The following is a 72089-nucleotide window of genomic DNA, read 5'->3' on the forward strand; positions in this document are numbered from 1 at the left end:
TCACAGGTCATTTGTTTAAGGTCACTTGTCCATGTAGACACAAGTGTAAATACCATTAGCTGTAGTTCCCTATGGTCTCATTTGAAAAGATATGGGAACATATGTATATGTATAACTGATTCACTTGGTTATAAAGCAGAAACTAACACACCATTGTAAAGCAATTATACTCCAATAAAGATGTTAAAAAAAAAAGAACCAAACAGAAATTCTTGAGCTGAAGAATACAATAAATAAAATGAAAAATGCAATAGAGAACATCAACAGAAGACTGGATCAAGCAGGAGAAAGAATCTGTAAAGTAGAAAACAGATCATTTGAAATTATCCAGGCAGAGAAGAGGAAGGAAGGAAGGAAGGAAGGAAGGAAGGAAGGAAGGAAGGAAGGAAGAAAGAAAGAAAGAAAGAAAGAAAGAAAGAAAGAAAGAAAGAAAGAAAGAAAGAAAGAAAGAAAGAAAGAAAAGAAAGAAAGGTGGTGAGGAAAGCCTACATGAACTATGGGATACTATTATGAGAAACAATCTATGCATTACTGGAGTCCAAGAAGGAGAAGACAGGGAAAAAGTGTCAGAAAGCTTATTTAAAGAAATAATGGCTGAGAATATCCCAAATCTGGAGAAAGGTTTGGACATCAAAGTTTGTTTGATTCATAAGTACCCCATCCCCCACATCTCAACCCCAAACAATCTTCTCCAAGATATATATATTTTTAAATTGTCTAAATCAAAGACAGAGAGAATTTTAGATGGAATAAGAGAAAAGAAACCTCCTCATATAAAGGGAATGCCTATGTAGAGAGTGGAATGATATATGCAAATTGCTGGAAGAAAAAAATGTCAATGAAGAATACTTTACCCAGCCAAAGTTGTCCTTCAGAAATAAAGGAGTGACAAAGACTTTCCCTAATACACAAAAGCTGAGGGAGTTCATCATAATTAGACCTACTTTACAAGAAATGCTGAAAGGAACTCTTCAAGATGAAATGAAAGGACACTAATTGGTAACACGAAAACATGAAAATATAACAAACTAGGGTAATGGTAAGTATAGATTGAAATTCAGAATATACTAATACTGTAATATGGTGGTATATTAATCGATTAACTCTAATGCAAAGGTTAAAGGACAAAAGTATTAAAATAACAATAGCCACAATTATTATTAATGAATACACAATATAAAAAGAGGTAAATTATGACATCAAAAGCATAAACTATGTGGCAGGGAGTAAAAAGGTAGAGTTTTTGTATGTGATCAAAGTTAAGTTGTTATCAGCTTAAAATATTCTGTTATATCAATAAGATATACAATAAGGAAACATTGGATTTGAATTATACTTTAGACCAAGTGTACCTAACAGACATAGATAGAGTATTCCATGCAACAGCAGCATATACACATTCTCAAATGCACATGGAACATTCTCTAGGGTAGATCATATGTTAGGTCACAGAACAATTACAAAATTTAAGAAGATTGAAATCATACCAAATATATTTTCTGACCACAATGTTATACAATTAGAAAAAAGTTAAAAGAGGAAAAATGGATAATTCAAAAATATGTGGAAATTAAACACCACACTTCTGAACACCCAATGAATCAAAGAAGAAATCAAAAGGGAAATTTAAAAAAATCTTGAGACCATTTAGGATGGAAAACAATATACCAAAACTTATAGGATGCAGAAAAAGCAGTACTAAGAGGGAAATCTATAGTGATAAACACCTAAACACCTACACTCAGAAAAAAGGAAGTTTTCAAATAAACAACCTTGAGGTGTACCTCAAAGAACTAGGGAAAAAAACAGCTAACCCCAAAGTTAGCAGAAGGTAGGAAATAACAAAAATCAGAGTAGAATTAAATGAGATGGAAACTAGAAAAACAATAGGAAAAAATCAACAAAACTGAGCTGTTTTTTTGAAAAGATCAATGAAAGTGGCAAATGTTTAGCTAGTATAACTAAGGAAAAAAAAGGAAACACTCAAATAAGTAGAATCAGAAATCAGAGGAGACATTATTACTGATACTACATAAATACAAAGAATCATAGAATACTATGAAAAATTATATGCCAAAAATTGGATAACCTAGAAGAAATGGATAAATTCCTAGAAACATACAACCTACCAAGATTGAAATGAAGAAATAAAACATCTGAACTGACAAATAATGAGTAAGGAGACTGAATCAGTAAACAAAAATCTCCCAATAAAGAAATACCCAGGATCAGATGGTTTCACTGGTGAATTCTACCAAACATTTAAAGAATTAATGCCAATCCTTCTCAAACTCTTCCAAAGAGTTGAAGAAGAGGAAACACTCCTAATCTAATTTTATGAGTCCAGCATTATCCTGATAACAAAGCCAGATAAAGACACTACAAGAAAAGAAAACAATAGGCTAATATCCCCAATGATAGATGCAAAAACTCTCAATAAAATACTAGCAAGATGAATTCAACAACACATTAAAAGGATCATACACCATGATCAAGTGGGATTTATCTCTGGGATTCAAGGTTAGTTCAACATACACAAATCAATACATGTGATTCACCACATTGATAGAATGAAAAATAAAACCATGTGATCATCTCAATAGATACACAGGGGGGAAATGACAAAATTCAACATTCTTTCATGATAAAAACCCTCAACAAATTGGGTATAGAAGGAACAGACTTCAACATAATAAAAGACATAAATGACAAGCCCACAACTAACATCATACTCAGTGGTGAAAGTTTGAATGCTTTTTCTCTAAGATCAGGAGCAAGACATGTGTGCCCACTCTCACCACTCCTATCCAACATAGTATTGGAATTCCTTGCCAAAGCAATCAGGCAATAAAACAAAATAAGAGGCATCCAAATCATAAAGAAAAAAGCAAAATTGTCTAGGTTTGCAGATGATATGATTTTGTATATAGAAAATCCTAAAGACTCCCCCACAAAACTGTTGGAACTTATAAACAAATTCAGTAAATTTACAGGATACAAAATTGACATACAAAATCCATTGTATTTCTATACATTAATAACAAACTGTCTGAAAAAGAAATAAAGAAGACAATCCCATTTATGATAGCATCAAAAACAGTAAAATACTTAGGAATAAATTTAACCAAGAAGGTGAAAGATCTGTACACTGAAAACTATAAAACGATGAAAGAAATTGAAGATGTAAATGAATGGAAAGATATTCTGTGTTCTTGGATTGGAACAATTAATATTATTAAAATGTCCACAGAATCCAAAGTGGTCTATAGGTACAATGCAATCTTATTAAAATTTCAATGGCATTTTTCACAGAAATAGAAATAACCTAAAATTTGTATGGAACCACAAAAAAACCTTGAATAGCCAAAGCAATCCTGAGAAAGACCAAAGCTGGAGGTGTCACACTTCCTGATTTCAAACTATATCACAAATCTATAGTAATCAACACAGTATGGTACTGGCATAAAAACAGACACTTAAACCAATGGAACAGAATCAAGAGACCAGGAATAAACTCATGCATATATGGTCAACTAATACTTGACATGATAGCCAAGAATACTCAATGGGGAAAGAATAATCTCCTTAATAAATGGTGTTGGGAAAACTAGATATTCACATGTGAAAGAGTGCACTTGGTCCCTTATATTACACTACTCACAAAGAATAACTCAAAATGGATTAAAGACTTACATTTAAGGCCTGACACTGTAAAAACTCCTGGCGGAAAACATAGGGGAAAATCCTCTTGAAATTAATTTTAGCAATGATTTTTTGGATATGAATCCAAAAGTATAGGCAACAAAAGCTAAAATAAACAGGTAGGACTACATCAAACTAAAAAGCTTCTGCACAACAAAGAAAACCATCAACAAAATGAAAAGGCAATCTAGAGAATGGGAGTAAATATTTGCAAATCTTATGTCTTAAGATATTAATATAAAAATATGTAAGGAATTCTTACAACTCAGTAACAACAACAAAAATTAAAACAACCCAAATAATCCAATTAACAATGGACAAAGGACCTGAACACACATTTTCTGAAAGGAGACATACATATGGCCAACAAGTACATGAAAACCTGCTCAACATTACTAATGATCAGAGAAACGCATATCAAAACTACAATGAGATATCACCAAGCTCCTGTTGGAATGATCATTATCAAAAAGACAAGAGGTAAATGTTGGTGAGGATGTGAAGAAAAGGGAATCCTTGTGCACAGTTGTTGGGAATTTAAATTGGTAGAACCACTATGGAAAACAGTGTGGAGGTTCCTCAAAAAATTGATAATAGAACTACCATATGATTCAGAAATCCCACTTCTGGGTATATACTCAATGTAAGTAAAATCACTACCTCAAAGAAATATCTGCACTCCCATGTTCATTCCAGCATTATTCATAATAACCAAGACAAGAAAACAACTTATGTGTCTATCAATTGAATAATGAATAAAGAACATTCCACACATAATGGAATATTACTCAGCCATGAAAAATAAGAAAATCCTGCCACTTGCAACCATATGGATGAATATTGAGGGCATTATGCTAAGTGAAATAAGTCAGACATAGAAAGACAAATACCATGATCTCATTTATATGTGGAATCTGAAAAAAGCAAAGTTATAGAAATATTGGTAGAATGGTTGCTAGAGTCTGCAGCATGTGGGAAATGGGACGATGTTGGTCAAAGGGTACAAACTTCCAGGTATAAGATGAATAAGTTTGGGTGATCTAATGTATAGCATAGTGGCTATAGTTAACAATACTATCTTATGTACTTGAAAATTACTATAGGCATAGATCTTAAATGTTCTTGCCACAAAAAAAGTGGTAATTATGTGAGGTGATTGTGATGTATTACTAACCTTATTGTGGTCATCCTGTCACAATATATATGTGTATCAAATCATCACACTGTATGCCTTAAACTTAACACGGTGTTATATGTAAATTATATCTCATTAAAGTTGGACTACAAAAGAACAGTTCTTCTCTGGTATCTCTTCCAGTAGGTAAACCTCTTGGTTGAAGATCATGAAGAGACTTTTAGGACTGTTTAGGAAGATGTGTGACCTGTTGGTTATAGCACTGAGCACAGTATATGAGTCCCATAGACTATTTTGCCGTATATTCATGCAGCAGGAAAGAGTAGTAGTATCAGAAATGAAATTCCTAAACACATATACCTTCCATTTCATAAGGGGATAATCAATGTGTCCCTGAGGGAGTGGGCCATATGGTTATGTGAGTACATTTGGCTAAGGAAGTTCAATGGTTTCTGAAATTTTTGCAAATTTTAAGGATTCTTCTGGTTATTTCAACCTTACCAGGGGATTTTGGGTGGAAAGAGAATAGTTTTTTAAGAAAGAGTATCACTTTACAGAGCTCTTTTATAATGGTTTCTGTAAAATGTGTGTCCTGGTTACTTGATATAAAAGTTTGCATACCCTAGGCTGAAAACACAAAATTAAGAGGTTTTCCAGCAACTGTAAAGGCTGTAACTTTCCAGTAAGGAAATGATTCAACCCATATAGAAAGGACACACCTAATAACTAAAACATATTCAAATCCCATGGAGCGTATAAGCTAGATCAAATCCTTCTAATGTCTTCAAAGAGCCCTTGAGGCTTGGTTCCTGGCCATGTCCCACTTTTACCATTTTTCCAGGATTATGGGTTTTTTTTTTCTATGTCTTCTTTTTTTAAGTTGAAGTATAGTTAATTTACAATGTTGTGTTAGTTTCAAGTGTACAGCAAAGTGATTCAGTTTTACATATACATTCTTTTTCAGATTCTTTTCAATTATAGAATATTACAAGATATCAAGTATAGTTCCTGTGCTATACAGTAGGTTCTTGTTGTTTATCTATTTTATATATAGTAGTGTGTATATGTTAATCCTAAGCTCCTAATTTATCCACCACTACCACCCCCGCCGCTATCCCCTTTGGTAACTATAAGTTTGCTTCCTATGTCTGTGAGTCTATTTCTGCTTTGTAAATAAGTTCATTTATATCATGGTTTTAGATTCCACATATAAGTGATATCATATGATATTTGTCTTCCTCTGTCTGACTTACTTCACTAAATATGATAATCTCTAGGTCCATCCATATTGCTGCAAATGGCAGGATTATGTTTTTGACAGGGTACAAATGACCCTGAATAAACTCAGCTGTCTTTTTAAAGTTTACCCACCAACATTGATTTTAAAATAGTAGCCAATTTGTACCATAATGAGTAGTTTCATGGAGAAATTTTATTAATATCCATTTGAATTCATTTCATGCCACCATGTGATTTTCTTGGAAACACCACATTATCTCATTCAAGGGTACAAAGAGATGTTTTTAAATATTTCTTTTCCAAATCAGGGACTAAATAAATATTGATATTTTATATTATTTATTTGAATCACTCCAGAAATTTATCCTTTGAGGGTTTAGTTGAAATAATTAACTTGGCTAAGGCTACTTGTTTGGCATAATGATCTGCTAGTGCATTTCTTTTAGTTCCATATTACCTCGTTTTGTATGGGACTCAATCTTTATAATAGCCACCTCTCTAGGAACTAAGAGTACATGTAAGAGTTCTTCAACTTGTTTTTAGTTTTTGATGGGGGCTCTATCAGAGGTGAGAAACTCCTTTGCTTTCGAAGAATTCCAAAGGTATTCACTGCTCCAAAAGCAACCTTCATTGTGTATATCTTTTTACACTCTGGTCTTCGGTTAGTTGACAAGCTCAAGTAAATACACGTTCTGCTATCTGTGTTGTTTTTGCTTCCAGTAGAAGACTGTATTTCAAAGGCAAGCTTAAATTAATGACAACATATGCTGCTTGATAACCGCCAGCTTTCATTTTCAAGTATGATACATCAACACATAATATTAGGTCAGGTTCTCATGAGATTTCCTTTTTTTTAATTGAAATATAGATGACTTAACAGACTGTGTTAGTTCCAGGTGTACAGCAAAGTGATTCAGTTATATATACATGTTTTTTTCAGATTATTTTTCATTATAGGTTATGATAAGAAACTGAATATCTTTCCCTGTGCTCTACAGTAAATCCTTGTTGCTTATCTATTTTTGTATCTTTTAATCTCATACTCCTAATTTATCCCTTGCCCCCTCCCTTTCCCCTTTGGTAACCATAAATTTGTCTTCTATGTCTGTGAGCCTGTTTCTGTTTTGTACACAGATTCATTTGTACTATTTTTTAGATTCTACATATAAGTGATATATAATGTTTGTCTTTCTCTGACTTACTTCACTATGTATAATATTCTCTATGTCCATCCATGTTGTTGCAAATGGAAATTTCATCCTTTTTATGGCTGAGTAGTATTCCATTGTATGTATATACCACATCTTCTTAAGTGAATCATTTATTTTTGGGAACTTGGGTCATTGCCATGTCTTGGCTATTGTAAATACTGCTGCTGTAAACATTGGGGTGCATGTATCTTTTTGAATTATAGTTTTTGTCTTTTCCAGATATATGCCTAGGAGGGGGATTGCTGGGTCATATGGTACTTCTATTTTTAGTTTTTAAAGGAACCTCCATACTGTTTTCCATAGTGGCTGCACCAATGTACATTCCCTCCAACAGTGTACAAGTATTCCCTTTTCTCCACACCCTCTCCAGCATTTATTATTTGTAGACTTTTTGATGATAGCCTTTCTGACTCTTGTGAGGTGATACTTCACTCTGGTTTTGATTTGTATTTCTTCAGTAATTAGTGATGTTGAGCATCTTTTCATGTGCCTATTGACCATCTGTCTATTTCTGTCTTCTGCCCATTTTTTGATTAGGTTGGTTGTTTCTTTGATATTGAGTTGTATGAGCTGTTTATATAGTTCAGATATTAACCCCTTGTTGGTCACATCATTTGCAAATATGTTCTGCATTTCCGTAGGTTGTCTTTTCATTTTGTTGAAGGTTTCCTTTGTTGTGCAAAAGCTTGTAAGTTGAATTAGGTCCCATTTGTTTATTTATTTATTTATTTGGCCATGCTGCATGGCTTGTGAGATCTCAGTTCCCCAGCCAGGGATTAAACCTGGGCCATGGCAGTGAAAGCCCAGAATCCTAACCATTAGGCAACCAGGGAACTCCCCCATTTGTTTGTTTTTGCTTTTATTTCTTTTGCCTTGGAAGACTGATATAAGAAAATATGGCTATGATTTATGTCAGAGAATGTTTTGCCTATGATCTCTTCCAGGAGTTTTATGGTGTCACGCCTTAGGTTTAAGTCTTTAAGCCATTTCAAGTTTTTTTAAAATTATTAATTAATTAATTAATTAATTTTTGGCTGCGTTTGGTCTTTGTTGCTGCGTGTGGGCTTTCTCTAGTTGTGGCGAGTGGGGGCTACTCTTCATTGCTGCACATGGGCTTCTCATTGCTGTGGCTTCTCTTGTTGTGGAGCACAGGCTCTAGGCATGCAGACTTCAGTAGTTGTGGTTGTGGCTCACGGGCTCTAGAGCACAGGCTCACTAGTTGTGGTGCACAGAATTAGTTGCTCCATGGCATGTGGCGTCTTCCCGGACCAGGGATCAAACCCTGTCCCCTGCATTGGCAGGTGGATACTTAACCACTGCACCACCAGGGAAGTCCCTCGAGTTTATTTTTGTGTATGGTGTGAGGATTGTTCTAATTTCATTGATTTATGTGCAACTGTCCAACTTTCCCAGCACCACTTGTTAAAGAGACTGTCTTTCTCCATTGTATATTCTTACCTCCTTTGTCATAGATTAATTGACTGTAGGTGTGTGGATTTATTTCTATGCTCTCTGTTCTGATCCATTGAAATGTATGTCTGTTTTTGTGCCAGTACTGTGCTGTTTGATTCCTGTAGCTTTGTACTATAGTCGGAAGTCTGGAAAGGTTATGCCTCCAGCTTTGTTCTTTTTCCTCAGGATTGCTTCAGCAGTTCTGGGTCTTTTGTGGTTCCATATAAACTTTAGGATTATTTGTTCTAGTTCTGTGAAAAATGTAATGGATATTTTGATAGGGGTTGTATTAAATCTGTAAATTGCTTTGGGTAGTATATCCATTTTAACAATATTAATTCTTTCAGTTGAAGAGCATGGGCTATCTTTCCATTTCTTTAAATCATCTTCAATTTCCTTTACCAATGTTTTATAGTTTTTATCATATAGGTCTTTTACCCCCTTGGTTAAGTTTCTTCCTAGGTATTTTATTCTTTTTGATGCAATTTGAAATAGGATTTAAAAAAACTTTCTCTTTCTGATATCTCATTGTTAGTGCAAAGAAATGCAACAGGGCCGCTGGGCAGTGGGGGCGGGAGGAGGTGGGGAGCATGGAGGGGGAAGGAGGGAGGGGAGAACAGTGGCAGTGGCTGCACCAGGCTGTGTGCTTCTCACCACTGGAGGAAGATGAGGCTGAAGATCCAGCTCCTCTTATGCAGTTTGCTGGTGGTGGGCAGCTTCCTGGGGCTGGAGGTCCTCTGGTCCTTCCTGTCCCTGTGGCTGGACAAGCCAAGCCCACTGAGCAGGATGAGGAAATTTCTTCAGTTTAAGATTATGTTTTCTGGAACTGGAGTCAAGATGGTGGAGGAATAGGAGGATGTGCAGTTCATCTCTCCCCACAAATGCATCAAGAATGCATCTACAAATGGGACAGTTCTCACAGAGCACATGCTGAACATTAACAGAGGACCTCAGACACCTAAAAGGACAAGAAGGATCCCTGCATAACTGGGTAGGACGAAAGAAACAAGGAAAAGAAAGAGGAGAGGAAGCGGGTCAGGACCTGCACTCCTGGTGGGGACCTGAGGGAAAGGAGAGATTCCTGCATCCAGGGAAGCCCCCTCACTGGTGGTGAGATCAGCTGGGACAGAAGGGGAGCTTTGGGGGCTCGGAGGAGAGCACAGCAACCTGCCTGTGGCAGGCAGGACAGAGTGAGACCTACACAGATGGTCTGTGCCACAGCCCTGCATGCCCCAGCCTGAGAAAGGTGTCCACCGTTGTGCACAGGGGTTGGGTGCTGGAACATGGGGTTTGGAGAGCAGATGCAGGGAAGGGACTGCTGTTTGCTGTGAGGAGACAGCCTGAGGGGACAGGAGTGAGGAGCTCTGCAACTGGGAATGCTCATGGAGGAAGCCCAGACTGCCATAGAAGCAAAGCGCCATTGTTCAGTGACATGCAAAGGGTGGAGCCACCATTTCAGCCTCTCTGCCCATGGCTGGCCCCTGCCTCCATGGGCACTAAGGAGGGCTCCCGCTGGAGTGGGCTTGTGCAACACTGGCCATTATCTCCTCCGCCCCTTCCCCGCCTGGGCAGCCTGCTCGCCCCAATCACCACCTCTCCCACACCCCGCCCCCTGCCTGACAGGCTTGTGTGCTCCAGCATCCTTGGAAGCATTTGCCAGTTGGTGGCCTGCACACAGAGGTGGGGCTGAAACCAGAGCTGAGCCCCAGGGGCCGTGTGGCTAAGGATGAAGAGCTGAAATCTCTCCTTGCAGCTGCGTGAACTGCAGAGTTACACCTTCGCTGATGGCTTCATAAATTCAGCACCTGTGGAACATTTGAGTGGACAACGAAGTGCTTCCACAGCTGAGATGGCTCTGGCTTTAGCAGCTGTGGGCTTTGTGGGCATGTACATGTGGGGGTTGGGCAAGGCCAGAGTCTGAGCTGCCTCCATATCTCCCACAGTGGGTCCAGGTGCATGACTACTGCAGTCCTGGGACCTGAATTCAGTGGTCTCAACCAGTGGCCTGGTGAAAACAATGCCTGAGAGTCACTAGGGCCAAGTGCCAACATACCCACGGTTAAGGTGGGACCAAGAGCAGTGCCAACAACAGTGTACTTTGTGAGCCCACACAATGGACAAAATGTGACACAGCAGAGCACACTCACAGGTGAACAGCTCCAGAGGAGGAATACTCAGTGACTTCCCTCCCAGTGGGAGTGCTCCAATCCCACCTACCTCACACTGCAGATCAGAAACACAGCTAAGAAATAGATCTGGGAGCCTCTACTACAACAACTAGAGAGCAGACCCTCCCCTGACAGGGCAGTGACAACCACAGAGCCAAGGGGAGGCTCCACTCAATATCCAGGGCAGGTTCTGGTCACCACAACACCAGTCAAACCCTCTATCAAGGGGATAATGGCCCGCATATACTGAGGAAAGGGGTGGCAGACATCCATACAGAAAACCGCCCTCACACCAGAAAATAAAATAAAAAACATATTTAACCCACACAGGCTACACAGGGACCTTCCCACATAAAAATAGCCCTCCAAGACAGTTTTAGGGCCTGGCAATGAGAGGAAAACCCCCCAGAAGAGTTAGCCTTGAAGGCCAGTGGGGCTTGAGGGCAGAAGCACCACAGGCCTGGGGGAAACAGAGACTCCACTCTTGGAGGGTGCACACAAGGTCTCAGGTGCACTAGAACCCAGCACAAAGTAGTACCTCCATAGTAACCTGGGCTAGAACTACCGAGGGGTCTTGGAAGGTCTCCTGGGGAGGCAGGGGTTTGCTGTGGCTCACTGTGGGTGCAAGGACACTGGTAGTAGAGGCACCAGGGAATATTAATCAGTGTGAGCTCTCCCAGAGGTCCCCATATCGGCAACAAGACCCAGCCCACCCAACAGCCTGCAGACTCCAGTACTGGAATGCCTCAGGCCAAACAACCAGCAAAACAGGCACAGAGACCAACCCATTAGAAGATAGGCTATCTAAAGTCATACTAAACTCACAGCCACCCCAAAACACACCATGTGACACAACCCTGCCCACCAGAGGGAAAAGACCCAGCTCCACCCACCAATGGGCAGGCATCAGTCCCTCCCACCAGGAAACCTGCACAAGCCCCAGGACCAACCTTACCCAGCAGGGGACAGACATCAGAAGCAAGAGGAAGTACAGTCCTGCAGCCTGCAGAAAGGAGATCACAAACACAGTAAGTTAGACAAAATGAGATGACAGAGATATATGTTGCAGATGAAGGAGCAAGATAAAAACCTACAAGAGTAACTAAATGAAGAGGAGATAGGCAATCTACCTGAAAAAGAATTAAGAGTAATGATAGCAAAGATGATCGAAAATCTCGGAAAAAATAGAGGCACAGAACAAGAAGATACAAGGAATGTTTAAAAAAGAGATAGAAGATTTAAAGAACAAACAGATGAGCAACACAATAACTGAAATGAAAAATACACTAAGAAAGAATCAATAGCAGAATAACTGAGGCAGAAGAACTAATAAGTGAGCTGGAAGACAGAGTGGTGGAAATCACTGCCATAGAACAGAAAAAACAAAAAAGGGTGAAAAGAAATGAGGAGAGTATCAGAAACCTCTGGGACAGCATGAAACACTCCACCATTCGCATTATAGGCGGTCCCAGAAGAAGAAGAGAAAGAGAAAGGGCCGAAGAAAATATTTGAAGAGATTATAGTTGAAAACTTCCCTAACATGGGAAGGGAAATAGTCAAGTCCAAGAAGCACAGAGGGTCCATACAGGATAAACCCAAGGAGGAACATGCCAAGACACATATTAATCAAATTAACAAAAATTAAGTACAAAGAAAAACATTAAAAGCAATAAGGGAAAAGAAACAAATAACAGACAAGGGAATCCCCATAAGGTTATCAGCTGATTTTTCAGCAGAAACTCTGCAGGCCAGAAAGAAGTGGCATGATATATTTAAAGTGATGAAAGGGAAAAACCTACAACCAAGAAACCTACAACCAAGCAAGGCTCTCATTCAGATTTGATGGAGAAATCAAAAGATTTACAGACGAGCAAAAGCTAACAAAATTCAGCATCACCAAACCAGCTTTGAATCAAATGCTGAAGGAACTTCTCTAGGCTGGGGGTTGGGGGGGGGGGGGAGGCGGGAAGAGAGGCCAAAACTAGAAACAAGAAAATCACAAATGGGAAAGCTCACTGGTAAAGGCAAACATACAGTAAAAGTAGGAAATCATCCACACACAAATATGATATCAACACCAGCAACCATGAGGAGAGTACAAATGCAGGAAATGGGAATTGCATTTGAAATTAAGAGACCCAGCAACTTAAAAGAACCTTGTATATATAGAGACTGCTATATCAAAACCTCATGGGTAATGCAAACTACAAAAATACAATAAATACACACATAAAAAAGAGAAAGCAACCCAACACAACACTAAACACGGTCATCAAATCACAAGAGAAGACAACAAAACACAAAAGGAGGAAAAAAGACATATAAATACAAACACAAAACAATTAAGAAAATGGGAATAGGAACATACATGTTGATAAATACCTTAAATAAATGGATTACATACTCCAACCGAAAGACATAGACTGGCTGAATGGATACAAAAACAAGACCTATAAACATGCCGTCGAAAAGAGACCCACTTCAGACCTAGGGTCACATGCAGATTGAAAGTGAGGGGATGGGACTCCCTCTTGCGAGAGCACCAGAATCACAACTAACTGCTGAACAATCATCAACAGTAAGACACTGGAACTCACCAAAAAAGATACCCCACATCCAAAGACAAAGGAGAAGCTGCAATGAGATGGTAGGAGGGGCACAATCATAATAAAATCAAATCCCATAAATGCTGGGTGGGTGACTCACAAACTGGAAAATCGTTATACCACAGAAGTCCACCCACTGGAGTGAAGGTTCTGAGCCCCACGTCAGACTTCCCAACCTGGGAGTCCGGCAATGGGAGGAGGAATTCCCAGAGAATCAGACTTTGAAGGCTAGCAGGATTAGATTGCAGGACTTCAACAGGACTGGGGGAAACAGAGACTCCACTCTTGGAGGGCACACACAAAGTAGTGTGCACATCAGGACCCAGGGGGAAGGAGCAGTGACCACATAGGAGACTGAACCAGACCTACCTCCTAGTGTTGGAGGGTCTCCTGCAGAGGCGGTGGTGGCTGTGGCTCACTGGGGGACAAAGACACTGGCAGCAGAAGTTCTGGGAAGTATTCCTTGCCATGAGCCCTCCCAGAGTCCACCATTAACCCCACCAAAGAGCCTGTAGCCTCCAGTGTTGGGTCACCTCAGGCCAAACAACCAACTGGGAGGGAACTCAGCCCACCCATCAGCAGACAAATGGATTAAAGTTTTACTGAGCTCTCTCAACCAGAGCAACACCCAGCTCTACCCACAACCAGTCCCTCCCATCAGGAAGCTTGCACAAGCCTCTTAGATAGCTTCATCCACCAGAGGGCACACAACAGAAGCAAGAAGAACTACAAACCTGCAGCCTCTGGAACGAAAACCACATTCACAGAAAGATAGACAAAATGAAAAGGCAGAGGACTATGTACCAGAGGAAGGAACAAGATAAGTCCCCAGGAAAACAATTAAATGAAGTGGAGATAGGAAACCTTCCAGAAAAAGAACTCAGAATAATAAGAGTGAGATGATCCAGGACCTCAGAAAAGGAATGGAGGCAAAGATCAAGAAGATGCAAGAAATGTTTAATAAAGACCTAGAAGAATTAAAGAACAAACACCTAGAAGATTAAAGAACAAACAGAGATGAACAATACAATAACTGAAATGAAAAATACACTAGAAGGAATCAGTAGCAGAATAACTGAGGCAGAAAAACGGATAAGTGACCTGGAAGACAGAATGGTGGAATTCACTGCTAGGAACAGAATAAAGAAAAAAGAATGAAAAGAAATGAAGACAGCCTAAGAGACCTGTGGGACAACATTAAACGCATGAATATTCGTATTATAGGGGTCCTAGGAGAAGAGAGAGAGAAAGGACCAGAGAAAATATTTGAAGAGATTATAGTAGAAAACTTCCCTAACATAGGAAAGGAAATAGCCACCCAACTCCAAGAAGCACAGAGCGTTCCAGGAAGGATAAACCCAAGGAGAAACATGCTAAGACACAGTAATCAAATTGACAAAAATTAAAGACAAAGAAAAATTATTAAACGCAACAAGGGAAAAATGACAAATAACATACAAGGGAACTCCCATAAGGTTAACAGCTGATTTCTCAGCAGAAACTCTACAAGACGGAAGGGAGTGGCATGATATACTTAAAGTGATGAAAGGGAAGAACCTACAACCAAGATTACTCTACTCAGCAAGAATCTCATTCAGATTCAAAGGAGAAATCAAAAGCTTTACAGACAAGCAAAAGCTAAGAGAATTCAGCACCACCAAACCAGCTCTACAGCAAATGCTAAAGGAACTTCACTAAGTGGGAAACACAAAAGAAAAGGACCTACAAAAACAAACCCAAAACAATTAAGAAAATGGGAATAGGAACATACATATCGATAATTACCTTAAACGTGAATGGATTAAATGCTCCAACCAAAAGACACAGGCTTGCTGAATGGATACAAAAACAAGACCCATCTATATGCTGTCTACAAGAGACCCACTTCAGACCTAGGGACACATACAGACTGAAAGTGAGGGGATGGAAAAAGATATTCCATGCAAATGGAAATCAGAAGAAAGCTGGAGTAGCTATACTCATATCAGATAAAATAGACGTGAAAATAAAGAATGTTACAAGAGACAAACTGTCACTTTTTGCAGATGACATGGTACTATACATAGAGAATCCTAAAGATGCCTCCAGAAAACTACTAGAGCTAATCAATGAATCTCGTAAAGTTGCAGGTTACAAAATGAATACGCAGAAGTCTCTTGCATTCCTATACACTAACAATGAAAGATTAGAATGAGGAATTAAGGAAACAATCCCATTCACTATTGCAACAAAAAGAATAAAATACCTAGGAATAAACCTTCCTAAGGAGGCAAAAGACCCGCAAGCAGAAAACTGTAAGATATTATCAAAAGAAATCAAAGATGAGACAAACAGATGGAGAGATATACCATGTTCTTGGATTGGAAGAATCAGTATTTTCAAAATGACTATACTACCCAAAGCAATCTACAGATTCAATGCAAACCTATCAAATTACCAATGGCATTTTTCACAGAATTAGAACAGAAAAATTGACAATTTGGACAGAAACACAAAAGACCCTGAATAGCCAAAGCAATCTTGAGGAAGAAAAATGGAGCTGGAGAAATCTGGTGCCCTGACTTCAGACTATACTACAAAGTTACAGTCATCAAAACAGTATGGTACTGGCACAAAAATAGAAATATAGATCAACAGAACAGGATAGAAAGTCCAGAGATAAACCCATGCACCTACGGTCACCTAATCTATGACAAAGGAGGCCAGAATATACAATGGAGAAAACACAGTCTCTTCAATAAATGGTGCTGGGAAAATTGGACAGCTACATGGAAACGAGTGAAACTATGACACTCTCTAACACAATCCACAAAAAATAAAATAAAATAAAACCTCCAAATGGATTAAAGACGTAAATGTAAGGCTGGATACTATAAAATTCTCAGACGAAAACATAGACAGAACACTCTCTGACATAAATCGCAGCAAGATCTTTTTAGGTCCACCTCCTAGAGTAATGAAGATAAAAACAAAAAGAAACATATTTGATCTAATTAAATTTAGAAGCTTCTGCACAACAAAGGAAACCATAAAGAAAATGAAAAGACAACTCTCAGAATGGGTGAAAATATTTGCAAATGAAGCAACTGACAAAGAATTAATCTCCAAAATACACAAGCAGCTCATGTAGCTCAATATCAGAAAAACAAACAACCCAATCCAAAAATGGGCAGAAGACCTAAATAGACATTTCTCCAAAGAAGATATACAGATTGCCAACAAACACATGAAAGAATGCTCAACATCATTAATCATTAGGGAAATGCAAATCAAAACTACAATGAGATATCATCTCACACCAGTCAGAATGGCCATTATCAAAAATTTGGCAAACAATAAATACTGGAGAGGGTGTGGAGAAAAGTGAATCCTCCTACACTGTTTGTGGGAACGTAAATTGCTGTCACCACTATGGAGAACAGTATGGAGGTTCCTTAAAACACTGAAAATAGAATTACCATATGATCCTGCAATACCACTCCTGGGCATATATCAGAAGAAAACTATAATTCAAAAAGATACATGCACCCCAATGTTCATTGCAGCACTATTTACAATAGCCAGGGCATGGAAGCAGCTTAAGTGTCCATCGACAGATGAATGGATAAAGAAGATGTGGGACATATATACAATGGAATATTACTCAGCCACAAAAAAGAACAAAATAATGCCATTTTCAGCAACATGTATGGACATAGAAATTGTCATACAGTGTGAAGTAAGTCAGATAGAGAAATACAAATATACGATATCGCTTATATGTGGAATCTAAAAAAATGGTACAAATGAACTTATTTACAAAACAGAAATAGAGTCACTGATGTAGAAAAAAAGCTTATGGTTACCAGGGGGGAAATGGGGGGAGGCATAAATTGGGAGATTGGGATTGACATATACACACTGCTATATACAAAATAGATAACTAATAAGGACCTACTGTATAGCACAGGGAACTCTAGTCAATACTCTTTATTTGCCTATATGGAAAAATAATCTAAAAAAGAGTGGATATATGTATATGTATAACCTACTCATTTCGTTGCACACCTGAAACTAACACAACATTGTAAACCAACTATACTCCAATAAAACAAAAGAAATGCAACAGATTTCTGTATATTAATCTTGTATCCTGTTACCTTGCTTAATTTATTTACTTGGTCTAGTATTTTTTGTGTGGAGTCCTTAGGATTCTCAATATAGAGTATCATGTCATCTGCAAGTAATGACAGTTTTACCTCTTCCCTTCCAATTTGGATACCTTTTACTTCTTTCTCTTTCCTGATTTAATTTCATCATTGACCTGTTGGTTTTTTAGTACCATCTTGTTTAGTCTTCATGTGTTCATTCTTTTCCCGGTTTTCTTTCTGTGGCTGATTTCTAGTTTCACACCGTTGTGATCACAAAGGGTCCTTGGAATAACTTCTATCCTCTTAATTTTGTCAAGGCTTGTTTTGTGACCCAGTAAGTGGTGTATCCTAGAGAACGTTCCATGCGTGCTTGAAAAGAATGTGTATTAGGGGTTTTTTTTGGATGTAGTGTCATGTAGATATCAATGAAGTCCAGCTGGTCTATTGTGTTACCTTATTGATTTTCTGGCTGGGTGAACTGTCCATTGATGTCACTGGGGTGTTAAAGTTTCCTAATGTTTTTTTAAAATTTGTTTATTTATTTTATTTTTGGCTGCATTGGGTCTACGTTGCTGCACATGGGCTTTCTCTAGTTGCAGCGAGTACTCTTCATTGTGGTGCATGGGCTTCTCATCATGGTGGCTTGTCTTGTTGCAGAGCACAGGCTCTAGGCACGTGGCTTCAGCAGTTGTGGCTTGCGGGCTCTAGAGTGCAGGCTCAGTAGTTGTGGTACACAGGCTTAGTTGCTCTGTGGCATGTGAGATCTTCCTAGACCAGGGCTCTAACCCATGTTTCCTGCGTTGGCAGGCGGATTTTTAACCACTGCACCACCAGGGAAGCCCCTCCTACTGTTATTTTATTCCTGTTAACTTCTCCCTTTATATCTGTTAGTATTTGTTTTATATATTTATGTCTCCTGTCTGTATTGGGTGAATATATGTTAATGTGTATGATATCCTCTTCTTGTATTGATCCCTTTATTGTGATATAATGTCCTTTTTGTCTTTCTTTATGGCCTTTGTTTTAAAGTCTATTTTTTCTGATATTTGTATTGGTACCCCTGCGTTTTTGTCATATCCATTTGCATGAGTTATTTTTCCATCCTCTCACTTTCAATCTGTGTGTGTCTTTTGCCCTGAAGTGAGTCTCTTGGGCAGCATATTGCGCGTTCTTGTTTTTAATCCAATCTGCCACCCTATGTCTTTTGATCAGAGCATTTAGTCCATTGATATTTAAAGTTATCATTGATAGGTATGTAATTATTGCCATTTTAAACCTTGTTTTCCAGTTGTTTTATAGTTCTTCTTTGTTAATTTCTACTTCTTTTTGTTTTTCCTGCTGTGGTTTGATGGTTTTCTTTTTTAGTATGCCTGAGTTCCTTTCTTTTTGGTTTAAGTGAATCTATTGAATGCTTTTGATTTGTGGTAACCCTGGGTTTCAAGTATGTGACCCAAAACTATATCTACTTGCTTTAAACTCATAGTCATATAAGATCAAACATATTCAAAATGATTTACACTTTTATATGCACCTCACCCAAGATTTTGTGATTTTGATGTCCTGGTTTACATTTTCATGCTTATCCTTTTGCTGTTCATTATAGTTTTTATTGAAATATATTGTAGTTTTTTAATTGAAATGTAGTTGATTTATGATGTTCTGTTAATTTCTGCTGTGCAGAAAAGTGATTCACGTATATATATACATACATATATATTATATACATTATTTTTAAATATTTTTTTCCATTATGGTTTCTCATAGGATATTGAATATAGTTCCCTGTGCAAGGGAACAACAAGTAGGACCTTGTTGTTTATCCATTCTACATATAATAGTCTGCATCTGCTATCCCCAAATTCCCACTCCATCCTTTTCCCACTCCCTTTCCCCCTTTGCCACCACAAGTCTATTCTCTATGTCTGTGAGTCTGTTTCTGTTACACAACAGTTCACTTATGTCGTATTTTAGATTCCACATATGAGTGATATCATATGGTATTTGTCTTTCTCTTTCTGGCTTACTTCACTTAGTATGATAATCTATATAGTTCCATCCACGTTGCTGCAAATGGCATTATTATTTCATTCTTTTCTATGGCCAAGTAATATTCCATTATATATGTATCACATCTTTTTATCCATTCATCTGTTGATGGACATGTCTTGGCTATTGTGAATAGTGCTGCTATGAACATAGGGATGCATGTATTTTTTTGAATTATATTTTTGTCCTGATATATGCCCAGGAGTGGGATTGCTGGATCATATGGCAGCTCTATTTTTAGTTTTTTGAGGAACCTCTGTACTGTTTTCCATAGTGGCTGCACTAACTTACATTCCCACCAACAGAGTAGGAGTGTTCCCTTTTCTCTGCATCCTCTCCAGCATTTGTCATTTGTAGACTTCTTAATGATGGCCATTTTGATGTGTGTGAGGTGGTACATCACTGTAGTTTTGATTTGCATTTCTCTAATAATTAGTGATGTTGAGCATCTTTTCATGTGCCTGTTGGCCATCTGTATGTCTTCTTTTGAGAAATGTCTGTTTAGGTCTTCTACCCATTTTTCTATTGGGTTATTTGGTTTTTTTGTTCTTGTTCAGTTATGTGAGCCGTTTGTATGTTTTGGAAATTAAGCCCTTGTTGCTCACATCATTATCAAATATTTTCTCCCATTTCATAGGTTTTCTTTTTGTTTTGTTTGTTGTTTCCTTTGCTGTGCAAAAACTTGTGAGTTTGATTAGGTCCCAATTGTGTAGTTTTGCTTTTATTTCTATTGCTTCAGGATACTGACCTAAGAAAACACTGGTACAATTTATGTCAGAAAATTTTTTGCCTATGTTCTCCTCTAGGAGTTTTATGGTGTAATGTCTTACGTTTAAGTCTTTAAGCCCTTTTGAGTTTATTTTTGTGTATGGTGAGAGGGTGTGTTCTAATTTCATTGATTTACATGCAGCTGTCCAACTTTCCCAACACCATTTGATGAAGAGACTGTCTTGTTCCCATAGTATATTCTTGCCTCCTTCTGACGTGGTATGTAATTATTTTTATGTGTTTTGGGATTCAGTTTGCTACTATTTTGTTGAGAATTTTTGCATCTATATTCATGATATATATTGCCCTGTAATTTTCTTTTTTGGTGGTATCTTTGTCTGGTTTTGATATCAGGGTGATGGTGGCCTCATAGAATGTCTTTGGGAGTGTTCCCTCCTCTTCAATCTTTTGGAAGAGTTTGAGAAGGATCAGTATAATCTCTACTTTATATGTTTGGTAGAATTCACTTTTGAAGCCATCTGGTCCTGGCCTTTTGCTTGTAGAGAATTACTTAAATTACAGTTTCTATTTCAGTTCTAGTGATTGGTCTGTTAAAATTATCTATTTCTTCTTGATTCAATTTTGGTGGGTTTTATGTTTCTAGAAACTTATCCATTTCACCTAGGTTGGCGAATTTGTTGGCAAATAGTTCTTCATAATAATATTGTATTATGGTTTTTTGTATTTCTGTGATATCAGTTGTTATTTCTACTTTTTCATTTCTTATTTTCTTTTGGGGATTCTCTCACTTTTTTTCTTGGTGAACCTGGCCAGAGTTTTGTCAATTTTGTTTTTCTTTTCAAAGAACCAGCTCTTGGTTTTATTGATTTTTTTCTATTGCTTTTTAATCTCTATGTTTTCTCTGATCTTCATTATTTCCTTTCTTCTACTGACTTTAGATTTTTTTGTTCTCCTTTTTCTAATACTTTTAGGTGGTGTGTTAGGTTGTTTATTTGAGATTTTTCTTGTTTTATGAGGAAGGCCTGTATCGCTATGAACTTTCTTCTAATAACTGCTTTCGCTGCATCCCATAGATTTTGTTTGTTTATGCTTTCATTGTCATTTGTCTCAAGTTATTTTTTAATTTCCTCTTTGATTTCATCATTCACCCATTGTTTTTTTAGTAGCATGTTGTTTAGTCTCCATGTAATTGTTTTTTTCTCATTTCTTTTTCTGTAGTTAATTTCTAGTTTCATGCCATTGTGGTAAAAAAAAGATGCTTGAGATAACTTCTATACTCTTAAATTTGTGGAGGCTTGTTTTGTGCCCTAGTATGTGGTCAATCCTAGAGAATGTTCCATGTGCACTTGAAAAGAATGTGTATTTTTTTTGATGTAATATCCTGAAAATATCAATTAAGTCTAATGGCTCTATTGTATCATTTAGTATATCTGTTGCCTTATTGATTCTCTGTCTGGAAGATCTGTCCATTGATGAGGGTGGAGTGTTAAAGTCTCCTACTATTATTGTATTCCTGTCAATTTCTCCCTTTATGTCTGTTAGTATTTGTTTTATGTATGTGGGTGCTCCTATATTAGGTGTATATATATTTTGACGAGTGTAAAATCCTCTTCTTGTATTGATCCATTTATCATTGTATAGTGTCCTTTTTTATCTTTCTCTATGGGCTTTGTTTAAAGTCTATTTTGTCTGATATGAGCATCGTGACCCCTGCTTTCTTGTCATTTCCCTTTGCATGAAATATCTTTTTCCATCCCCTCACTTTCAATCTATGTGTGTCCTTTGCTCTAAGTGGGTCTCTTGTAGGTGGCATATCACAGGCTCTTGTTTTTTTTATCCAATCTGCCATTCTGTGTCTTTTGATTGGAGCATTGGAGTCCATTGACGTTTAAGGTAATTATTGATAAATAAGTATTTATTGCCATTTTAAACCTTGGTTTTCCATTGATTTTCTATTTCTTCTTTGTTCCTTTCTTTTTCTTTTTGTTTTTCCTTTTGTTGTTTGATGATTTCCTTTTATCTTATTTATTTATTTGTTTGTTTATTAAATGATAGCCTACTCTTTTTTAAATGTATTTATTTATTTATTTTTGACTGCATTGGGTCTTTGTTGCTGCACATGGGCTTTCTCTAGTTGTGGTGAGCAGGGGCTACTCTTCATTGTGGTGCTTGGGCTTCTCGTTGCAGTGGCTTCTCGTTGTGGAGCATGGGCTCTAGGCACACAGGCTTCAGTAGTTGTGGCACGTGGGCTCAGTAGTTGTGGCTTGTGGGCTTAGTTGCTCCACAGCACGTGAGATCTTCCTGGACTAGCGCTTGAACCCGTGTCCCCTACATTGGCAGGCGGATTCTTAACCACTGCGCCACCAGGGAAATCCTCCTTTTATTTAATGCTTGTGTTTTCTTTCTGGTTTTTGTGAATCTATGATATCTTTTTGACTTGTGGTTACCCTATTTTTCATGTATGTTAACCCCTTCCTATATCTACTTGCTTTAGACTGATAGTTGTATAGGCTCAAACATATTCTAGGAAAAAAATCTATTTTCTTACTCTCCTCCCCCACATTTTATGATTTTGATGTCCTCTTATACATCTTCATGTTTATCCTTTTGCTGTTTTTTGTGGTTATTATCACTTTCACAAAATTTTTAAAAAAATTTTTTCCCTTTTTAATCTGTATACTGGCTTATTTAAGTGATTTACTTTCCAATTGTTATTTTCTCTTTTCTATAGCTTCTTGCTTCTTTTCAATTTAGAGAAAACTTCAATATTTCTTTTAGGATAGGTTTAGTATTGCTGTATTCTTTTAGTCTTTGCTTGCCTGAGAAATTCTTTATCTCTCCTCCTATTCTAAATGATAATCTTGCTGGGTAGAATATCTTAGGTTGTAGATTTTTCCCTTTCAGGACTTTGAATATGTTTTGCCACTCCTTTCTGGCCTGCAATGTTTCTGTATAGAAATCAGCTGATAGCCTAATGGGGGTTACCTTGTAATTCACTCTTTGTTTTTCTCTTGCTGCCTTCAGAATTCTCTCTTTAACTTTTGTCATTTTAATTATAATATGTCTTGGTATAGGTCTGTTTGGGTTCATCTTGTTTGGGACCCTCTGTGCTTCCTGTACCTGGATATCTGTTTCCTTCTTTAGGTTTGGGAAGTTTTCAGACATAATTTCTTCAAATACTTTCTTGATCCCCTTTTCTCTTTCTTTTTCTGGAATCCCTATTATGCATAGATTGGCACACTTTATATTATCTTATCTGTCTCATACTATTTTCATTTGACCTTCTGTCTGCTGTTCTGGTTGGGTGATTTACATTATGCTTTCTTCCATGTCGCTTATTTGTTTTTCTGCATTGTTTATTCTGCTATTCATTGCCTTTAGCTCAACTTTCATCTCAGCAAATGAATTTTCTAATTTTTCTTGGTTCCATTTTATAGTTTCTAGTTACTTTTTACAGTAGTCTGACTTTCTGTTGCTTGCTTAGTTCCTTCAGTATTTTCATTATCTCCTATTTGAATTTGGTGTCTATTAGATTGAAGAGGTCTCTTTCATTGTTTGTTCTTTCAGGGGAATTCTCTTGGTCTTTTAACTGGGAGTGGTTGTTCTGCTTGTTTATTTTCCTTATATTTCTCTTACTCTGTGAATTTAGGATAAATGATTATGTACTGTGGTCTTTTTTTTTCTTTAATTAATTAATTAATTAATTAATTTATCTTTGGCTGTGTTGGGTCCTCGCCTCTGTGCAAGGGCCTTCTCCAGCTGCGGAGAGCGGGGGCCACTCTTCATCGCGGTGCGCGGGCCTCTCACCGTCGCGGCCCCTCCCGCTGTGGAGCACAGGCTCCAGACGCGCAGGCTCAGCAGCCGTGGCCCACGGGCCCGACCGCTCCGCGGCATGTGGGATCCTCCCAGACCAGGTCACGAACCCATGTCCCCTGCACTGGCAGGCAGACTCCCAACCACTGCACCACCAGGGAAGCCCCTGTACTGTGGTCTTTGAAGACTATTTTTATATTAGAGAATCCCTGTGTTACTTGCGTGGGTTTAACATTTTTGGTGTGAGGTCTGTTTTTAGCATGGATGCCTGTCGCCTCTTTCCTCAGTGTGTGCTGAGTGTGTTGATAGGGGGTGTATAGATGTGGTGGTTGTCACTCACCCCTGGAGCCTGCGATAGTAACAGTGGCAGCAGCTGCTGCTTGCACTCACCTCTGGAGCCCACGGCTGATCTCAGTCCTGGGTCCCTTGGAGGTGGTGCCCTGTTGGCTGAGATCATGTACTCAGAGAAACAGGCTGTTATGGTGGCCCTGCCCTTCCCTTCACATGCCCTCCAACAATGGTGCCTTGCCTCTATAGCAGGCCTGGGCTCCTTCTACTCATACCCCAAGTTGTGGGTGCACCACACTCCAGCCCCTTCACGCTGTCTCTGCACAGCCAACCCCAGTCATCTCCCTGGGTCTGACCTCTGAAGCTCTAACTTCGGCATCCAGACCCTACCTGCACTGCGGGGTGTCTCAGTCTGGGGAGCACAGGGCGGTGGCACGGACCATCTGTGCAGGTCTCTCTCTGTTCTGCAAACTGGTTGTTGCACTATCCTCCAAATCTCCGAGGCTCCCCCTCCATCTTTGCTGGTCTCCCCACCAGTGAGGGGGCTCCCCAGAGTGTGAGAGCTTTTCCTCTTTCACAACTCCCTCCTAGGGGCACAGGTCCCATCCAGATTCCTTTCTCTCTCTCTCTCTCTGTTTTTTCTTTTGTCCTACCCAGTTACATGGGGATTCTTTTTGTCTTTTCAGAAGTCTGAGGTCTTCTGCCAGTGCTCAGCAGGTATTCTGTGAGAACTTTTCCACGTGTAGATGTATTTTTTGATGTGTTTGTGGGAGGGGGTGAACTTCATGTCCTACTCTGCCATTTTGATCACTCTCCTGTTCATTGTAATTATAATCACTTTTACAAAATATTTTTCATTGTTTTTCAATCTATGTACTGGCTTATTTATTTATTCATTCATTCATTTTATTTTGGCTGTACTGTGCAGCTTGTTGGATTCTTTTAATCTTTGCTTGTCTGAGCAATTCTTTATCTCTCCTTCTATTCTAAATGATAATCTTGCTGGGTAGAGTATCCTAGGTTGTAGGTTTTTCCCTTTCAGGACTTTGAATATATCATGCCACTCCTTTCTGACCTGCAAAGTTTCTGCAGAGAAATCAGCTGATAACCTTATGGGGGTTCCTTTGTAAATGACTCTGTTTTTCTCTTTCTGGCTTTAGAATCCTCTCTTTATCTTTAACATTTGCCATTTTGATTACAGTATGTCTTGGTGTAGGTGTGTTTGTATTCATCTTGCTTAGGACGCTCTGTGCTTCCTGTACCTGGATATCTGTTTCTTTTTTAGGTTTGGGATGTTTTCAGCCAAAATTTCCTCAAATACTTTTTTGACCTCCTTCTCTCTTCTCTTTCTGGAACCACTATCGTGTGTAAGGTGGCACATTTTATATTATCCCATAGACCTTTTATTCTGCTTTTATTTTTTTGCATTTGTGTCTCTGTCTGCTGTTCCGATTGGGTGATTTCCATTATTCTGTCTTTCAGATTATTTGCTTCTGTGTCATTTAGTCAGCTATTCATTTCTTCTAGATTGCTTTGTATCCCAGAAATCAAATTATCTATTTTTATTGGTTCATCTTTATAGTTTTTAGATCCTTGTTACAGTGATCTGCATTTCTATTGATAATCTTTCTTAATTCAGTTAGCATTTTTATTACCACCTTTTTGAACTCTGGGTCTGGTAGTTTGGCGAGCTCTGTTTCTTTATTTATTCTTTCAGGGGGCTTTCTCTTGCTTTTTATTTATTTATTTACTTAAAAATTTTTTATTTATTTTATTTATTTTTGGCTGCATTGGGTCTTTGTTGCTGCACGTGGGCTTTCTCTAATTGTGGAGAGCAGGGGCTACTCTTCATTGCAGTGCGCTGGCTTCTCATTGTGGTGGCTTATCTTGTGGTGCACGGGCTGTAGGAGTGCAGGCTTCAGTAGTTGCAGCACATGGGCTCAGTAGTTGTGGCACATGGGCTCTAGGGTGTGCAGGCTTCAATAGTCATGGTGTGTGGGCTCAGTAGTTGTGGCTCATGGGCTCTAGAGCACAGGCTCAGTAGTTGTGGTGCACGGGCTTAGTTGCTCCACAGCATGTGGGTTCTTCCTGGACCAGGGCTCAAACCCCTGTCCCCTGCACTGGCAGGTGTATTCTTAACCACTGTGCCACCAGGGAAGCCCCTCTCTTGCTTTTTAAATTGGGAATAGTTCCTCTGCCATTTCCATTTTACTTAACTTTCTCTATCTCTATGAATTTAGGAAAAACAGTTATCTATTCTGGTTTTAGAGGAGTGTTTTTATGTGGGAGCATCCATGTGTAGACTATGTGTGTCCAATGTCTTTGGTGCAAGGGCTGGTTTTTATATGGATGTTAGCCACAGCTTTCCTCAGTGTGTGCTGGCTGCTATCACATTTATAGGGGGTGTGGTTGGTTTTGGAAGATCTAAAGCTTGTGCAGGGTGTGAAGTGGGAGTTCCTCTTTGCTTTATGGCTGTCACTGTCCTGTCATGGGCTCAGTCTGCTCCCCAGTTGTTAGAGTAGAAGCCCTGAGGGCTAGGCTTGATGAGGCTCTGTTTCCTTTGAGTGTGTGCCCTGCCCCAAAAGAGAGGGTTGCTGAAGCAAGTGAGGCCCTTGCATTAACAGAGGACCAATGCACTGCCTGTGTAGGTGTCCACAGCTCTGCTCTGATGCAGCCCAAGGTCACATCTCTTCCCCTGTTTTGGTCATCCCTGATCTAGTGTAAGGCTGTGGCATGGAGTGGGTGGGGCTAGAGCATTCACTAGGCTGAGAGTGGGGCGTGGGGTGTTGTGGTGGCAGGAATTGAGGTGGCTGTTCTGCCATCAGAGATCTGGGCTGCCTCGGTGGTAGTCTTCTCCCAGGACCTTTCTGCCCCAGGTCCAGTGCCAAGCTGTGGCATAGAGTAGGCGGAGCCAGAGCCCTTGCTCAGCTGGGAAATAGACCATGGCACCCTGGGCACAGTGTCTCTTGTGGAGCAGCTTGAGTGAGCATTGACAGTGGCTGCCATTGCCCTACCCAGACCACACCCCAGGCTTCCTGGGCTGTCTCTGTGTAGCTAGACTGAGTCTTTTCCCAGGGCCCGGCTGACCCAGATCTCCTGCCAAGGTGTGGTGTGGAGTGAGCAAGGCTGGGGTGTTCACTCAACTCAGATTGGAGAGTGTGGCAAGGTGGCAGCTGCCAATGCAAAGCTCTCTCCACCCTGTCTGTTCCAAGCCAGCACACACACTCTTTGCAAGTACAGTCTAGGCTTCTCCAGCCCTTCTATCTGTCCCAGTGGTTCTTCCCGCAGCCAAAGGGTCGTGTCTCCTCCACATTGGACCCCAAGACTGGGATGCCCATCTGTGGCTTGACCCACTGACTCCCTAGGGTGAGGGTCCACCTGTGTAGACTTCTTCCTTTCAGGGTAGAGGTCCCAACCTTATGCCTTTTTTTTCATCCTACCCGTTTATGTGGAAATCTTTCTTGCAGCTTTGGTTGTATAGGAATTCTTCTGTCAGTTTCCAGTTAATTATCCATGAGAATTGTTCCACATGTAGATGTATTTTTCATGTGTTTGTTGGGGGAGGTGAGCTCCACATCCTCCTACTCTGCCATCTTGATCTGACCTATGTTCAATTGATATTTGACAAGAGTGCCAAGACCATTCAACAGGGAATGAACAATTTCTTTAACAAATGGTCCTATGATGATAACTGGATCACTACATGCAAAAAATGAAGTTGGACCCCTTCCCCACTCATATACAAAAAATTAACTCACAATGGATCAAAGACCTAAATATAAACGCTAAAACCATAAAACCCTTAGAAGAAAACATAGAAGTAAATATTCATGATTTTGTATTTAGTAGTGTTTTCTTAGATATAACACCAAAAGTATAAGCAGCAAAAAAAAAAAAAAAAAAGATAAACTAGACTTCATCCAAATTAAAAACTTGCGTACATCAAAGGACATGATCAAGAGAGTAAAAAGACAGCCCACAGAATGGGAAAATATTTATAAGTTATATATATGATAAGTGTCTAGTATTCAGAATATATATACACACACTTTCTTATAACTCAACAACCAAAGGAAAACAACACAATTTTAAAATGGGAAAAGGACTTGACTCCAAAGTAAATACACTGATGGCCAACAAGCTCAGTAAGAGATGCTCAACATCATTTTCATTAGGGAAATGCAAATAAAAACCACAGTGATATATCATTTCATACCCACTAGGATGACCATAATAAAAAAACAGAGGGGAAAATAAAGAGTGTTTTCAAGGATGTGGAGAAATCGGAACATATGTACTTTTCTGTTGGTAATGTAAAATAGTGCTGCCACTGAAAAATAGTTTGGTTGTTCTTTAACAAGGTAATATTAGAATTATCATGTGACCTAGCCATTCCATTCCTAGACTTATTCCCAAAAGAATGGACACCTGGTGTTCAGACAAAAACTTGTACACAAATGTTCATAGCAGCACTCTTGAGAAGAGCCAAACGTTGGAAACATCTGATGAATGGGTAAATAAAATGTGGTATTTCCAGGGAGTTCCCTGGTGGTCCAGTGGTTAGAACTCAGCACTTTCAGTGCCATGGCCCAGATTCAATCCCTGGTCAGGGAACTAAGATCCTGCAAGCCTTGCAGTGCAGCCAAAAAAAAAAAAGTGGTATGTCCACACAATGAAATATTATTCAGCAATAAAATGTAATGAAATACTGATACATGCTATGATATGCGTGAACCTCAAAAGCATGCTAAGTAAAAGAAGCCAGACACAAAAAGCCCCATATTTTATGATTCCATATATATGAAATACACAGAATAGACAAATCCATGGAGACAAAGGGTGGATTTGTGATTTCCATGGGCTTGGGGAGGGGATAATATGGCGTGCCTGCTTAGTGGGTATGGGGTTTCCATTTGGGATGATGAAAAAATTTTTGAACTAGATAGTGCTGATGATTTCACCAAAGTGTGAATGTAGTTAATGTCACCAAATTGTACACTTTAAAATGGTTAATATCATATTATGTGTATTTTGCCACAATGAAAAAATAAAGTTTAAAAAAAGGAGATTCCCAAAATCTCCAAAAACAAAAACTGAGAGAATTCACTGCATGCTGACCTGAATTAGACATAGAAAGGGGACTTGAGGACACGGGGAGGGGGAAGGGTAAGCTGGGACGAAATGAGAGAGTAGCATTGACATATATACACTACCAAATGTAAAATAGATAGCTAGTGGGAAGCAGCTGCATCACATGGGGAGATCAGCTTGGTGCTTTGTGACCACTTAGAGGGGTGAGATAGGGAGGGTGGGAGGGAGACGCAAGAGGGAGGGGATATGGGGATATATGTATACATATAGCTGATTCTCTTTGTTATACAGCAGAAACTAACACAACATTGTAAAGCAATTATACTCCAATAAAGATGTTTAAAAAAATGACCTGAATTATGTACGGATGTGTGCTGCAACATGTATGAACCTTGATACCATTATGCTTAATGAAAGAAACCAGACCAAAAAATGCACATTTTGTACAATTCCATTTATAAGAAATGTGCCAAATAGGCAAATCCATAGAGACCAAAAGCAGATTTGTGGTTGCCAAGGGCTGGGGGGAGGGGAAGAATGATGAGTGACTTTTACTAGGTACAGGGTTTCTTTTTGGAGTGAGTAAAATATCCTTGAATTAGATAGTTGTGGTAGTTGCATAACTGTGTGTACGCTAAGAACCAATGGATTTCACATTTTAAAAGAGTAAATTTTTTAATGCTTTATATCTTAAAAAAAAAAGAGAGATGACCCAGCTTTGGTAAGACAATTGTGGGGTCCCCCTTCTTCTATTGGCAGAAGGAGAGTGGCAGGAGTCAGGGTTTTGCAGTGGTAAATAGTAACATGACAGAGAGAGAGAGTAACAGAGATTAATTCATAGGTGAAATGTGTTGTTTGTTCTCAGTCAGTAGTAATGTCTTTGCTGCATGAGAAACCAAGAGCTGAAGTGTGGATCCTAGAACTAATTCAGCAGAAGCATCAGCAAGTTTTACAGTGGCAGCTATTGCCCTATGGCAAAAGTGGATAAACCTTTGCATCTAGGTCCTAGTATACAATGTTTTTTGGTGGGTCCCATGAAGCCTAAGCATTTGTCCTGATGAACAAGTAGACAAAAAGCCTTTTTTTGTAGTTAGAGATGCCTAGGAAAGGAGGCTACTGAAGAACTTCTTAAGGTTACAGAAGACCTGTTCATGTTTGGATTCCCAGAGGAGAGTCTTTTACTATGCATTTAGTCAATTCATAAAGAGGTGTCAAAATATCAGAAAAAACTTGACAACCATAACCTAAATATCCAGTGAAACCTAGAAATCCCCACAACTGTCTTACAATATGTGTTTTTTGAGGGGCCTGGCTACTTTCATTTAGTATAATGGTATCAAGTTTCATCCTTGTACAATATAGCAGTACCTCATTCTTTTTGATAGTTAAATAACATTCCATTGTATGTATGTACCACATATTTATCCACCTGTCATTGATGGACATTTGTGTTGCAAAGAGAAAGAGATGATATAGGAAGACAACTAGAAGGCAAGGAGTGGGAGCACTAACTAGGGAAATGAATCTAGTTTGTTGTTGCTTAACTTCATCAAATTTCTCCCTAGCTTTGGCTAAAGAATCTTTTAGTGATACAATTCCCAAATCAGAATTTTGTTTGAAGGCCTTTGCTTACCAATAAAAAACTGCTTCCCATTGGGCCTGAGAAATATTATTCCTTTTCTCTTCTAAGGAGCCTCACAAATGAATGATTTTGTTCAATTCAAATGTTCCCCCATTGAAATCCCAAACCATCCTGTATGAAGTTATGCCATTTAGAGAAATAGGCACAGTTAAAATTATAATGAGAGGATATAGATATCAGGAGTTTTTCCTAGAGAAGGTGAGAATTTAAAAGTATACAGCCCCATGAAAAGTAGCTACTTTTAGTTGAAATTACAATTTGTATCTCAGGCCCCCCCCCAACCTAATGGTTAGCCACCTCTGAACACAGACCCAAGAATTTGTGCCACCAGGCAGATGGAAAGCCAAAGAGAATGCTCTCTCTGAATGAAAGCCAAGCTCTCAGGACAAAAATATCAGAATTGAAGGAGAATTTTATCTTGTTTTACTGGTGACTCACAGCAGATTTCATCTGGATGGAACCAGTCCATTGAGAATCAAAAACTCACTGGCTTGTGAGGCTTATAGGACCTGCTTCAGTGTTCTACCCGTGATTCTCATTATGATAAATGACACTATTACAAAACACAACACAAAGTAGAGGCACAAAAGAGGGAAAAACTGTATGAAAGGAAAGTCCTATTTATACTGAGGATGCCAAATAAATGTCAGCCGGTATCAAAACCCAGGTAGCAAACTGAGAATAGACAAGGAACTTAAGATACAGACAATGGAGTTCATATCTGGTACTTACTTACAAAATCCGTGTGGACTTGACATGTAGTGAGCAGAAAAGCACAGGGCCCTACATGGGTGCTGCACATCTAAGCCTGAGGTACTGTGGTATGGGCAGTGTAAATCATGTCCGGGTGAAGCCTCTAGGAAAACCATAGAAATAAACTAAGATCACCCATATGAAAATAAACAGCTATTATTCAGACCTTGCTATAGCAAGGGAGTCAGCCATTATCACTTATGTTTGGTAGAGCTCAGAGGCTATCAGTGGAGTGGGAAAGCTTTCTCACAGGGGAGTCAAAAAAGAGGAAGCTTCAGGTATGCTCTTTTTAGAAGTTGTTGGCATGGAGAAGCTGGAAGCAGGCTAACAAGAAGCTTGAAATCTTATGTGATTGGTTTGGGGAGCACATTTGGTTTTTCCTGGTTGGTCCTGAGTTGGAAGTGGAACAAAATTAAGGAAACTGGCAGTCAGTGACCAAGTTATGACCATTCTGTGCCAGTTGCTACAGAGATTATAGTTTGGCTTCCTGGGCTGGTTGCTGCAGTTTATGGTTTGGTTTCCTGGGCTTCTTACCTGTGTCAGAGTTCTATTGACATATATGATCTGGCCATTGTCTGTTTGTATATTCAGTCTCTCAGTGACAAGTACAAAACGCATCAGAGCCCAGATAAATCAGAATCTGGCCATCTAGCTGTGGCCATAGGTACCCAAGGCAGACATTAAATTCTTTGCTCTCAGGGCAAAGTGCAGCCAGAGAGCAAAGCCAACAGGCAGGAGACCAGCAGGGCCCTGTAACACTAAGGTACTTCAGAAGATTGGACGCCCACTCCTGCTGTGCCTGCCCTGTGAGAGAAAGGAACAGGGAGAGAAGTGGACTTCTCCAGGGTCTTTGTGGGGAGACCACTTGAGGCACCTAACTTAGAGACATCAGAACTGCTGCCAGTTATGGGTTGCTATCAGCCCACCACCTCTCTGGGACTGAGGTAGTAACTCAGAGGGCAAGGGGATGACTTCACATGCTTTGGAAATCCTGCTCAGTTTCCAAGGGCCACCGCTGAGGAGAGGTAGGACAGGGGGACCGACACTGTGTTCTCTTTAGTCTTGCACCCCAAAGGTTGCCCCTATGTTAATTCCTGGACTATCTCTGGGACTGGTGGGGCTACAACTGTGGACACGCAGGATTTACACAGGAACCCGAGAGAAAGCTCCACTCTGAATGGTACCTTGGCCATTCCAGCCTCCAGGTCTGTCCCTTCATGTCTGCCTGGGACCCCTGCAAGGCATGTCCCCTAGATTCCATGATCCACAAAGGCCCAGAGGTTGCAGGATATCTGTGTCCTCCCCTACTTATGCACTCTCTCCTCCCAGCACATACACTCCTGAATTTGGCGAGCCCCACCCGAAGTTTCAAGGGTGGGATCCAGGCTAGGTCCTTTGGACTGAAGTCATGAAAATTAATGCTGCAGCTCCCATAGCAGCCTTGGTAAGGAGGCCTACTCTTTGGCTGCTCACATTTTTTTGCTTCACGTCTGATAGAAAACAGAGCCCAAGGCAGAAGGCAAGAGAGAGAGGAGGGGAGGGGCTACCCACATGCTCCAGAAAATCACGGAGTTTGTCCTCAACGAAAAGCCCTTAGTTGTTCACAGAGAATGCACACCAGTACAGTGGTGCTGTATCCTTGGAAATCACAAGTTGCTTAGGGGAATGCAGCCTGCCCATTGCCTCCTCTCTGCCCGCGCTAGATAGTAACCCAAATTCCAATTAGAGAGAAGTAGATTAGACATCCCCAAGGCAGATTTCCATAGAACCTTTGAAGAGATGCAGGATTCAGAAAGACTGCAGGAGTTGTAGATATACCTCAATAGATGTTTCTCCAGGCCTCTGTTCTCCCTGGGTCTGTTCAGGATCATTTCTCTTGTTCAGGTTTCCTTCTTGTTTTAAGTGTTACAACCCTCCCAGGAACTGTTACACTTATTCTTCAAAAGCACAATAGCTACATCTGGTAGCTAGGATTGGTTGGGCTATGATTATTTTCTGCCCCAATAATTCTTCAAGAGGCTGTTATGTAGGTTACAGCATGCCTGGGCATTCAAACACTTTCTGGGAGTGTAAACTGAAGAACTCCTTCTGGAGGGAATCTTGGCAATGTGAAAATATCAAATGCACATACCTTTCACTCAGCATTTCTTATTGCTAAAAATCTCTATGGATGTTCATTCAACAAATATCTGAATGCCTACAATGTGACAGGCAATCTTCTAGGTTCTGGCTGTACTTGCAAAAGTGCCCCAAGGTATATAGACAAAGATGTTCATTGAATCAGTTTGTAATAGTAAAGAAATAGAAACACGGCATCCATCAGTAAAGGCACAGTTAAATGACTCAATATGTCTACATGATTAAACACAAAACTGCCAATTAAAAACAGAGTTTTTGACATATACCAGTATATCATGGTATAGAAGGATCTCCAAGATAAATGAAGTGATTAAGTGAGACACATAGCTGTATGCATAGTATTTTCCTTTATATAAATAAAAATGTATAAGACAATATGCAGAAACAAAAATCCACGTATATGCATATTTTTTCCCCAAGGAATCAAAAGAAACTGTTAACAGTGGTCATTTCTGAAGAGAGGAACTTTAGGGGAAGGTGGCTTTTACTTTTATTTTTGTAATATTTCTGTATTTTAACCATGTTCATGCATTATTTTTACTTAGTAAAAAAAGACAATGGGGGGAAGAGTCAACTGGACAGTGAAATTATGGACTACTTTTTTCTTTATATTTCTCAACATTAGAGAAGAAATCATAAACATTACTTTTAAAGGGGCAGTGTTACTTTATGCCTTTGCACAGAGCATTACTATGCCCACTCAGTGACTATGATGGGTGATCAGCTTCCTCTTAGAACTGTATATGCTCTCTCTGGGATTTGCTTTCCCTACCTGCAAAACAGGCTGAAGGTGGGGAAATAAGATGATTTCCAAGGACTTATCCAACACTTGAATTTTATCAAAACCTTGTTCTGCCCACAACCAGGCACTGTCCTAGTAGAGACCAAGAGCCCTTTCAGTAACTCCAGAAGGGACTGCAGTAGCCAATACCTTAGTTCCTAAGGTCTTCCTTGTTCTTCCTGCTGTAGCCCATAAAAAAGTCGAGGTTTAACTCAAGTCCTCTTGGCTTCAGGGAGAGGCAAGGGCTTCTTTGGTTTCCAAGTCAGAATAGGCTCAAGGACAGCTGTACATTCTCCCAAATCATGCTTCAGTATTTCCAATATTAATGTTGAAAAGTTGGGATGATAGTACTAACCTGTTTGTAGGTTAGACTCGAGACAGAGAGGGGCAGTTCTTTGATTTAAAATCTGAGAGCAAATTAAGTGTTAATATAAAGGCCTGGAGGCAATGGACCAGAACTAAAATTAATTGTCTGTTATGACTCCACTTTCAAGAAACCCTTATCATCAATGTGTGAGCTTTGTTAAATGAGCTAAAAAAAAAAAAAAAAGCCTAGGAGAATCACTTGTACACAGTGAATAGTTAATCAATGTTAGGTGAATTTTAATCTGGCCTTCCTCCTGACATAAATTGAAGATCACTGACAAGCGTTCATGGTTATAGTTCTTAATTTTGTCTTTGTATAATGAAGCAGTGTAGAGGAAAGTTTGCTTATAAAGGGTTAACAGTTGACCTTTGAACAACATGGGTTTGAACTGCACAGGTCCACTTTCAGGAAGATACTTTTCAATAAATATGTACTACAGTACCACACAATCTTCAGTTGGTTGAATCCTTGGATGCAGAATCTCAGATACTGAGGGCTGACTATAAAGTTATACACTGACTTTTGACTGCACAGAGGGTCAGTGACCCTAACCCCTGCATTGTTCAAGCATCAACGATATTCCTCTTTCTTCTTCTCCCTGGGACATGTGGCCCTTCAGAAGCAACTTTGGATTAATAGATGATGACAGAATTTTACTATTCTGAGTTTTACAGCTCAGCTTTCTCTTATGGTAAGGTCTTGAGTGTGTAGAATGTCTTTTCCATGACAGTCTCTAAGGCAGTTCACTTATATGTCCATAATCTTCTCACTACTCATAGAACATGAGAAGGAATGAGGAGGGAGAAATGGAGGACCAGAAGCTCATACAGCTAATGACTAATCTGGAATAAGCACTTCCCACAGTTATCCCCCTGGACTCAGTGCCGAACAAGAGGCAAAAATGCCCAGCTTCCAGTTTCTCCCTGGAAGAGATTTGACTGCCTAATGTCCCTGCATTTTCAGCTGCTAGCTGAAGGTCAGGCTTCTTATTAGCCTGCATCTGTGAACTGATAGAACAGGCAATTAATAGTCTTCCAGGAGCCCAAACAGGCATGTGGGGACTTCGTGTGCCTTCTCCCACCAACTACCTCCAGTGATAAAACCAAGCCTCCAGTTTCTCCCTAGAAGGAGTTGGACCACATATCTAGTGCCCCAGCTTTTATATCTGTACCATAGGGACTGGCTTCTAACTAGCCTATCTCTGGGAGTTGACAGGGCCCAGCATTTGCTAGTCTCCTGGGACCACGGAGAACTAAGAGGTGGCTTTAATCAATAATCATAAGTCTTCTGGGAATTTAAACAGCTGGGTGGGCACTTCCTATACCTCCTCAGCCTAGCTTGTTCAAGAGAGAGAACCAGCCCCCCAGCTAACCCACCTGTCTCTGAGAGCCGACACAACCTAGCATTTGCTAGGCCCCTGGGCGTGATCAAAAGCAAAACAACAAGTTAAAATAGTGTGTGGTCTGAACGAGAGTGTAAGTATTTGTAATAGATCCTCTTTCTGGCAGAGTGCAGAGTGAGTGGGTGATAAACTCCAGCTCCCAGCTTCTCCATGAGAAGAGAAGGAATTGGACCACACATCTAGCACCCTGACATTTCTAGCTGCTACTCAAGGGACTGGCTTCTGTCTTACCTCTCTTGGGACACTGATGGGACTTGGCACATCCTAATTTCCTGGGGCCACTAAGAACAAAGATGGTGGTTTGAACAAGCACAAAGGTTTGTGAGGCACCCAGAACCTCTGGCTGTTCTGATTGGCAAGATTCATATCTTACATGAGGCCAGTGGTGGGTAAATAACATTTTTAAAAATTTTATACAATTTAAAAAGGTTAATTTATAGTTATTACAAAATATTGGCTATATTCCCCCATGTTGTACAATAACATCCTTGAGCCTATCTTACACCCAATAGTTTGTACCTTCCACTCCCCCAATAATAATGTAACAGGGAAGAACCTTTGTATTCTATTATAAGTTAATCACTGAAGGGATGTTGCCTGTAAGCTTAAATTATACATTATAGCCCATCTCTGGGAACCCCGCCTCCCAGTTAATGAGCTTTAACTAAAATACCTTTGTTTAGCTCACAGGGAACATCTTGACCAGGCCCACCTGTGAATGACTGCAGGAAGGGAAGAAATGAACACATCCCCTCTGGAGGCTGACCGGAATCAGGAAATGTTTGACTTTACTCCCTCCCCTTTTAGCATAAAAGAAGCCTGAATTCTAACTCAGGCAAGATGGTTTTTTGGGACATGAGTCACCATCTTCTCAGTCTGCTGGCTTTTTGAATAAAGTCATTATTCTTTGCCCCAACAGTTCATCTGTTTATTGGCCTGTTCTGCAGTGAGCAGTACAAGCATAAACTTGGTAACAAATTTTGGTACAGCCAGCCAGGAGCCTTGCTGCTCAAGGCCAGCTGGCCCTAGTTGGGGAATTTTGGGATAAGGCCCTAGCAGCTGCCGGAACCACTTGTCCTGAAGATCATCCCTTCAAAATTCCCCAAAGCAGCACCGGCTGCCCCAGCACTAGGCAGTTGGAGCAAGGAATTGACATTTGGGAGCCAACAGGCTCCACACAGTAGGGTAAGTCACTCCAGTGTGTACAGCCAGAAACTTTATTTCCTTCCGTTTGGGGCTTTTTCTCCAGAATAAGCCAATTTGTTTTGTATTTGAGTTGGGTATCCTGTTGGAGAGAGGAAAGAGTTGTTGGACTTCTACCTGATCTGTGAACTGGTTCGTTTGTTTCTTTGGATGCTAGCATTTGTGTGTGCAGCTTGTGTTTTGTTTGTCTTGAATTTCTGTCTCTAAAAATAGGGAATGTTTCAACTATCCCTAAGGAAAGTCCTCTGAGGTGCATTTTTGATAAGTGCCCTGATCACAGCTATAAACCCATGGGTGAGAGGAAGATGATATTTTATTGTAACAATGTGTGGCCACAGTACCTGTTAGGATCTCCACAAGGGGCTTAGGCAGGTTTATCCTGGGACCCTGTGCACCATGTACTGCTATCCTTGCTGTGTTAATTATGTCATTTATGGTCTCTTGTGTCGTTGGTATATGTAAAAACCCAAGACCAAACTTGAGGGTTTATTTAGGGTTTTCTGTTTGTCCTTTGGGTTTTTTGTTTCATTTTGTTTGGTGCTGTTTCTCCATTTACAGCCAAATCAGTTTTGTGATATTTAAAACTTTTACTGATGTCAAATGGAGGAAAGGAACAGAAAAAAAAAACTGTTCTTGTCCAAGAGTGGGACATTCCCAGGAAGAAAAGGAAGGTTCCAGTTGTTTCCTAAAATCACCACAAGCTACAAATAGAAATAGAAGTGTATTTTCCATAAATATTAGTTAAAAGGGCTTAGCCATCTAGACAGGTGACCTTGATTTGTCCCATCTACCAGAAACCCAATTTTAATCCAACCTCTTTTGTAACTGATGGGTTTTACAATGTTGTACCTGACTCATGGCTGAAATTTTGGAATGGGAACTCTGAGGTCCCTATGTTTGTGTGTTTGTACATATTATAGATGTGTGGTATTGCCAAAATTAATTTGTAAAAGAGCTCTGTTTAACTGGCTTAAAGGAAATTAAGCACTTACATAAATACTTATATATAAAAGAAACTGGCCAGAATTAATCTTGGGTTCATGTGATCTAGGAAATATTCAGTATTGAATTAATATTTTGTATTAAATTTAGCTTAAGCCTGTTGGTTTGATTGATATAGTTATGTCTTTAGAGTCATCAACATTAAGTGTAATACTTTTATTGTACCTAGGTTTACTAGAAATCAAATAAGACTTATTCCTGTTACAAAGTTTGTCAGCAAGAAAAATAATATGACAAAGGTTTTAAGTAAATAAAATAGAGGTAAATGAGGTAAGAGTTTTAGATTAACTCTATAGGAATAATTATGTTCTGGGAATGTCTATCTAAAATACTCTCTTCTTTTATTTATATATTTTATTTTTTTTAAACAATAAAAATTTATTGACTATCTACTATCCTTACATCACAAGGTATTATGTCATAAGTAGGGTTTGTATATGGAGAAAAATACAATCATTAAAATAAATGCACTGTATTTCTTTTTTTAAAATTTTTATTTCCCCTTTTATTTATTTATTTATTAACATCTTTATTGGAGTATAATTGCTTTACATTGTTGTGTTAGTTTCTGCTGTATAACAAAGTGAATCAGCTATACGTATACATATATCTCCATATCCCCTCCCTCTTGCATCTCCCTCCCACCCTCCCTATCCCACCCCTCTAGGTGGTCACAAAGCACTGAGATGGTCTCCCTGTGCTAAAAATAGTCTCTCTAGATTTTCATAACTTTATTTTTTTTTTTTTTTTTTTAGTTATTTCTGAGATATACATTTTAAAGTAATAACTAGGATTATTACTTATAACATTATACCATAACATATAAGATTTTTAGAAATTTCATGTAATGTCTGAAACATTTATATTGACATATTTCCATACATATTTCCATACAAGTACAAATATAAGATTTTTAGAAATTTCATGTAATGTCTGAAACATTTATATTAACATATTTCCATACATATTTCCATACAAATACAAATATGATTTTTAGAAATTTCATGTAATGTCTGAAACATTTATATTAACATATTTCCATATATATTTCCATACAAATACAAATATAAGATTTTTAGAAATTTCATGTAATGTCTGAAACATTTATATTAACATGTTTCCATACAAATAACCCAATGAAAGTTTAGTATTAGTTGTTTTGTTTGTTTTTTTATACTTAGATTTTCATAACTTTAAACTAAGTTAAATGAAGAGAATTCATTGTCTCTCTGGGTCATTGCAAATAGGATAAAATATTAGAACATTAATTGCTGGGCAGGTCTAAGTTTACCTACCTTTGCCTTCTTGAGGGAGGATGACTAAAGCATAAGTTGTCAATCAGGAAATGCTGGTATGACAGACAGTTTATAATTACTTGCTTCTTGGTTTTCACTAGAGATTAAAGTTGTTTTTTTTTTAAATAAATTTATTTATTTATTTATTTATTTATTTATTTTTGGCTGTGTTGGGTCTTCTTTCCTGTGCGAGGGCTTTCTCTAGTTGCGGCGAGCGGGGGCCACTCTTCATTGCGGTGCGCGGGCCTCTCGCTATCGTGGCCTCTCGTTGCGGAGCACAGGCTCCAGACGTGCAGGCTCAGTAGTTGTGGCGCACGGGCCCAGTTGCTCCGCGGCATGTGGGATCTTCCCATACCAGGGCTCAAACCCGTGTCCCCTGCATTGGCAGGCAGATTCTCAACCACTGCGCCACCAGGGAAGCCCCGAGATTAAAGTTTTAAGGTTAAGAATTATAAGGGAAACATTTCAGTATGCAAAGATGTAGGATGTGTGTTTTCAGCAAAGAAGGTATGAGGAATGAAATGCATTTTTGTTAAAGGGGAAAAGGTGTTTCTGTCCTAGAGCTGGTTGTTTCCAAATGGAAAAGAAAGTGAGGAACAGATTAATATGGATATAATATGGATACAGAAAATTGTGGAAGGTTTGTGGAGGAGGAAAACTGAAAGAGTTGTGTGCATGGTCAGGATTGGCTAAGATAAGATGGAACTTAATTTAGAAAATGAATTTTAAATTAGAAAATGAATTTTAAAGGTAAAGTGGTACAAAACCTGAATTTGGTTCTCTAAGAGGACAAAGTTTTCTTAAAATATTGAACTGCTTTTGGTAATTGTGAGTTTCTTTAAGTGATCTGTATTTGCCATTGATCTTTTATTATCACTGGTTAAAACTTTTTGATATTTTTGACAAACTTCCCAAAGATCAAATTCTAAATGAAGTTCATTCGACCTCTAGCTAAATTTGAGGTTTTCCAAAGGGTCCCTGGAACACCTCAGATTGTTTTCTTTCTATTGCAGAGAGGAATATTAAACTAATTAGGCTTATTTGGTATATTAAATTATGTGGGAAGCATTATCAAGTAAGTGGTGATAAAATTTCTTAGATTGTATCATATGGGTAAACATTAATATACACATTCTAGAAACTATATAGAACTCCTGGGCTTCCCTGGTGGCACAGTGGTTAAGAATCCACCTGCCAAGGCAGGGGACACGAGTTCGAGCCCTGGTCTGGGAAGATCCCACATGCCATGGAGCAACTAAGCCCGTGGGCCACAACAAAGCCTGTGCTCTATAGCCTGAGAGCCACAGCTACTGAGCCTGCGTTCCACAACTACTGAAGCCTGCTCGCCTAGAGCCTGTGCTCTGCAACAAGAGAAGCCACGGCAATGAGAAGCCCATACACTGCAACGAAGAGTAGCCCCCGCTTGCCGCAACTAAAGAAAGCTTGCACGCAGCAAAGACCCAACACAGACAAAAATAAAATAAATAAATTAAAATTTATTTTTAAAAAAACTATATGGAACTCCTAAAATGCTGATGTATCCTGGTAAATGGTCAGTCATAATTTTAGTAATTATCTTAAAATGTTTTATGTCACAGCAGTAACCAAGTTTCTTTTCAATTGCATTGCAATCCTGGTTGGTTGAGGCCAAAGCAAAAAGGCATCCTTTTAATGGTTAGAGATGATCAATTGGTATTCATGGTTTTACAGTGGCTTTTGAATAACTCTGTAACTATTTGTGAAGAAGCAGGGAAGAACGATGAAATCCTTTGTGTGCCAGTATGTGTGCTATTACATCAGGGAAAATAAGAAAATGGAATGAGACTGAGGGTATGTTGCTTCAAATCTTAACTCCTCCGGCTGAGCTCAGGACTTCCCCTCCTTCTAGGGATCAATTAGAAAATCCTGTGTTAGTTTCTGGGGCACAGGGACTTGGTCTGGTATCACAATTTAAGACCCGACAGGGCACCCAATTTGGGCCAGGAGCCACTCCCAGGGCAGGGTAATTTCCATTGCTGTTATCTCATATAGGGGGCTAAATGCAAATAATCAGCCAGATGGGTTTCTCAGACTTTTTAATTGGAAAGATTGCAACCCTCCTTTATAGGGAGGATCCTCTACACCTGAAACCCACTTGGCAGTACCCAGCCGAACCAAATTAGGACCCCAATGAGGGAATGCCCTTATTAGAACACTACTTATTAGTGCATCTTGGCAGGGCTTTGAAAAGGGGAACCAAAGCAAAAGAGTTTGAACAAAATTCAAGAGACTGAAAATAAAAATCCTTTCCAAAAATTCAGAGAGGTCTTATCAGGCCTACAGACATCATCTTAATGCAGATCCTGAAGCCCCCTAAAATATTAGAATGGTAAATTTGACCTTTTTTTGGGCAAAGTGCCTCAGATATCAGGTGAAAGTTACAAAAATTAGACGGTGCACTTGGAATCAATTCTTATCAATTGGTAGATGTTGCTTTTAAAGTTTTCAACAGGGAGCAACAACAGAAGAAAGAAGACGCAAAATGAAACACCATTTTTTGGCAGTGGTATTGGATTCCTGGAAGCTGAGTAACCGAAGGAGAGGTAAGCCACTATTGGGGAAGGAACAATGTGCTTACTGTAAGGAGGAAGAACATTGGAGAACAGATTGCCCTAGGCTGAAACATAAGAAGAAAATAAAAGACAAGAACCTCTCATAAGGTAGAAAGAGGAAGATTCTTAAGAATGAAGAGGCCCAGGGGCTCCCTTGGACTTGAGGCAACTAATTCCCTGCAGGGGGCCCCAGTAAAATTGACAGTGGAGAATGAGCTGATTAACTTTTTGATAGACTTCACCCTGAAGTTTTTCACCAGAACAGCTTGACAGAGTCCCACCAGAACACACTTTAAGCCTACAGATGGTGTTCATGAAAACTCCAGGAAAGGAAACAGAGCTCTCCCACACCCTCAAGGTCTACAAAAGGGTAAGACCAGAAGTGTGTGTTAACAGCAGCCCAGGGAAGGCCAAAAACACATGGCCAATAGTAATCCCATTAAAAAGGGATGCTGGGACACCTAACCTAAAACAACATCCTGTGAGGCAAGAGGAGCACTTCTCCCACAGATTGACTTATCAGTACCAGCCAGTGTATTCCTAGCCAGTGTATTCCTTGTGTCTGCCCCTCCAGGACGTCTACAAAATTGGTGGTATTGGTACTGTCCCTGTGGGTTGAGTGGAGACTGGTATTCTCAAACCTGGCATGGTGGTCACCTTTGCTCCAGTCAATATTACAACTGAATTAAAGTCTGTTGAAATGTACCATGAAGCTTTGAGTAAAGCCCTTCCTGGGGACAATGTGGGCTTCAATGTCAAGGACATATCTGTCAAAGATATTCGTTGTGGCAATGTGGCTGGTGACAGCAAAAATGACCACCGATGGAAGCAGCTGGCTGCACAGCTCAAGAGATTATTTGAACCATCCAGGCCAAATCAGTGCTGGATATGCACCTGTGCTGGGTTGTCACACAGCTCACATTGTTTGCAAGTTTGCTGAGCTGAAGAAGATTGATTGTTATGGGGAAAAGCTGGAAGATGGCCCCAAATTCTTGAAAACTGGTGATGCTGCCATTGTTGATATGGTTCCTGGCAAGCCCATGTGTGTTGAGAGCTTCTCTGACTATCCTCCTCTGGGCCATTTTTGCAGTTTGTGACATGAGCCAGATAGTTGCTCTGGGTGTGAAAGCAGTGGACAAGAAGGCAGCTGAAGCTGGCAAGGTCACCAAGTCTTCCCAGAAACCTCAGAAGTCTAAATGAATATTATCCCCAATAGTTGCCACCCCAGCCTTAATCAGTGGTGGAAGAATGGTCTCAGAACTGTTTGTTTTAATTGGTCATTTAAGTTTAATAGTAAAAGACTGGTTAATGATAACAATGCATCATAAAATCTTCAGAAGGAAAGGAGAATGTTTTGGGGACCATTTGTTTTGTGTGTGGCAAAGTTATTAGTTTTTAAAATCAGTACTTAATTGGTTAAAGCCCTCCTTAAGGAAATTATCCCCTGATTTGGATTAAGGCATTGGAACTACATTCATCCTGGAGCCCACAGTCAACAGGAAAAACCAAGAAAATGAATAGTAACTTAACTTGGGATAAGGCCTTGCCAGTTGCTCTGATATTGATCAGTGGCTCCTTCTAAGAAGCAAGCTTAAATTAATCCCTTTTGAAATATTGCATGGTAGGCCATTCCAGGTGTCTGCCCAAGTGAGAGAATCTATAAGTGCTCTAAAAGAACTAGCAGTTGCCAAATACATTAAAACTTTGGGCACTATACTAACCTCTGTTCATGAGTTTGCCTCCAACAAGTCTGCATATCCAACTGAAGTAGATGGTAATTTCATTGCAGCTGGAGAAGGGTTAATCAATTTGTTTAACTTTGTCCAAATAATTACAACAGGAATTTAGTGTACGTGTTGGGAACTGGAACCAACACCCCAAGTTCAATTACAAATTAGACAGAGTGCTAAGGGGTTTCATCAGTTTCAAATAGTTGTAGCTAAAAAAGGACTGACTAAAGATTATAAGGAATATTTGTCACCTCCATTCAGCAGGAAGTAGCCAGAGTGGTCTTTGTCCCTTTTCCCACAAGATTGTGGAATGGACATTGACAGTGCGGAATTGTAACAGGGAAGAATCTTTGTACTCTATTACAAGTTAATCACTAAAGGGATGTTGCATGTAAGCTTAAATATACATAATAGCCCATCTCTGGAACCCTGCCTCCCAGGTAGTGAGCATTAAGCTAAGCTACCTTTGTTTAGCTCACAGGAAATATCCTGACCAGGCCCACCTGTGAATGACTGCAGGAACACATCCCCTCCGGAGGCTGACCAGAATCAGGAAATATTTTACTTGATTCCGTCTCTTTTCAGAAGAAGCCTGAATTCCTGAATTCTAACTCAGGCAAGATGTTTTTTGGGGACGTGAGTCCACTATCTTCTTGGTCTGCTGGCTTTCTAAATAAAGTCATTATTCCTTGCCCCAACAACACATCTCTTGATTTATTGGCCTGTTGTGAAGCAAGCAGTACGAGCTTGCGCTCAGTAACAATAACTTTTAATTCTACTATAAAAGATTAAATTATTAAAAACAATTATAAATTATGTTAATGATACATATCAATAGTATATAATGAGTGAGGAGGAGAGATAAAGCTGAGACTTTTTGTATGCAAGTGAAGTTGTTATAAACTTACTTTAAGTTGTTATCAGCTTAAAGTAGACTATTATAGCTCTAAGATATTTTAGGTAAGCCCCTATGTGACCACAAAGAGAATACCTATAGAAGTTACACAAAATAAAAAAAAAATCAAAATCTATCAATACCAAAAAAAAAAAAAAAATCCAATGGGAAGACAAAGGAAGATAGGAAGAGAGAAAAAGAGGGACCAAAGAATCACAAGACAAGCAGAAAACAGCTAACAAAATGGCAATAGTAAATCCTTTCCTATTAATAATTACATTAGATGTAAATGAACTAGATTCCCCAATAAGGAGAGTTACTGAATGGATTAAATAAAAAAGATCCAACTTTATGCCATCTGTAAGAAACTCACTTTAGATTTAAGGATACACATAGGCTGAAAATGAAAGAATGGGAAAAGATATTAGCCACTCCTGCTTTGTTTTCCTTTTTTTTTTTTTTAAACATCTTTATTGAAGTATAATTGCCTTACAATGGTGTGTTAGCTTCTGCTTTATAACAAAGTTAATCAGTTATACATATACAATATGTTCCCATATCTCTTCCCTCTTGCATCTCCCTCCCTCCCACCCTCCCCATCCCACCCCTCTAGGTGGTCACAAAGCACCGAGCTGATCTCCCTGTGCTATGCGGCTGCTTCCCACTAGCTATCTATTTTACATTTGGTAGTGTATATATGTCCATGACACTCTCTCACCCTGTCCCATCTCACCCCACCCCCTCCCCATATCCTCAAGTCCATTCTCTAGTAGGTCTGTGTCTTTATTCCCGTCTTGCCACTAGGTTCCTCATGGCTTTTTTTCCCCTTAGATTCCGTATATATGTGTTAGCATACTGTATTTGTTTTTCTCTTTCTGACTTACTTCACTCTGTATGACAGACTCTAACTCCATCCACCTCATTACAAATACCTCCATTTCATTTCTTTTTATGGCTGAGTAATATTCCATTGTATATATGTGCCACGTCTTCTTTATCCATTCATCTGTTGATGGACACCAAGGTTGCTTCCATGTCCTGGCTATTGTAAATAGAGCTGCAATGAACATTTTGGTACATGACTCTTTTTGAACTATGGTTTTCTCAGGGTATATGCCCAGTAGTGGGATTGCTGGATCGTATGGTAGTTCTATTTGTAGCTTTTTAAGGAACGTCCATACTGTTCTCCATAGTGGCTGTATCAATTTACATTCCCACCAACAGTGCAAGAGAGTTCCCTTTCCTCCACACCCTCTCCAGCATTTATTGTTTCTAGATTTTTTGATGATGGCCATTCTGACCGGTGTGAGATGATATCTCATTGTAGTTTTGATTTGCATTTCTCTAATGATTAATGATGTTGAGCATTCTTTCATGTGTCTGTAGGCCATCTGTATATCTTCTTTGGAGAAATGTCTATTTAGGTCTTCTGCCCATTTTTGGATTGGGTTGTTCGTTTTTTTGTTATTGAGCTGCATGAGCTGCTTGTAAATCTTGGAGATTAATCCTTTGTCAGTTGCTTCATTTGCAAATATTTTCTCCCATTCTGATGGTTGTCTTTTGGTCTTGTTTATGGTTTCCTTTGCTGTGCAAAAGCTTTTAAGTTTCATTAGGTCCCATTTGTTTATTTGTGTTCTTATTTCCACTTCTCTGGGAGCTGGGTCAAAAAGAATCCTGCTGTGATGTATGTCATAGAGTGTTCTGCCTATGTTTTCCTCTAAGAGTTTGATAGTGTCTGGTCTTACACTTAGGTCTTTAATCCATTTTGAGTTTCTTTTTGTGCATGGTGTCAGGGAGTGTTCTAATTTCATACTTTTACATGTATCTGTCCAATTTTCCCAGCACCACTTATTGAAGAGGCTGTCTTTTCTCCACTGTATATGCTTGCCTCCTTTATCAAAGATAAGGTGACCATATGTGCGTGGGTTGATCTCTGGGCTTTCTATCCTGTTCCATTGATCTATATTTCTGTTTTTGTGCCAGTACCAAACTGTCTTGATTACTGTAGCTTTGTAATATAGTCTGAAGTCAGGGAGCCTGATTCCCCCAGCTCCATTTTTCGTTCTCAAGATTGCTTTGGCTATTCGGGGTCTTTTGTGTTTCCATACAAATTGTGAAATTTTTTGTTCTAGTTCTGTGAAAAATGCCAGTGGGAGTTTGATAGGGATTGCATTGAATCTGTAGATTGCTTTGGGTAGTAGAGTCATTTTCACAATGTTGATTCTTCCAATCCAGGAACATGGTATATCTTTCCATCTATTTGTATCATCTTTAATTTCTTTCATCAGTGTCTTATAATTTTCTGCATACAGGTCTTTTGTCTCCTTAGGTAGGTTTATTCCTAGATATTTTATTCTTTTTGTTGCAATGGTAAACGGGAGTGTTTTCTTAATTTCACTTTCAGATTTTTCGTCATTAGTGTATAGAAATGCAAGAGATTTCTGTGCATTAATTTTGTATCCTGCTACTTTACCAAATTCATTGATTAGCTATAGGAGTTTTCTGGTAGCATCTTTAGGATTCTTTATGTATAGTATCATGTCATCTGCAAACAGTGACAGCTTTACTTCTTCTTTTCCGATTTGGATTCCTTTTATTTCTTTTTCTTCTCTGATTGCTGTGGCTAAAACTTCCAAAACTATGTTGAATAATAGTGGTGAGAGTGGGCAACCCTGTCTTGTTCCTGATCTTAGTGGAAATGGTTTCAGTTTTTCACCATTGAGGACAATGTTGGCTGTGGGTTTGTCATATATGGCCTTTATTATGTTGAGGAAAGTTCCCTCTATGCCTACTTTCTGCAGGGCTTTTATCATAAATGGGTGTTGAATTTTGTCGAAAGCTTTCTCTGCATCTATTGAGATGATCATATGGTTTTTCTCCTTCAATTTGTTAATATGGTGTATCACATTGATTGATTTACGTATATTGAAGAATCCTTGCATTCCTGGGATAAACCCCACTTGATCATGGTGTATGATCCTTTTAATGTGCTGTTGGATTCTGTTTGCGAGTATTTTGTTGAGGATTTTTACATCTATGTTCATCAGTGATATTGGCCTGTAGTTTTCTTTCTTTGTGACATCTTTGTCTGGTTTTGGTATCAGGGTGATGGTGGCCTCGTAGAATGAGTTTGGGAGTGTTCCTCCCTCTGCAATATTTTGGAAGAGTTTGAGAAGGATAGGTGTTAGCTCTTCTCTAAATGTTTGATAGAATTCACCTGTGAAGCCATCTGGTCCTGGGCTTTTGTTTGTTGGAAGGTTTTTAATCACAGTTTCAATTTCAGTGCTTGTGATTGGTCTGTTCATATTTTCTATTTCTTCCTGGTTCAGTCTCGGCAGTTTGTGCATTTCTAAGAATCTGTCCATTTCTTCCAGGTTGTCCATTTTATTGGCGTAGAGTTGCTTGTAGTAATCTCTCATGATCTTTTGTATTTCTGCAGTGTCAGTGGTTACTTCTCCTTTTTCATTTCTAATTCTATTGATTTGAATCTTCTCCCTTTTTCTCTTGATGGGTCTGGCTAATGGTTTATCAATTTTGTTTATCTTCTCAAAGAACCAGCTTTTAGTTTCATTGATTTTTGCTATTGTTTCCTTCATTTCTTTTTCATTTATTTCTGATCTGATCTTTATGATTTCTTTCCTTCTGCTAGCTTTGGGGTTTTTTTGTTCTTCTTTCTCTAATTGCTTTAGGTGCAAGGTTAGGTTGTTTATTCGAGATGTTTCCTGTTTCTTGAGGTAGGCTTGTATTGCTATAAACTTCCCTCTTAGCACTGCTTTTGCTGCGTCCCATAGGTTTTGGGTCATCGTATCTCCATTGTCATTTGTTTCTAGGTATTTTTTGATTTCCCCTTTGATTTCTTCAGTGATCACTTCGTTATTAAGTAGTGTATTGTGTAGCCTCCATGTGTTTGTATTTTGTACAGATCTTTTCCTGTAATTGATATCTAGTCTCATAGCGTTGTGGTCGGAAAAGATACTTGATACGATTTCAATTTTCTTAAATTTACCAAGGCTTGATTTGTGACCCAAGATATGATCTATCCTGGAGAATGTTCCATGCGCCCTTGAGAAAAATGTGTATGTATTCTGTTGTTTTTGGGTGGAATGTCCTATAAATATCAATTAAGTCCATCTTGTTTAATGTATCATTTAAAGCTTGTGTTTCCTTATTTATTTTCATTTTGGATGATCTGTCCATTGGTGAAAGTGGGGTGTAAAAGTCCCCTACTATGATTGTGTTGCTGTCGATTTCCCCTTTTATGGCTGTTAGTATTTGCCTTATGTATTGAGGTGCTCCTATGTTGGGTGCATAAATATTTACAATTGTTATACCTTCCTCTTGGATCAATCCCTTGATCATTATATAGTGTCCTTCTTTGTCTCTTATAATATTCTTTATTTTAAAGTCTATTTTGTCTGATATGAGAATTGCTACTCCAGCTTTCTTTTGATTTCCATTTGCATGGAATATCTTTTTCCATCCCCTCACTTTCAGTCTGTATGTGTCTCTAGGTCTGAAGTGGGTCTCTTGTAGACAGCATATATATGGGTCTTGTTTTTGTATCCATTCAGCCAGTCTGTGTCTTTTGGTGGGAGCATTTAATCCATTTACATTCAAGGTAATTATCGATATGTATGTTCCTATTCCCATTTTCTTAAATGTTTTGGGTTTGTTATTGTAGGTGTTTTCCTTCTCTTGTGTTTCTTGCCTAGAGAAGCTCCTTTAGCATTTGTTGTAAAGCTGGTTTGGTGGTGCTGAACTCTCTCAGCTTTTGCTTGTCTGTAAAGGTTTTAATTTCTCCATCACATCTGAATGAGATCCTTGCTGGGTAGAGTAATCTTGGTTGTAGGTTTTCCTCCTTCATGACTTTAAGTATATCCTGCCACTCCCTTCTGGCTTGCAGAGTTTCTGCTGAAAGATCAGCTCTTAACCTTATGGGGATTCCCTTGTGTGTTATTTGTTGTTTTTCCCTTGCTGCTTTTAATATGTTTTCTTTATATTTAATTTTTGACAGTTTGATTAATATGTGTCTTGGCGTGTTTCTCCTTGGGTTTATCCTGTATGGGACTCTCTGTGCTTCCTGGACTTGATTAACTATTTCCTTTCCCATATTAGGGAAGTTTTCAACTCTAATCTCTTCAAATATTTTCTCAGTCCCTTTCTTTTTCTCTTCTTCTTCTGGGACCCCTATAATTCGAATGTTGGTGCGTTTAATGTTGTCCCAGAGGTCTCTGAGACTGTCCTCAGTTCTTTTCATTCTTTTTTCTTTATCCTGCTGTGCAGTAGTTATTTCCACCATTTTATCTTCCAGGTCACTTATCCGTTCTTCTGCCTCAGTTATTCTGCTATTGATCCCATCTAGAGTATTTTTAATTTCATTTATTGTGTTTTTCATCATTGCTTGGTTCCTCTTTAGTTCTTCTACGTCCTTGTTAAATGTTTCTTGCATTTTGTCTATTCTATTTCCAAGATTTTGGATCATCCTTACTATCATTATTCTGAATTCTTTTTCAGGTAGACTACCTATTTCCTCTTCATTTGTTAGGTCTGGTGTGTTTTGACCCTGCTCCTTCATCTGCTGTGTGTTTTTCTGTCATCTCATTTTGCTTATCTTACTGTGTTTGGGGTCTCCTTTTCACAGGCTGCAGGTTCGTAGTTCCCGTTGTTTTTGGTATCTGTCCCCAGTGGGTAAGGTTGGTTCAGTGGGTTGCGTAGGCTTCCTGGTGGAGGGGACTAGTGCCTGTGTTCTGGTGGATGAGGTTGAATCTTGTCTTTCTGGTGGGCAAGTCCACGTCTGGTGGTGTGTTTTGGGGTGTCTGTGGCCTTATGATTTTAGGCAGCCTCCCTGCTAATGGATGGGGCTGTGTTCCTGTCTTTCTAGTTGTTTGTCATAGGGTGTCCAGCACTGTAGCTTGCTGGTCTTGAGTGAAGCTGGGTCTTGATGTTGAGATGGAGATCTCTGAGAGATTTTTGCCGTTTGGTATTACGTGGAGCTCTTAGGTCTCTTGTGGACCAGTGTCCTGAAGTTGGCTCTCCCACCTCAGAGGCACAGCCCTGATACCTGGCTGAAGCACCAAGAGCCTTTCATCCACACAGCTCAGAATATAAGGGAGAAAAAAATATACAATGGAATATTACTCAACCATGAAAAGAAATGAAATGGAGGTATTTGTAATGAGGTGGATGGAGTTAGAGTCTGTCATACAGAGTGAAGTAAGTCAGAAAGAGAAAAACAAATACAGTATGCTAACACATATATACGGAATCTAAGGAAAAAAAAAAAAAGGCCATGAAGAACCTAGTGGCAAGACGGGAATAAAGACACAGACCTACTAGAGAATGGACTTGAGGATATGGGGAGGGGGAGGGGTGAGATGGGACAGGGTGAGAGAGTGTCATGGACATATATACACTACCAAATGTAAAATAGATAGCTAGTGGGAAGCAGCCGCATAGCACAGGGAGATCAGCTCGGTGCTTTGTGACCACCTAGAGGGGTGGGATGGGGAGGGTGGGAGGGAGGGAGATGCAAGAGGGAAGAGATATGGGAACATATGTATATGTATAACTGATTCACTTTGTTATAAAGCAGAAACTAACACACCATTGTAAAGCAATTATACTTCAATAAAGGTGTTTAAAAAAATAAAATAAAATAAAATAAAATAAAATAGTGAGAAAACACTTTTCATCAATCAGATTGACAAATATTTTTAAAGATTGGCAATATCCAGGATTAGCAAAGATGGGAGTCAGGAATACTTTCATGAATTATTGGTGATAGCATAGCTTGGTACAATCTTTCTGGAAGGCAGTTTAACAATACACCTCAAAATATTAGCTGGGTGTATCCCTGATCCAGATTTGAGTTTATTCTAAGAAAATATTTCTTATTCTAAGAAAATTTATTATTTTAAGAACTCTTTCTAAGAAGAGAATAAGGTCAAGTGTACACATAGCTAACAACCAGGATGTCCATCATAGTCTTGTTCATAGTTGAAATATTGAAAATAAACTAAATGTCCATGAAAAAAAAAAAAAAAGAGTAAATGTATTCAGAAAAAATTTTTTTTTAATTTTTTAAAAATAGATTTATTAATTTTTTATAGTAAAAAATAAGAAAAAAATTTTAAGAAAAAAATTTATTAAAAAAAAATTTTAATTTTTTAAAATAAAAAATATGAAAAAACTTATTAAAAAATTTTTTAATTTCTAAAAATAGAAAATACGGAAAAAATTATTAAGAAAACATATATTAGGAAAAAAAAATTTTTTTAAGTAAAAAAAAGAAAAAAATGGACGGACCTAACCCTAGGACTGATGGTGAAAGCAAAGCTATACAGACAAAATCTCACCCAGAAGCATACAGATATACACTCACATAAAAGGAAAAGGGGAAATTAATATATCCTGCTCCTAAAGTCCACCTTTTGAATTTGGGATGATTCGTTGTCTATTCAGGTATTCAACAGATGCAGGCACATCAAGTTGTTTGTGGAGCCTTAATCCGCTGCTTCTGAGGCTGCTGGGGGAGATTTCCCTTTCTCTTCTTTGTTCGTACAGCTCCCAGCGTTCAGCTTTGGATTTGGACCCACCTCTGCATGTACGTCGCCTGAGGGCGTCCGTTCCCCTCCCAGACAGAACGGGGTTAAAGGAGCAGCTACCTCGGGGGCTCTGACTCACTCAGGCCGGGGGAGGGAGCGGTATGGAGGAGGCGGGGCGAGCCTGCGGCGTCAGAGGCGTCGTGACGTTGCAGCAGCCCGAGGTGCGCCATGTGTTCTCCCGGGGAAGTTGTCCCCGGATCACGGGAGCCTGGCAGTGGCGAGCTGCACCGGCTCCCGGGAGGGGCAGTGTGGAGAGTGACCTGTGCTCGCACACAGGCTTCTTGGTGGCAGCAGCAGCAGCCTTAGCGTTTCCTACCAGTCTCTGGGGTCTGTGCTGATGGCCGTGGCTCGCGCCCGTCTCTGCGGTCCGCGCTGTTAGCCGCGGCTCATGCCCGCCTCTGGAGTTCGTCTAGGCGGCGCTCTGAATCCCCTCTCCTTGCGCGCCGTGAAACAAAGAGGCAAGAAAAAGTCTCTTGCCTTTTCGGCAGCTGCAGTCTTTTTCTCGGGCTCCCTCCCGGCTCGCCGCGGCACGCCAACCCCTTCAGGCTGTGTTCACGCCGCCAACCCCAGTCCTCTCCCTGCGATCCGACCGAAGCCCGCGCCTCAGCTCCCAGCCCCGCCCGCCCCAGCGGGTGAGCAGACAAGCCTCTCGGGCTGGTAAGCGCTGCTCGGCGCTGAGCCTCTGTGCGGGAATCTCTCCGTTTTTCCCTCTGCGCCCCTGTTGCTGTGGGATCCGCGCTGATAGCCGCTGCTCGCACCCGTCTCTGGATTTCATTTAGGCAGCGCTCTGAATCCCCTCTCCTTGCGCGCCGCGAAAAAAAGAGGCAAGAAAAAGTCTCTTGCCTCTTCGGCAGCTGCAGACTTTTTCCCGGACTCCCTCCCGGCTAGCACCAAAGCCCGAGCCTCAGCTCCCAGCCCCCGCCCGCCCCGGCGGGTGAGCAGACAAGCCTCTCGGGCTGGTGAGTGCTGGTTGGCGCCGAGCCTCTGTGCGGGAGTCTCTCCGCTTTGCCCTCCGCACCCCTGTGGCTGCGCTCTCCTCCGCGGCTCCGAAGCTTCCCCCCTCTGCCACCCACAGTCTCTGCCCACAAAGGGGCTTCCTAGTGCCTGGAAACCTTTCCTCCTTCACGGCTCCCTCCCACTGGCGCAGGTCCCGTCCCTATTCTTTTGTCTCTGTTATTTCTTTTTTCTTTTACCCTACCCAAGTACGTGGGGAGTCTCTTGCCTTTTGGGAGGTCTGACGTCTTCTGCCAGCGTTCAGTGGGTGTTCTGTAGGAGCAGTTCCACGTGTAGATGTATTTCTACTGTATCTGTGGGAAGGAAGGTGATCTCCGCGTCTTACTCTTCCGCCATCTTGCCCCTACTCTCCGATCTTGTTTTCTTTTTATTATGAGACACAGACTTTAAGTCAAAAACTGTTTCTAGAGATAAAGACATTATATAATAAAAGGGTCAATTCAACTGGAAGATATAACAATTCTAAATACATACGTGCTCTGATGTTGAGTGCATAAGTACATTGACAAACTGAAAGGAGAAATTGACAGTAATACAATAATAGGAGATGTCAATAAACCCACTTTCAATAATAAATAGAACATCCAGACAGAAAGTCAATAAAGAGCAGAATTGAGCAATGCTGTAGACCAAATGGACCTAACGGACATATACAGAACTTATCATACAACAGCAGAAGAATACATTTAAAGTGCACATGGAATATACACTAGGATAGGTCACACATTAGATCACAAAATAAATCTTAACAAATTTAAGAAGATTAAAATCATACCATGGATCATTTCCTACCACAATGGAATAAAACTAGAAATCAATAGAGGCAAGAAAATGGGAAAATTCACAAATATGTGGAAACTAAATAACACGCTATTTAACAAACACTGGGTAAAAGAGGAAATCAAAAGGGAATTTTAAAAATATCTGAAGACAAAAGAAAATGAAAACACAACTTACCAAAACCTACAGTATGCAGCAGAAGCAGTACCAAAAGGGACTTCTATAGTAATAAAGGCCTACATTAAAAAAGATCTCAAATAATCTAACTTTATACCTTAAGGAATTATAAAAAGAACAAAATAAACCCAAAGTTAAAATAAGGAAGGAAATAATAAAGATTTAGCAGAATTTTTTTAAACTAGAAAAACAATAGAAAAAGTCAACAAAACTTTGATACTCTGAGTATTGATATTCATTGGACAGTTAGATGAAAATGAATTGCAAATTATTAATGAGTCACAAATAAGACCTATTTCTTGAAAATGGAATAAACATCAACTGATACTCCTATAGTAACTATTACACTATTAAAAGAGGTAAGGCCCCTGCAAAAAACAATTTTGGAAGAGATGAATTTTAGAAAAAAATGAACAATAATGACAAACCCTTAGCTAGATTAAATTAGAAAAAGAGAAAAGACTCAAAATCAATTGGAAATGACAAAAGAGACATTACAATGGATGCCTCCAAATTTAAAAAGATCATAAGGAACTATTATGAACAATTATATGCCAACAAATTGGATAACCTACAATAAATTGATAAATTCCTAGAAATGTACAACCTAACAAGAATGAGTCAAGAAGAAATAGAAAGCCTGAACAGACCAATAAAAGTATAAGGAGATTGAAGTAGTAATCAAAAGCTTCCCAAAAAGGAAAAGCCCAGGCCCAGTTGGCTTCACTGCTGAATTGTATCAAATATTCAAAGAAGACTTAATGCTAATTGTTCTTAAATTCTTCCAAAAAGTAAAAGTAAAAGGGATACTTCCAAATTTATTTTATGAGGTCAGCATTGCCCTGACACTAAAGCCAAAGATATCACAAGAAAAGAAATCCATAAGCCAACATCTCTGATGAATATAGATGCAAAAATCCTCAATAAAATACTACCAAACTGAATTCAACTCATCAAGTAGATTACACACCATGACCAGGTGAGGTTTATTCCTGAGATGAAATGTAGATTTAACATATGAAAATCAATCAATATGATATGCCATATTATCCGAATAAAGGATAAAAAATCACACAATTATCTCAATAGAAGCAGAAAATAATTTGTTCAACATACATTCACAATAAAAATTCTAAACAAAATAAGAATAGAAGGAACTTTCCTTAACAAAATGAAAGCCATTTAGAAAAGCCCACAGCTAGCATCCTAATCAATGGAGAAAAACTGAAAAGCTTTTCCTCTAAGATTGAGTACAGGGCAAGAATCTCCGCTTTGCCATTTCTATTTAATATAGTACTGAAGTACTAGTAAGAGCTAGACAAGAAAAATAAATAAAAGACCTTCAAATCAGAAAGGAAGAAATAAAATTATCTTTGTAGATGACATGATCCTATATGTGGAAAACCCTAAAGAGTCCATAAACAAAAACTGTTACAACAAATAAATTGAATTCAGTAAAATTGCAGGATACAAAAATCAACATATAAAATCAGTTGTATTCCTTCATGCCAACAATGACTAATCTGAAAAGGAAATAAAGAAAACAATCCCATATACAATAGCATCAAAAAGAATAAAACACCTAGGAATAAAATTATCTAAGGAAGTGAAAGATCTGTACACTAAAAACTATAAAACATTAATGAAAGAAATTTAACCAGACACAAATAAATTGAAAAATATCCTGTGTTCATGAATTGAAAGAGTTAATATTGTTAAAATGTCCACACTACCCAAAAAGACCTACAGACTCATTGTAATCCCTATCAAAATTCCAAAGGTGTTTTCACAGAAATAGAAAAAAACAATTTAAAAATTGGTATAGAACCACAAAACGCCCTGAATAACAAAAGCAATCTTGAGAAAGAAAAACGAAGTTGAAGACATCACACTTTCTGATCTCAAATTATATTACAAAGCTATAGTAATCAAAACAGCGTGGTACTGGCATAAAAACAGGCATGTAGACCAATGGAACAGAATAGAGAGTCCAGAAATAAACCCAAGTACATACGCTCAATTAATTTTTGACAAGGTTGCCCAGAACACACAATGGAGAAAGGATAATCTCTTCAATGAATGGTATTGGGAAAACTGTATATCCACATGCAAAAGACTGAAACTGGGTCCTTTCTTATACCATACACAAAAAACCAACTCAAAATGGATTAAAGACTTAAATGTGTGACTTGAAAGTAATAAAAGCACTAAGAGGGAAGTTTATAGAGATAACCACCTACATTTACAAAGAAGAAGATTTCAAATAAACAACCTAAGTTTACCCTCAAGGAACTAGAAAAAAAAACAAAGCCCAAAGTTAGCAGAAGGAAGAAAATAATAAAGATTAGAAATAAATAAGAAATAGAAAATATTAAAAATTGACAATCTAAAATATGATACAAATGAACTTATTTACAAAATAGAAACAGACTCACAGACATAGAAAACAAAATTATGGTCACCAAAGGGGAAAGGGTGGGGAGTTTGTGATTAGAAGATACAAACTACCATATATAAAACAGATAAACAACAAAGTCCTAGTGTATAACACAGGGAACTATGTTCAATATCTTGCAATAACCTATAATGGAAAATAAAATGAAAAAGAATATATATATAAATCACTTTTGCTGTACACCAGAAACACAACATTGTAAATCAACTATACTTCAATTTAAAAAAAGAAAATGTAGTATAATATATACATAAATAGAATATTATTCAGCCTTAAAAAAAGTAGGAAATCCTGCCATTTGCCACAACATGGATGAACCTGGAGGACATTATCCTAAGTGAAATAAGCTAGACACAGAAGTACAAATACTACATAATACCACTTATATGAAGGATCTAAACTAGTCAAACTTATGGAAGCAGAGAGTAGAATGCTGGTTTCCAGGGTCTGGGGGGAAGATGGAAATGGGGAGATGTTAGTCAAAGTATATAAAGTTTCAGTTATGCAAAATGAATGATTCTTAGAGATCTACTGTACAACATGGTGCCTAGCGTTAATACTGTATTGTATACTTAAAAATTGGCTAAGTGGTAGATTTTATTTTAGGTGTTTCAAAATAATAACAATAACGGTGGTGGTGGTGGTGGTGGTAGTAGTAATAGTAGTAGGTAAAGAAGGCAAGATGAAACTTTTGTAGGTGATGGATATGTTTATTGACATAGATTGTGATGATGGTTTCACAGATGTATCTCCAAACTCATGAAATTGTGTACATTAAGTACAGCTGTTTGTATGTCAATCATACCTTAATAAAGTGGTTAGAAAGGAATAAAAGCAAAGGGGAAAAGGAAAACTATGAGAATTTGTTACTAGCAGACCTGCACTTCAAGAAATGCTAAAATATGTTCTTCAGACTGAAGGAAAATGACACCAGGTTGAAACAGAGACACTCAGAATAGAATGAAGATTATTGAAAATTATGTCTCTGGATAAATAGAAAAGATAAATTTTTTTCTTTGCTATTTACCTTTTTTATGAGTCACACACTAATTCTAGCAAAAATTATAATGTTCACTTGTGGGATTTATTATCTATTTATAAGTAATAAATATAACAATTGTAATATCAATGAGGGGAGATGTCAAGCATATGAACTTATACAGTTGCAGGGTTTCCATTTTTTACATTAAATGGTATAACACTAGCCATAAGTGTATTGTAAAATGTTTAGAATGTATATTATAACCCATAGAGAAACCTTTGGATATTTAAAATAAAAAACCCAAAGGTAAATTAAGTGATGCTAGAAAATATTCAAATAATCTAAATAAAGGAAGGGAAGGAGGAGCAGAGGGAAAAAACAGAGGAGACATGTAGAAAAGAAATAATAAGGTTGTAAGAAAATTTCCAACCATATAAATAACACCATTAAATATTAATGGATAATAAATTTGTATACTTTTAAGACAATAGTTTTGTGGTAATTTGTTAGAGTAGTAATAGGAAAGAAATACAACTTATATCAATGAACAAATTTAAATTGGTAAAAATATTCTTCCCACAAAGGAAAGTCCAGGCCCAGATGACTTCACTGGTGGATTATATCAAATATTTAAATAAGAAATATTAACAATCCTACACAAATATTAGAAAATAGGGGAGGTGGTAACACTTACCAACCCATTTCATGAGGTATTACTCTGATACCACATCACAAGATTATAGAACTACAGAACAATATCCATGATGACCAGAGATGCAAAATTCCAATAACAATTTAGTAAATTGTATCCAATAATATATAAAAAGCATAATTCATTATGGCCAAATGGAATTTATGGCAAGAATTTAAGTTTAGCTAGTTCAAGATGGCACCATAGGAAGATCCTGAAACTCTCTTCTCACTCACACACTGAGTCTACAGCTACATATGGAACAATTTCTTCCTAAAAAGACAAAGTCTGGCTGAGTGATGACTACACATTGGGCAAAGGAAAAGAAAACCACATCAAAACAGGTAGGAGAGGCTGGGACACAATCTTGCCATAAATCCCACCCCTGGCATAGCAATCCACAACTGGAAAGGAACTGAAATCCCAGAGCTTCTCTCTGAAGAGCAGAGGGTTCAGACCCCACATTAGGCACCCCAAATTTTAAGATGTGCACCTAAGAGACAAGCCCCCCAAACATCTAAATTTGAAAACCAACAGGGCTCACATACTGAGACCCACAAGACAGTAGCAATTTGAGAAACACATCTTAAAGGACTCATGCACTCAGACTCATCTGCCCCACGGCCCAACTCAGAGGCAGCCGATAGTACCTAGACTTAAAGTGAAAGAGGCTCACCTACTCATATTGAAACCTCGGCCTGAGGGGCAGGCATTTAATTTAACACACACATCTAGGAGCCTGCTGGAAAACTCTCCTGGGATGGAGATTGGTGGGTGCCATCTTTGTGCTCTCCCTTTACCATGTTCCAGACTTCACATGCATCTCATGTCCCAATTTTTGGCAGCTGACACCCAGGGAATGTCTCTTCATTGCCTGGCTCTGGAGGCCAGGGGAGTTATCTTTTCTGGTACCATGAGACTGTAATAATTTGTGTCACCCACAAAGAAGCTCATACTCTTATTTAGCACCCCAGCTTTTGTGATTATTGCCTGGCTCTGGTGGCCAGTGGGGCTTATGCTCCTGGGTCCCACTGGACTGTAACCAATGGAAAAAGAGTTCATAAACAACTACCACCTCCAGGGCACAGCAAGAGACAATAAACCCAAGAGCTTGGTCTTTCTGTGGAAGAGGCCTATTAGCTAATCATCATGACTGTGACCTGACGGACAGGGTTCTAATTAAACATGCATCTAGAGGCTGACTGTAATCCTTTCCAGAGACCTTGGAGTACAGGCACTATCTTCACACTCACCCTCTGCCATGCTCCAGAGCACCAGTGTCTCTTGGAGGGGAGCTTTACATGTGTCCGGTTCCTGGATCTTATGGTTGATGCCCAGAGGATAACCCTTGATTGCTTGGCACTGGTGGCCCAAATGGTTTGCATTCCTGAGTCCCACAGGACTGTAGCAATCAGAGGGACAGTTCTCAGCAGGCTACCACCCCAGGGCATTGCACAGACAGCTGAATGAGACACACATACTCCCCCTGTCTTTCTGTGAAGGAGGCCACTTTACTTGTCCTAGAGCTCCAGACTGAGGATCAGGCTTCAGGTTTGGCCACACTTAGTGGCCTACAGAGCTGCTCTCAAGGAACGTAGATTGTGGATGCCATCTTGGCACTCTCCCTTTGCCTTATTTCAGTTCACTGATATCTCCCAGAAAGGAGCTTATCCACTCATCTGGAGCCACAGTTTTTGTGACTGCTGCCCAGGAGACACCTCTAGATTGCCGGGTTTTGGTAGCCAGTGAGGCTAATGCTTGCAGCCCCTCGTGACTGTGGATATAGATATAGATAAAGATATAGATATAGATATAGATATACTTTTAAAAGCTACTGCCTGAGGGTCTGTCTTCCAGTCACCCTGAATCTAGATGCTGAGATCCTCCCCTTTGTGACACTAACAAGTATTGACACATCCTCAACTACTGGGAGCTATTACAAATATAATAGGCTGATTGGATAAGTACAGATGGTTGAGAGATGAAAAAAGGCTGGGGCAGGAATGAATGAAAAGTTTCATTTCCTACATGAAGCCACTCCTTCATGACTGGGAGAGGTGGTGTTTTTCATCTACTGTAGAGCAACCAACACAGAGAGTCAAGCAAAATGAAGAAACAGAAAAATATATTCCAAATGCATGCACAAAAGTAAACCTCAGAAAAAAATAACTTAATGAAACAGAGATAAAATTTACTTGATAAAGAGTTCAAAGTAATGGTCATAAAAAATACTGGACTGGGTAGAAGAATGGATGAACACAGTGAGAACTTCAACAAAGAGGTGCAAAATATAAGAAAGTACCAAATAAAAGTCACAGAGCTGAAGAATACAACTGAAATGAAAAATATACTAGAGGGGTCCAATAGAAGACTAGATGAAGCAGAAGCATCAGTCTACTCAAAGACAAGGCAGGGGAACTCATCCAATCAGAGCAGCAAGAAAATTAAAAAAAATTTTTTTAATGTGAAGACAGCTTAAGGGATTTAAGAACAACATAAAGCAGACTAACATTCACATAGGGCCCCCAGAAGGAGAAGCAAAAGAGAGGGAAAGAGGCAGAAATCTTATTTGAAGAAATAACGGCTAAAAACTTTCCTAAATTGGGGAAGGAAACAGAAATCCATATCCAGGAAGCCCAGAAAATTACAAATAAGATGAACCCAAAGAGACCCACATGAAGACACATTATAATTAAAATGACAAAAGTTAAAGACAAGGAGAGAATATTTAAAGCAGCAAGAAAAAGACAACCTGTTACATACAAGGGAACCTCCATAAGGCTATCAGCAGGTTTTACAGCACAAACTTTGCAGGCAAGAAGGGAGTGACACAATATATTCAAAGTGCTGAAGGAAAAAATTTCCAACCAGGAATCTTCTATCCAACAAAGTTATCATTCAGAATTGAAGAAGAGATAGAGTTTTCCATACAAGCAAAACTTAAGGGATTCATTACCACTAAACCAGACTTACAAGAAATATTAAATGGACTTCTTTAAGTCAAGAAGAAAGAGTGCTAACTAATAACAAGAAAACATATGAAAGTATAAATCTCACTGGTAAAGGTAAAGATATAGTAAGTGTAGTGTATTAATCACTTATAAAGCTAGGATTAAAGCTAAAAGACAAAAGTAGTAAAAATTACTATAGTTAGTTAAGGGATACATAAGATAAAAAGATGTAAAATGTGACATCAACAACATAAAATGTGGGGAAGAGAGTAAAACTGTTGAGCTTTAGAATGGAATTAAACTTAAGTTGTTATCAACTTATAACAAACTCTTATAGATAGGAAACAATGAACAAAATCGCAATAAGCACATACTCATGAATAATTACTTTAAATGCAAATGGACTAAATTCTCCAATCAAAGGACATAGAGTGAGTGGATAGATTAAGAAAAAGACCCATCTATACGCTTCCTACAAGAGACACACTTTAGATAAAAGGACACAAAAAGACTGAAAGTAAAGGGATGGAAAAAGATATTCCATGTAAATGGGAAAGAAAAGAAAGCTGGGGTAGCAATACTCTATATCAGACAAAATAGAGTTTAAAACAAATACTGTAATAAGAGACAAAGAAGGACAATACATAATGATAAAGGGGTCAATCCAACAAGAGGACACAACGTTTGTAAACATTTATGCACCTAACATAGGAGCACCTAAATATATAAAGCAAATATTAACAGACCTAAAGAGAGAAATAGACTGCAATACGATTATAGTAGGAGACGTTAATGCCCCACTTACATCAATATGTAGATCATCCAGATGGAGAATCAATCAGGAAACACTGGCCTTAAGTGATATTTCAGACATGATGGACTTAAAAGATATTTACAAAACATTCCATCTAAAAGCAACAGAATGTACATTCTTCTCAAGTGCACATGGAACATTTCCCAAGATAGATCATATGTTAGGGCACAAAACAAGTCTTTTTTTTTTTTTATGATTCCCAGCAGATTTTTTTTTAAACATCTTTATTGGAGTATAATTGCTTTACAAGGGTGTGTTAGTTTCTGCTTTATAACAAAGTGAATCAGTTATACTTATACATGTGTTCCCATATCTCTTCCCTCTTGCATCTCCCTCCCTCCCACCCTCCCTATCCCACCCCTCTAGGTGGTCACAAAGCACAGAGCTGATCTCCCTGTGCTATACGGTTGCTTCCCATTAGCTATCTATTTTATATTTGGTAGTGTATATATGTCCATGACACTCTCTTACTTTGTCACATCTTACCCTTCCCCCCCATATCCTCAAGTCCATTCTCTAGTAGGTCTGTGTCTTTATTCCCGTCTTGCCACTAGGTTCTTCATGACCTTATTTTTTCCCTTAGATTCCATATATATGTGTTAGCATACTGTATTTGTTTTTCTCTTTCTGACTTACTTCACTCTGTATGACAGACTCTAACTTCATCCACCTCACTACCAATAATTCCATTTCATTTCTTTTTATGGCTGAGGAGTAATATTCCATTGTATATATGTGCCACATCTTCTTTATCCATTCATCCAATGATGGACATTTAGGTTGCTTCCATGTCCTGGCTATTGTAAATAGAGCTGCAATGAACATTTTGGTACATGACTCTTTTCAAATTATAGTTTTCTCAGGGTATATGCCCAGTAGTGGGATTGCTGGGTCGTATGGTAGTTCTATTTTTAGTTTTTTAAGGAACCTCCATACTGTTCTCCATAGTGGCTGTATCAATTTACATTCCCACCAACAGTGCAAGAGTGTTCCCTTTTCTCCACACCCTCTCCAGCATTTATTGTTTCTAGATTTTTTGGTGATGGCCATTCTGACCGGTGTGAGATGATATCTCATTGTAGTTTTGATTTGCATTTCTCTAATGATTAATGATGTTGAGCATTCTTTCATGTGTTTGTTGGCAATCTGTATATCTTCTTTGGAGAAATGTCTATTTAGGTCTTCTGCCCATTTTTGGATTGGGTTGTTTGTTTTTTTGTTATTGAGCTGCATGGGCTGCTTGTAAATCTTGGAGATTAATCCTTTGTCAGTTGCTTCATTTGCAAATATTTTCTCCCATTCTGAGGGTTGTCTTTTGGTCTTGTTTATGGTTTCCTTTGCTGTACAAAAGCTTTTAAGTTTCATTAGGTCCCATTTGTTTATTTTTGTTTTTATTTCCATTTCTCTAGGAGGTGGGTCCAAATGGATCTTGCTGTGATTTATGTCATAGAGTGTTCTTCCTATGTTTTCCTCTAAGAGTTTGATAGTGTCTGGCCTTACATTTAGGTCTTTAATCCATTTTGAAAAACAAGTCTTTATACATTTAAGAATATTGAAATCATGTCAAAAATCTTTTCTGACCACAGTTGTATGAAACTAGAAATTAATTACATAAAGAAAACTGGAAAATTCACAAATGTGTGGGTATTAAACAACATGCTACTGAATAACCAATGGGTCAAAGAAGAAGTTAAAAGAGAAATAAAAAATACCCAAGATAAATGAAAATGGAAGTGTAACATACCAAAATGTATGGGATGCGGCAAAAGTAGATGTAAGCGGGAAGTTCATAGCAATAAATGCCTGCTTCAAAAAAACGAGAAAAGTCTCAAACAGCAAAACCTTGCACCTCAGGAAACTAGGAAAAGAATGTCCAATGAAGCCCAAAGTTAGTAGAAGGAAGGAAATAAAGATTAGAGAAGAAATAAATGAAATAGAGACTAAAAAGATAATAGAAAGGATCAATGAATGTAAGAGCTGGTTACATGAAAAGATAAACAAAATTAACAAAACTTAGGTAGATTCACCAAGAAGAAAATAGAGAGGAATCAAAATCAGAAATGAAAGAGGAGGAGGACCAAGATGGCAGAGGAATAGGAGGACATGGAGTTCATCTCTCTCCACAAATGCATCAAGAATACATCTATGGATGGAACAGTTCTCACAGAACATTGGCTGAAAGCAGAAGAACTTGGACACTGGAAACAATAAGAAAGATCCCCGCATAACCAGGTAGGATGAAAGAAAGAAGGGAAAAAGTAGAGGAAAGGAAGTGGGATGGGATCTGCACTGCTTGGGGGGGGGGGAACGGAAGCAGAGGAGAGGCTCCTACATCCAGGGAAGCCCCCACACTGATGGGGAAATAAGATGGGACAGAAGGGAAGCTTCTGAGGCTGTGGGAGGAGGGTGAAAAGGCCGGTCTGTGCAGACAGGACAGAGTGAGACCTACACAGATGGTCCATGCCACAACCCTGCGTGCCCCAGACTGGGAAGTGTGTCTGCTGGTGCACACGGGGGCTGAGAGGTGGAAAGTGGGGATTGGAGAGCAAACCCGGGTGGAGGACCGCTTTTGGCTGTGAGGAGACAGCCTGAGGGGGCGGTAGGGAGGAAATTCATAACCAGGAATGCTTGTGGAGGAAATCCAGACTGCCATAGAAGCAAGGTACCACTGTTGAGTGACACACAGGGGTGGAGCCACCATTGCAGCCTCTCTATCCACACGCCGACCCCCTGCACTGCCAGGTGCTAAGAAAAGCTCCCAGAAGGGCTGACCTCATGCTGGCTGCCAGGCACTAGGGCCAAATCTATCGTGCCCATGGCCTCTGGCTTTCCTACACACCTGTTGCCAACAGGGCCCCTGCAACCCAGGCAGTTGTTCCATCTCCATGCCCTGTCCTCACTGGGGCAGAACCGAGTGCTCCAGGGCAGCCTTGGGAGCAGACTCCTGTGAGTGGCCCACGTGCAGAGGTGAGGCTAAAACCACAGCTGAGACCAGGGGCAGAGCAACTAAGGAATAGGAACAAAAGTCTTCCCATGCAGCTGCACAAGCCACAGATTGAATCCCCGTGACCAGCTTGGTAAACACTGCATCTATGGAATATCTGAATGGACAATGAGTGTTCCCACTAATGAAACTGGTCTAGCTCTAGAAGCTATGGACTTTTGGGACTAGTACACATGGAAGGTGGGCCAGGACAGAGTCTGTGTTGCCCGCACAGTGCCCACAGGGTGACCAGAAACCTACCTAGAGGTTTTGGAAGGCCTCCTGGAGAGGCAGAGGTTGGCTGTGACTCACAGTGGGGGCAAGGACACTGACAGCTGAGACCCCGGGAAAATATAATTATTGCTATTTTTAATGTTTTATTTTGTTTTGTTTTTTATTATTATTTGTTTTATTTTTATTTTCATTTAGTTTTTTAATTTTTTAATATATTTTAAAATTTTTTGTATTTCTATTTCTACATTAGTTTTTTGTTGTTCTGTGTTTTTTCCTTGTTTTTTTCTTACCTTTGTTCTATTTTGTCTTTATCGTTTTTTCCTTTGTGCTATTTGTTCTTGTCTTTCTTACATTTTTAAAATCATTTTCGTGGGTTTGTTTTGTTTTTCTTTCAGTGTGCATTATGCTTTTGTTTTGTTTTTTATTTTTATTTTTTGGCAGTAATGTTTTTAATTGATTTCATTTTGGGATTCTTTTGTTTGTCTGGTTGTTCTCTTGGTTTTTGTTTTCGCTGTTTGCTTGTTTTTGTCTTTGCTATTTGTCTTGGGTTTATTGTCTGTTTGTTTTCATTTGTTTTCTTCCCACCCTTTTTTTCCCCCCCTTTTATTGCCAAGCCATATGGCTTGTGGGTCTTGGTTCCCAGGCCAGGGGTCAGGCCTGAGCCTCTGGGGTGGGAGCACCAAGTCCAAGACACTAGAACGCCAGAGAATTCCAGGTCCCAGGGAATATTAAATAGTGAGAGCTCTCCCGGAGGTCTCTATCTCAACTCAAAGACCCAGCTCCACCCAGCTGCCTGCAGGCTCCAGTGCTGAACGCCCTAATCCAAACAACAAGCCAGACAAGAACACAAACCCACCACCCATCAGAAGACAGACTGCCTAAAGTTGTACTAAGCCCACAGCCCCCCCAAAACACACGACTTGATGCGGCCCTGCCCATCAGAGGGACAAGATCCAGGTCCACCCACCAGAACTCAGGCAACAGTCCTTCCCACCAGGAAGCCTACACAAGCCACTGGACCAACCTCGCCCACTGGGGAAAGACACCAGAAGCAAGAGGAACTAAAACCCTGCAGCCTGCAGAAAGGAGACCGCAAACACAGTAAGTCAGACAAATTGAGAAGACAGAGAAATATGTTGCAGATGAAGGAGCAAGATAAAAACCCATAAGACCAAATAAACGAAGAGGAAATAGGCAGTTTACCTGAAAACGTATTCAGAGTAATGATAGTAAAGATGATCCAGAATCTCAGAAATAGAATGGAGAAAATACAACAAAGGTTTAACAAGGACCTAGAGAACAAACGAACAGTGATGAACAATGCAATAACTGAAATTAAAAATACACTAGAAGGAATCAATAGCAGAATAACTGAGGAAGAAGAATGGATAAGTGAGTGGCAAGATAGAATGGTGGAAATAACTGCAATGGAGTAGAATAAAGAAAAAACAATATAAAGAATTCAGGACAGTCTCAGAGACCTCTGGGACAACGTTAAATGCACCAACATTCAAATTATAGGGGTCCCAGAAAAAAAAAGAGAAAGAGAAAGGGTCTGAGAAAATATTTGAAGAGATTATAGTCGAAAACTTCCCTAACATGGGAAAGGAAATAGTCAATCAAGTCCAGGAAGTGCAGAGAGACCCGTACAGGATAAACCCATGGAGAAACACACCAAAACACATATTAATCAAACTAACAAAAATTAAATACAAAGAAAAATATTAAAAGCAGGAAGAGAAAAGCAACAAATAACATACAAGGGAATCCCCACAAGGTTATCAACTGATCTTTCAGCAGAAACTCTGTAGACCAGAAGGGAGTGGCAGGATAAATTTAAAGTGATGAAAAACCTACAACCAAGATTACTTGGGTAAATCTTACTGGGTACAACAAGGCTCTCATTCAGATTTGACGGAGAAATCAAAAGCTTTACAGACAAGCAAAAACTAAGAGAATTCAGAACCATCAGACCAGATATACAGCAAATGCTAAAATAACTTCTCTAGGCAGGAAACACAAGAGAAGAAAAGACCTATAAAAACAGACCCAAAATAATTAAGAAAATGGTAATAGGAACATATATATCAATAATTATCTTAAATGTAAATGGAATAAATGCTCCAACCAAAAGACACAGACTGGCTGAATGGATACAAAAGCAAGACCCATATATGTGTTGTCTACAAGAGAACCACTTCAGTCCCAGGGACACATACAGACTGAAAGTGAGGGGATGGAAAAAGATATACCATAGAAATGGAAATCAAAACAAAGCTGGAGTAGCAATACACATATCAGATAAAACAGACTTTAAAATAAAGTCTGTCACAAGAGACAAGGAAAGACACTACATAATGGTCAAGGGATCAATCCAAGAAGAAGATATAACAATTGTAAATATTTATGCAGCCAACAAAGGAGCACCACAATACATAAGACAAATGCTAGCAGCCATAAAAGGGGAAATTGACAGTAACACAATAATAGTGGGGGACTTTAACACTCCACTTACACCAATGGATAGATCATCAAGACAGAAAATTAATAAGGACACACAAGCCTAAAATGACACATTAGACCAGATAGAGTTAATTGATATTTATAGGACAGTCCATCCCAAAGTAAGAGAATACACTTTCTTCTCAACTGACATGGAACATTCTCCAGGATAGATCACATCTTGGGTCACAAATCAAGCCTTGGTAAATTTAAGAAAATTGAAATCGTATCAAGCATCTTTTCTGACAACAACACTATGAGACTAGAAATCAATTACAGGAAAAAAACTTTAAATAACACAAACACATGGAGGCTAAACAATATGCTACTGAATAACCAAGAAAACACTGAATAAATCAAAAAGGAAATTAAAAAAATACCTAGAAAGAAATGACAATGAAAACACGATGACCCAAAACTTATGGGATGCAACAAAAGCAGTTCTAAGGTGGAAGTTTATAGCAATACAATCCTACCTCAAGAAACAAGAAAAATCTCAAACAAACTACCTAACCTTACACCTAAAGGAACTAGAGAAAGAAGAAAAAACAAAACCCAAAATTAGTAGAAGGAAAGAAATCATAAAGATCACAGCAGAAATAAATGTAATAGAGAAACAATAATAGATAGATAAACAGTAGCAAAGATCAATAAAACTAAAAGCTGGTTCTTTGAGAAGATAAACAAAATTCATAAACCTTTAGTTGGACTCATCAAGAAAAAAAGAGAACACTCAAATCAATAAAATTTGAAATGAAAAAGGAGAAATTACAACTGACACTGCAGAAATACAAAGGATCATAAGAGACTACTAAAAGCAACTGTATGCCAATAAAATGGAAACCTGGAAGAAATGGACAAGTTCTTAGAAAAGTACAACCTTCAAAGACTGAACCAGTAAGAAAGAGAGAATATGAACAGACCAATCACAAGTAATGAAGTTGAAACTGTGATTAAAACTCTTCCAACAAACAAAAGTCCAGGACCAGATGGCTTCACAGCCGAATTCTATCAAACATTTAGAGAAGAGCTAAAACCTATCCTTCTCAAACTCTTCCAAAAATTTACAGAGGGAGGAACACTCCTAAGCTCATTGTACGAGGCCACCATCACCCTGATACCAAAACCAGACAAAAATATCACAAGAAAACTACATGCAAATATCGCTGATGAACATAGACACAAATAACCTCAACAAAATACTAGCAAACCAAATCGAACCACACATTAAAAAATTCATACACCACAATCAAGTGAGATTTATCCCAGGGATGCAAGGATTCTTCAATATACACAAATCAATCAGTGTGATACACCCTATTAACAAATTGAAGGAGAAAAACCATATGATCATCTCAATAGATGCAGAAAAAGCTTTAGACAAAATTCAACACCCATTTATGATAAAAACTCTCCAGAAAGTGGGCATAGAGGGAACCTACCTCAACATAATAAAGGGTATATATGACAAACCCACAGCAAACATTATTCTCAATGGTGAAAAACTGAAATCATTTCCTCTAATATCAGTAACAAGACAAGGATGTCCACTCACACCACTTTTATTCAACATAGTTTTGGAAGTCCTAGACAAGGCTATCAGAGAAGAAAAAGAAATAAAAAGAGTACAAATTGGCAAAGAAGTAAAACTGTCACTGTTTGCAGATGTCATGATACTATACATAGAAAATCCTAGCGATGCCACCAGAACTACTAGAGCTAATCAATGAATTTAGTAAAGTCACAGGATACAAAATTAATAGACAGAAATCTCTTGCATTCCTATACACTAACATTGAAAGGTCAGAAAGATAAATTAAGGAAACAATCCCATTCACCATTGCAGCAAAAGGAATAAACCTACCTAAGGAATAACCCTACCTAAGGACACAAAAGACCTGTATGCAGAACACTATAAGATACTAATGAAAGTAATAAAAGATGACACTAACAGATGGAGAGATATACCATATTCTTGGATTGGAAGAATCAATATTGTGAAAATGACTATACTACCCAAAGCAATCTACAGATTCAATGCAATCCCTATCAAATTACCACTGGCATTTTTTACGGAGCTAGAACAAATCATCTTAAAATTTGTATGGAGACACAAAACACCCCGAATAGCCAAAGCAGTCTTGAGGGAAAAAAACGGATCTGGAGGAATCAGACTCCCTGACTTCAGACCATACTAGAAAGCTACAGTAATCAAGACAATATGGTACTGGCACAAAAACAGAAACATAGATCAATGGAAAAGGATAGAGAGCCCAGAGATAAACCCACGTACCTATGGTCACCTAATCTATGACAATGGAGGCCAGAATATACAATCAAGTAAAGATAGCCTCTTCAATAAGTGGTGCTGGGAAAACTGGACATCTACATGTAAAAGAATGAATTTAGAGCACTCCCTAACACCATACACAAAAATAAACTCAAAATGGATTAGAGACCTAAATGTAAGGCTGGACACTATAAAACTCTTAGGGGAAAACATAGGCAGAATGTTCTTTACCATAAATAGCAACAAGATCTTTTTTGACCCATCTCCTAGAGTAATGGAAGTAAAAACAAAAATAAGCAAATGGGACCTAATTAAACTTAAAATCTTTTGCACAGCAAAGGAAACCATAAACAAGATGAAAAGACACCTCTCAGACTGGGAGAAAATATTTGCAAACGAAGCAATTGACAAGGGATTAATCTCCAAAATATACAAACAGTTCATGCAGCTCAGTATCAAAAAAACAAACAACCTAATCAATAAATGGGCAGAAGACCTAAATAGACATTTCTCCAAAGAAGACATACAGATGGCCAACAGACACATGAAAAGATGCTCAACATCATTAGTTAATAGAAAAATGCAAATCAAAGTGACAATGAGGTATCACTCATACCAGTCAGAATGGCCATCATCAAAAAATCTACAAACCGTAAATGCTGGAGAGGGTGTGGAGAAGAGGGAACCCTCATGCATTGTTGGTGGGAATGTAAATTGATACAGCCACTATGGAGAACAGTATGGAGGTTCCTTAAAAAACTAAAAATAGAACTACCATATGACCCAGCAATCCCACTACTGGGCATATACCCTGAGAAGACCATAATTCAAAATGAGTCATGTACCATAATGTTCATTGCAGCTCTATTTACAATAGCCAGGACATGGAAGCAACCTAAGTGTCCATCATCAGATGAATGGATAAAGAAGATGTGGCACATATATACAATGGAATATTACTCAGCCATAAAAAGAAACGAAATTGAGTAATTTGTAGTGAGGTGGATGGAGTTAGAGTCTGTCATACAGAGTGAAGTAAGTCAGAAAGAGAAAAACAAATACAGTATGCTAACACATATATATGGAATCTAAGGGAAAAAAAAAGGTCATGAAGAACCTAGTGGCAAGACGGGAATAAAGACATAGACCTACTAGAGAATGGACTTGAGGATATGGGGAGGGGGAAGGGTAAGCTGGGACAA

At 38.9% G+C, this 72089-nt stretch overlaps 1 pseudogene; it reads left to right on the forward strand.

The window, feature by feature from the left end:
• Positions 1-42715: 42715 nt before the first annotated feature.
• On the forward strand, positions 42716-43985 carry LOC132357091 (elongation factor 1-alpha 1-like; annotated as a pseudogene).
• Positions 43986-72089: the final 28104 nt, after the last annotated feature.

This window comes from Balaenoptera ricei, chromosome X (assembly GCF_028023285.1).
Source record: "Balaenoptera ricei isolate mBalRic1 chromosome X, mBalRic1.hap2, whole genome shotgun sequence".
Classification (NCBI taxonomy): Eukaryota; Metazoa; Chordata; class Mammalia; order Artiodactyla; family Balaenopteridae; genus Balaenoptera; species Balaenoptera ricei.